The 72,089-nt window shown below is 36.9% G+C and overlaps 3 protein-coding genes and 1 non-coding gene across 4 annotated transcripts; 1 reads left to right on the top strand and 3 right to left on the bottom strand.

The window, feature by feature from the left end:
* Positions 1-4,506: 4,506 nt before the first annotated feature.
* Positions 4,507-6,595, bottom strand: LOC131678621 (cytochrome P450 4d1-like). Its single transcript, XM_058958845.1, has 4 exons — positions 6,229-6,595; positions 5,777-6,160; positions 5,089-5,721; positions 4,507-5,029 (listed from the first exon to the last, which is right to left on the bottom strand). Exons 1-4 carry the CDS (start codon positions 6,389-6,391, stop codon positions 4,686-4,688), a joined length of 1,524 nt encoding a protein of 507 aa, XP_058814828.1. The 5' UTR covers positions 6,392-6,595; the 3' UTR covers positions 4,507-4,685.
* Positions 6,596-15,871: 9,276 nt separating this feature from the next.
* LOC131679553 (uncharacterized protein K02A2.6-like) lies at positions 15,872-16,549 on the bottom strand. The gene has a single exon (XM_058960294.1). It carries the CDS (start codon positions 16,547-16,549, stop codon positions 15,872-15,874), a length of 678 nt encoding a protein of 225 aa, XP_058816277.1.
* Positions 16,550-21,285: 4,736 nt separating this feature from the next.
* Positions 21,286-23,380, bottom strand: LOC131678623 (cytochrome P450 4d8-like). Its single transcript, XM_058958853.1, has 4 exons — positions 23,087-23,380; positions 22,642-23,025; positions 21,954-22,586; positions 21,286-21,898 (listed from the first exon to the last, which is right to left on the bottom strand). Exons 1-4 carry the CDS (start codon positions 23,247-23,249, stop codon positions 21,555-21,557), a joined length of 1,524 nt encoding a protein of 507 aa, XP_058814836.1. The 5' UTR covers positions 23,250-23,380; the 3' UTR covers positions 21,286-21,554.
* Positions 23,381-66,678: 43,298 nt separating this feature from the next.
* Positions 66,679-66,801, top strand: LOC131686465 (U5 spliceosomal RNA). The gene has a single exon (XR_009305121.1). It is a non-coding gene; the product is annotated as a U5 spliceosomal RNA (small nuclear RNA).
* The last annotated feature ends 5,288 nt before the right edge of the window (positions 66,802-72,089 follow it).

The raw sequence follows: 72,089 nt of genomic DNA on the forward strand, positions 1-72,089 counted from the left end.
AAGATCTCACTCTCTTTTAGCATCTTAGCCGTACACCCTAAATAAAGTATTAAATTCACGGTCCGCGCGCGATTTTCCAAGAACACACGCGAATATGCGAAAGATAAACGGTTATAAAATAGAATTTATACACGCGAAGTTTCATACGCGTTAGCACACGCGACATGCAAACGCACACGCGATCGAACACGTTAACGTACAAATGCTCGAGCTCTTCGCGATGATACACGCGATCGCAAGTTCCTACGCCCGCACGTACCTGAACCGTACAATGAATATCACGTTCAGAATCTCAGCCCGCTACAATTGGCCTAAAGCATTGTTTTAGTGGGCGACATTGCCTGTGTCGTCTACAAATTGTAGTATGTGATTCTGACGGGGAGCCCTTCTGAGAACCTAGCTCTACAGCTCCAGTAGGACAACTCCCGAAAACAATATTAATTTAATGGGATGAAAAGGATAAGATTTACTTTTTAAAATTCTTAAAACTAGAAGGTTACGTTATGAAATTATCGAAAAGTTACATTTATATACTAAAGTACAATGTTTAGATTATCTTAAACCTAACAAACAATTTTTTTGACTATCGAAACTCGGGATTCGCTTCCATTTACATGGGCGATCAATTGATTTTTTTAAACTTTAATGGTTGGGTGGAGAAGAGAGAGGATGGTCAGTTCGACTTTGTGGTTGTTTTTGATTAGAATTTAATTCATCGAAAAAGGGACTCGAGAAAGGCATTCGATTTCAATATCTGAGGAACTGTAGTTTAAGGGGTTATATACAAAGTTGTGACGAAAAATTGAGTTAAGTTCGTGATTTTTTAAAGTGTTTTATACAAATTTTATTTGGAAAATCGAAAGACAGTTCGTTGGTAGTACTATCGAATTTGGAAAAAAATAAGTTGAATTAGAAAAAATATTCAAGGTTGGCGGAGTTATGGCCTATCCCCCGAAGCGTGTTATTTTTGCAGAGGTTTGCGGTGAACGCTCTGAAATTAAAAAAATAAAATGATTTTTGAAGAAAAATGTATTGTGGTGTACTTGAACGGATCGATTTTCCAATAAATTTTTTTTCTTGCAAAAAAACACGTGGTCCAAAAAATTGAGTTTTTTGGTGTTCAAGTTTTTAATATAAAATCCATTGCAAAGAATCGAAAAATGTTTGATGAAAAAGGAACAATTCAGTACACGAGAATGTAGATACAAAAAATTCAAAGAAAATCGGATGAATGGTTTTGGAGATATCACGTTCACCGCAACGGTACTTTTCAAAAAACTTAGTTTCAAGATAATTGCGTTGAAAGTTTTGTGTTACCTTCATTCGCAGAAGAACCTACGCACTGCAAACGGCTGTAGTTTGAAATCTGGTACTCCGACCTTGTTGAAATTTCGCACATATATTTTCAAAAGTATGTACTTTGAGAATATTCAATATTTTTTTTTCGATTTTTTGAGTTCCAATATATAACTCCTTAACCCATTCATGCCCATGTTGTTTGTGGACTACAACGTTTTAAACAGCTATGACTTTTAATTGGGGTAGGAATTTCTCACAAAAGTTACCAGGGACAGTTTGCGTTGACGACGGAAAATGAATTTTTCATATATCTTCGTTATGTTGCAATATTGCTGAAAACTGATAAAACTTAACAATTTAGACTGTATTTGGCTACGTTTTCCTCGCAATTGTACTATTGTAAATATTTAAGGAAAATTGTACTGAGCATTGGAAGGTAAAAATTGAGCAACTTCTAGCACTGCGAGGGAAGCACCTAACCTTTTTCTTGACCCCACCGTTTTCCAGGAAAAATAGGTTTGAAACCTTACATGCACTAGAAAAAAGAGTGGCGTCTTGATTTAGTTTATATCTGTAATATTTTGTATCTGGATCCACAATATTGATGAAGTTTTCCATCTCATGGATGTCTAGAATGGCTTAATGAAGCCATTTTCTAATTTTTTGTACAATGGATTAGTTGCTTTGTTATTATTATTAAAGTCCACCACATATACTGCAACTGTATGATAAATACTTGTTCTACTTTTCCGCACAATTTCTGATGAATTTGATCATTTTACTCATTTGACGACATTTATTTTATTTGTCAAAATATAACGACCATATTTTCCTTTAAATATAGCAACACTGCCAAACATCCTTTCACTATCCCATGCAGTAATATTTCCAACGGTGCAAGTTGTCAGAATCAACCAATCAGCAGCTGGAGCATTCTGACGTAAAATTAGAACAAAAACGACCCCCTTTATTGTCATGTCTTGTCTTAGTGGAAAACGAAGATCAGCACGAAGCTATTCATCGTAAATAAGCTAATACTTTTATATCGAAAGCTTCTCCGTGATCCAAATACTTTGAAAAAGTTTCTTTTACGTCTTAAAACGATAAGCATTAAATTGTTGAATAATTTTTAAAAAGGGCATAATTACACGAATTAATTAGTTTTGATGGAGCAAAATTTCAAATATCTCGAAAACTATCGCATTTTGGAAGATATTTGTTAAATGCATTTTGATTTAGAATGATACTTAGCTTTATATTCTATCATCAAATTACAGTTTTTTATATCAATTATTATGAAATTTCAAAACAAGTGCAAAGTTATTGTTAAAAAACTTTTTTACCAATAAGTTCTCCATTGTACAATCACATCCAAAATGTTTTTTTTCTCTTTAGGTTTTTGTTGACAAAATATAAAACATGAAAAATGTGTTTTTCGCAACTTAAATTATTAACATAAATTTTTGTTTTTGTGAAGTATTCATTCTCTGTAACTCGTCAGACAGTTTCGCTGTACAAAATAGAGTAACCGAACAATACAATTTTGAAATTAATCCACTTAAAAACGTCGGCGTCCTTTTGAAAAATTGCGCTTGTATCTAAATATTGCAGTTGCCAGAAAAAATCATGGAGATTCCTAAGCCGAACACAACTGCAAAGTTTCGTTCGAATCGACGATGGTCATATTTTGCGGTCGGTCGGTTTCCCAAGGAATCCCTCAGGTGATCGCGCTACAAGGCATTTTTTATGATAGACCAATTAATTTAAACGAATTTTACATTTTTTTTCTTGCCGGAGGACACTCGAAAAATACAGTGGCTACATTCCATTATTCCAAAATTGTCGACGAAACCCTGTTTCAAAGAGGACGGATATGGGTTGTGATTTCATTCGGATAATGCATGTCACATCATTATGCGTTGGATGAGCATTCCCGGCATATTGGACTTTTCAAGAATGGGCTTTGAAATTGTGGCGACGATTGTCACGACATCGAACATGTGATATGGTCATGTGACGAGTATTTTGGTGCCAGATCTCAGCTAAACGATTTCTGTTGGGTTCTGGATGTGCTGGCGATAAATATCCAAAATTATGTTATTTTCCTTTTTATTCTCTGATCTTATTTACGAGTGAGACAGAAAATCTAATGTTGCACAATTGAATTGACCTGGAAGTTTGGCCCCCAAAAAAGATCAGCCGAGTGATTTTCCGTATGCCATAATGGTTTGGGTTCATCTTCTCCCTGTCAACGTTGACCGCTATCTCTTCCCTGTCCTTTAATATGCTCTCTACTACTAAATCCCCCTTGTGGATGTCGCTTTTTTAAATGTCTTCCTTGTGAATGACCCCGTTGTGAATGTATTTTCAAAGAATTGATCCCCCATGTGAATGGCTTTTCAAATAATATTTCGCTCCCCTACGAAATGCAAAAAAATTTTTCTTCTAGTTTTAATTGAGAAATCAAGGAATTATGATTGTTAAAAAATCTAAAATGTAGGCTGTAATGCCTTAGCTTTAAGAACATTAAATTGTAAAACAACAAAATTGTGGGCACTGTCAAGGTAACGTAATAGAGTCAGTGAAATTAAACAATCTGAATAAAAAAATGGATCACTACGGACGAACTTCAATAAATACTTCATTTCGACAACATTTAATGTGCTGCCTTTGAGTTCATTGTTGCTTTTTCCCAAACTCATTGTCAAAAGTTGTACTATTCTTGAAAAAAAGTGATAGCTTGTAAAACTAAATACACCGTATTGTTTCGAATATATCTGAAGCGAGATTCACAGAAGAAAATAATACCACAGATAACAGACGTTAGGCTAGAACAAAATTTCTTCGAAAACCTGTGTAAACTTTCAAATTGATAAACGTTGGAAATCCGTGTTTCACTATTACAATCTGCGCAACTGTTTGCTACACGTGTTTGACAGCTGCGCTCTAACTGCATTGTATCGATCACTGCGCCATCTACAAACGTTTGCCAACCGTGTTTCAGACGTCTGATTTATTCGGGATTTCAGTAGCGGGTATTTACACGCGATTCAAATCGAGCCTAAGCGTCTGTGATCTGTGGTAATACTCAGAAATGCACCATCAAAAATAATTTAATCACAACTCGAATTGCAATCATGTCTTCCTTTTATATTGCTGCCTTCATATTTAGAATATTTTTCAGAGACAAGCTATGATAACTATATCGTATAGGATATTGAAATTTTATTTGCATATTTAAATAAATTGTTGTCAGAATAATATTTGTCAGAATTCCACTTTCAGTTTAAAATACGGTCCGGGGCTTGGAAGTATACACCCCACTCTTTCACTCGCTAGCCCTACTCATACTAGCTCATATTTTAGAGTGATATCTTTCGATTCCGCTAAGGCTCACGTACAGCTAGCTTGATGGGAATGCCAACGTCAGGACGAATAACCAAATCTGCTTTGAATCTCATCTTGTGCATCGACTCCCCAGGTAAAACTTTGTACTTCGCCAACAGTTTGATAAGTGTCACCTTCAGCTCCATCATTGCGTACCGTTGACCGATGCAATTCCGAGATCCGGCGCTGAATGGGATGTAATCGTACCGACCACGGCTACTTTCGTTGGACTTTGAAAATCTCTCCGGGTCAAATTTTTCCGGATCGGGCCAGATTTTTGGATTTCTGTGTATGTTGTAGATCTTGATGGCAATAGACGTTCCAGCCGGAACAATTGTTCCATCTGAAATGTTGATGCTTGTTTATGAAACGTATAAAATCAAATCAAACAGGGCAACCTACTCATTTCCAGATCTTCCAGTAACGTTCGTCCTATAACCGGTACAGGAGGAATCAATCGTAGCGATTCCTTAACGACCATGTCCAGATATTCAAGCTCTTGAATTTCCACATTGGTAAGTTTAGCATTTGTTTTATCCGTGCCTAAAACTCGGTTAATTTCGTCATAAAGTTTCTGTTGGACGTCTTGATACTTGGCCAGGTGCCAAAGTGTGAACGAAATACCCGAGGTGGTAGTATCGTGTCCTTCAAACATGAACGTATCGACTTCCTCGCGAATATCTTCTCTACTGAGAGGTTTTCCATCGACCGTAACATTCAACAGTAGATCGAGGAAGGTCATTTTTCGCTTCGAATACATGTTTTCTTCGTCAAGATCAAAGGTCACCTTGGTGGTAGAATTTTCCTGTTCCAATAATTTTCTTCGCGAGTCAATTACTGAGTTTGTAAAATTGTGCAACTTCATAATGACTTTCTTTTGCTCCCTAGCATATGGGTACAGGAAAAATAGCGAAGGAAATGAGCGCAAAATGCTGAACAACCGTCGTAGAAAAAAGGTGCTCATCTGTTTTACTGCTATCGCGTATTCGTTATTTGGGTCATCCTGAGCATGGACCTGAACGCCCATAGATGTTTCTGCGAAATCAAAATTCCGTGAGTAATAATACATTAAAATTCGATTTCCACTCACCGCAAATACTGTCCAAGGCGTAGAGCGTTACATAATCATAAATATCAAACTCTCCCTTTCCCGCGTGCCGTTCAAGTTTTGCCACCAGAATGTCCGCCTCTTTGTTGAACACGTCCAGAAAGTTTTCCAGCACTTTGAAATGGAAAGTCGGAGTGATGATTTTCCGTCTTCGGAACCACTTTTCACCAGTTGAAATCAGCAAACCAGTTCCTAGCCATGACTCCAGGAAGTCATAGGCAAATGATTTTTTGATGGACTTGGCCAGCAGAACCTTCTCCACATTTTTCGAACTGGACAAATCTAACTCCAGCTCGTTGAAGGCCGCCATCATGGCAATGTCTTCTCCATGGACGGTATGTAGTGCAGTCACAATTTCAAATATTTCTGTTCGAAAAATACCCGTTCAAATATCCTGTTGATTGTATAACACTGAAAGAAAAAGAAGTACTCACCTGGAATACTTTTGCCAGCAAACATTGGCATCGATCCCAAAAAGTAATGTGATTCGGGACCACCAAAGTGTGATTTAATTTTCAACAGTTTCTGTCTAGTTTTATGATAATTAAACAGAACATAACCGATGTAAGCAAATATTAGGGGTAAAATTAACAACATTTCGACTGTGTGTTTGACCAACGGTGGATTTATGCAACGAGAATGGTACAAAATAGCGACTGATTCCGGCTCGCAAACGACATCAACTAATTAGACTGGCTAGATGAACAGCTGCTCTTCATCATATATTTTGGTTAGCTGCCCAAATGTTATGGCATGGGAATAAAACTCCTCTCCCGTGAAGAATAAAATGTGATTGTCACGATGAATGCTACCTTATACACACATTTTCGCCTGACGACATGACTCAGCAGAAATCAAACACGCGCGTAAGGCGGGTCCGACAAAGTAAATCCGACCAAAACCAGTTCAATGAGATAACATCATAGCACTTGCCGAGCGATTTGTTTTTATCAAGACGTTTGTTTATTTGATATAGCACGAAGCGTGTGTTTGATGAGTCATTTTTTGGGCTTTCATTTTCGTTCATTTTCTTGACCTATCATAACGAGAGGCGGATTCAGAAAGAAATTTCAGGAGGGGTCCGAAATTCCGATTTTGAAATGAATATTATGCAATTCGTAATACGTAATAACCTTACATAATGAATATATATGGTGAAAATTTGGTTTGGAATGATTTGGAGTTTGAAGCTAATATAAACCTGAAACTAATTTAAAATTTTACAACAAGTAGAAGAAATTCGGAGGGACCCTACCCTTGGATCCGCCACTGATCATAACCCAGATTTGCTAAAAATTTTGGTTTAGTATTTTCATACAAAACTTCGTGAGCTTTCATTATTATTATTATTATTATTATTATTATTATTATTATTATTATTATTATTATTATTATTATTATTATTATTATTATTATTATTATTATTATTATTATTATTATTATTATTATTATTATTATTATTATTATTATTATTATTATTATTATTATTATTATTATTATTATTATTATTATTATTATTATTATTATTATTATTATTATTATTATTATTATTATTATTATTATTATTATTATTATTATTATTATTATTATTATTATTATTATTATTATTATTATTATTATTATTATTATTATTATTATTATTATTATTATTATTATTATTATTATTATTATTATTATTATTATTATTATTATTATTATTATTATTATTATTATTATTATTATTATTATTATTATTATTATTATTTATTATTTATTTATTATTATTATTATTATTTATTATTTATTTATTATTATTACTTGATAATTTATTTTTGAAGTAGGGAAAAGCCCCTTTGAGTGAAATTTCATTTTTCAATCTCTTCTCAAAAAGGCATAAAAACCTACTTATCTTCTCAAAAAAATAATATATATATATATATATATATATATATATATATATATATATATATATATATATATATATATATATATATATATATATATATATATATATATATATATATATATATATATATATATATATATATATATATATATATATATATATATATATATATATATATATATATATATATATATATAATAATAATAATAATAAATTCTTAAATTAATTTAGCTCACTCGGTTAAATAAAACCATAACAGAGCTAAGCTTCATTCTTCATATGTATGTGAAATGTAATGCTTGATTGTGTAATTCTGTCGATCAGTCGTCTTTAAATATCTGAAAATATATAAATTTTATGAAGTTTCAAAGTTTAAGATTGGATCTCATAAGAAATTCAACGATGATTTTAAGGACAACAAAGTGTTCATTAGCTAATACGGCTAATTGTTAGCTTAGTCTACCTAAGCTAAGCTAACAAAGTCTTTATTAGCTAATATATCTCTAACAGAATGGAAGATAGATTTTCCTGCAGAAGAGAGGCCAGAAGTAAAAGGTTGTCTTGTTTCTGAAAATCGAGAACAATGTAAAATGATATGATCAATTTCTTCATATGACTCTAAACACTCACATAAATTAGAATCAATTATGTTAATGCGATATAAATGGCTTTTACATGAATAGTGATTTGATATTATACGATAGTTGGCATATATAATCTTCCAAAACCAAGGTTTACGATTAACTTTTGGTAAAATAGAAAGGCCGAATGCCGAATCAAAGGAAAGTATTCATTACCTTGAATTCCTCGATCATAAAAAGTACCTCTTGATGATCCTAGTTTAGCTAACCTATCTGCTTGTTCATTCCCATATATTTCACAATGCGATGACACCCAATGTAAATGTTATAGAAAATCCTTCTGTGTTCATTTTGTTAATTACATCTCGAATCAACCATATAAAATGATGTGTTTTGTTGTTAAAATTTATAGAATCAAGAGCTACTGAAAAACTAAGACTATCAGAGCATATGCAAAACGAAAAAAGAAAACTTAATTTGTGGATTATAAATTCCAAATCCCGATTTTTCATTAATCTTTGATCAATCAGTAAAATGAATATTTTCCACATCAATATTTATAATTTTCGGATTGAAAAAAGTTTGAGCAAATTGTGAATAATGAGTAGAAGGAATATTGTTAAGTTGTGTTACCAAAGATGTGTCAATTAATGGTTTAGTGCAATGAACATTTACATCAAATGACTAATAAAAATAGGAAGATGATTGAACTATTTCTTCTGTAATACTTAATATGTAAGGAATTACAATTCTACTGGTGGGATTTGAAATAATGAATTAAGAATAGAAACTATTGGATGAGCAGTAGATAAACATTGAGTTAAAAATTTACAGTTAAGTTCATGAAATCTAAGTTTTAGAGGAAGAACAGAAGAAGTAACTTCAAGGGATTTAATATGCGTAGATTGCATTAAACCTAAACATATTCTTATCTAACGATTTTGAACTTTCTCTAATTTCAAAAGATGTGAGTTTGTAGCGGATACAAAAGTGTAGCAACCATACTCTAAAACTGATAAAATAGAAGTTTTATAGAGCATTATCATATGGTCGGTGTTAAGTCAGACCGGACTAAGTGACAAAATATTGATTCGAGAAAAAACGAGTTTAAAGTTTGAAGCGCAGCATCCTTTACATTATGACTGGAAAATTATTTTTGCCATAATTCTTGTTTATTGTTATATATTTCAAATCTGGCAAAAGTCGAATGTAGCTGACGATATTCTTTATCCAGTGCTATCATCATCTCATTTTTTGATGTTTTGCGACTTAGTCCGGTCTGAATTAACACCGACCATATCAGAAGGAGAAGCACTCCACCACGTGCCAGTGATGCTTCTCATGAAATTTATTCTTTTATTACTAGTTTTAAGAGGTAGTCAATATGTTTTTCCATGTAAGTTTACTATCAAACCAAATACCTATATATTTATATTCATCAACCTTCATGATTTCCTGCTCGTAAAGATATAGGTGAATATTTGGAATGGTACGTTTTCGGGAAAAAATAATATATTGAGTTCTATATCTATTTTTCTATCTAACGCGATTTGCATAGAATGTTGAATATCGACCTTATCTTTTCCTACAACTGAAAGTACCTCATCATCTGCAAATTGATAAAAAATACATCCATTGGGAATAATAGTGCTTATATTGCTTGTGTAAATATTATATAAAAAGGGACTTAAACAAAATCCTGTAGGCAAGCCAAAGTAACTATATCGAGATAGTTTAATTGAATCATTTAAATAAAAGTGCATTATTTTGAAGGCGAAAAGGCTTTTATGAAAATTAACAATTACAGAAGGAATTCCTAATTCAAACATTTTTAGCGATAGATTATTGACCAATATTGAATCATAAGCTCCTGAAATATCCTAAAATGTAGCTGCCATGTCTTCTTTCTTATTGAAACAAAGTTGAATTTGGGATGCTAAAAGGGCAGTACAATCCCTGGTACTTCTTCCTTTTCTAAAACCGTATTGAGAATTTGATAAAATTTGTTCTCGTTCTGCCCATATTTCAAGACGATTTAGAATAATTCTTTCTAGTAATTTACGCATGCAAGAGGGTAAGCTAATAGGACGTCTAATATCAACTAAAGATGGACTCCTACCAGGTTTGAGGTGTAATATTTTGTGTTATAAAAATATTAAATGAATTTACTAAATGAATACTAATAGAAAAAAAGTACAGAAAAATGACATAATAATAAATTAGAAATAAAATGGATATAACGTAAAAAGGATGAAATGGTATAAAAAGAAAATAAAACACTTATCAGATAAGTCCTTGTCGGTGCCTTGAATTGGTACTCAATAGCAAAGTCTAATCTCGAGATTCTTCGTCTTTCTTCAATAGGATTTGTTTATTCCAGTTTTACGGTATACTGCTTACATCAGTTTAATCTAGCTTTTAATATCTGATCTTCTACAGATTCTTCCACAATCACGTAGTCAGCTTGTCTTGTCCTAATCAGGATATAGACTACTGCAATCCTAAAACGACGGTCAACTCCTCAATCCTGGAGGAATTATCCTGGAAGGACACTCCTTCAACCAGTCTTGAGCCTTTTACTCTGGAAAATCAGGAAAAAATTTATTTTTCAGCGCAAGCTTCAAAATATGTTACTTTCCTGTGCAAAGGTTGCTGCGACAATGGGACAAAATAACCAATTTGGAATAAGTATAAAATTGCGTACAAAAATTCGTTATAAAGAAAATTTAGTGAACTATATTTTCAATAATGCGATAACGTTCATCAATAATCTGTTCAAAATGATTTTAACACTCCCCTTCCTCTTTTGTGGCGTTTCGTCACATCATAGTTACGTTGCCTCAACTAATCGTTCTCTCAAAAGCATTTTAAAACAAAGGACATTTTTGTATGCGAATTTATTTAAAAGGTATCCTGCTGAGAATCTGGCATTAATTCCATCGTATCCTGCTTTTGTTAACTCTGTCTGCACTGATTAACGTTCAAATCAATGAGAATGTTGTAAAATTCATCAGAGTTTAAAAAAAAAAGAATTGATTTTGCCTTAGGAAAAAAATACAAGAGAAAAGATCTTTTGCAACTATAATGCGAAATATATATTCGTGTTTTTAAAAGAACTTCAACAAATTGCATTTCTTGTATTTGGGTTTAGAATTTGCTCAACTTTGACGTTGGAAAACACAGTCGATTTTTTTGGAAAAGAAGATTGAGCATATACATTACAAATTATTAATCCTAGAACGCTGCACTGGGGTACACATGTACCCCACGCCATCTTTGGAGCCGTGTGAAAACGAGAATTCGGCATTTACCGACCTGGGACCCTAACCATAATTCAATTTAGAGTTCATAGTAAGAGTGAGAAAAGGTGTTAAAGCCAGTTTACTTTTGGCCTTCGTGGAAGTAGGAGTCAAAGTTGGCGTGGGGTACATTTGTACCCCAGTGTACGGTTGCCGTTAGCGTTTCGTCAGGTTTCGTGCTGTCAGTTCAAATGTGACTCGTGAAAAATTTAAATACTGGTTAGTATTAAATAATCCCTTTTATTCATTTATTCAATTAATTTAATTTAATGTTAAAGAAGAAAAAAATCGTTCTTATTTTTGATAATTTTTATTGTTTATTTTTTATAGTTTGTCAAAACAATGGCTCGCAAGTATAATTTGCGTAAGTCACTGCTGCAACAGTAACTTTGCGTGTTACCAATGTATTACTGGACAGAAATATTTTTTTCATTTCAATTTCCACCCCATTTCGTAGTATTTTCCAAAACCCGATTTTCGAACTTTCACTCTTCCAAATAATTGCACTTTTTCAAAAATATCGAAATTCCATTTATATCTTTTCTAGATCATTCTTTCAACTTTTGGATTTTTTTCAAATCGATTCAAAATTCGCAAAGTTATAGTAATTTTTGAAAATCGTCAGAGCCACGATTTTTCAATATTCATTTTTGTTCAAATCACTTTATGTATCATTGATTCAATAAATTCCGTACCTTCATTTACACAGCTGTTTTCGCAATTAAAAAATGAAGAAAATGATGTATTATACATTTCGCTTGTTTGCATTTTTACCTGCGTGGGGCCACGTTCTAGGTTTAAGTATTAATTAACTTCAACCAGCACACGAAGTTTTACGACGCTTTTTTGGTCCAAACCTATGGTTCAGTAATGTATTGTTTTTAGGTATGAAATTTCGGAAATTTCCTGGGACATGATTCTTATATTTTGCTAATCCCTGTTGAAAATGATACACCCTTCCCGACCAATTATTATTATTATAGTTTTGTTTCGGTTGTGTCTACTACTTAATTCGTTCAGAATAAAGTATTCTATATGTCCCGATTACATGTCCTTTATTTGTTGTTTGTTTCAAAGTTGACTAGTCGGGCCGCATATGGTACGCTTATGTAAATTAGACACGTGAGGTTCATAAAATATTCCCTACGCTTTGCGGTGATGTATTTTCGCTGAGTGCTGAGAAAATGACCGACACTTGATGTGATCTAGATTACTTCATAGTTTTAAATGCCATAGGTCGCTATCGAGTATTGATCCATCTGGAGTTTTCCGGAGAAAACAGAATCAGAAAATGCTTGTTGCTACGCTAGGGTTGCCATCTCTGGAGTAGAGCTTCCATTTCCCGACGGTTTTCAGCTTCCCGGGATTCGGGAAATAAATAATAAATTTCCCGGGAAATCCCGGGATCCCGGGAATACAGAAGAAAAATAAAAAGGAGAAAGATTTTCTTGAAAACAAAAGAATAAATTGAAAAGTTTTCAAACCCGTTTGATTGCATATGTATTTGTCCTAAAATCAGTTGTCAGAAGATGGCGATTTGGTGGCCTACACATCATTCAGTCATTCGATAACTCGTCAATAAGTTTACGCAACATCAACTTTGTTTTATGATTTTTCTTGGCTATATGTATAACCAAAATTTTGGTAATTACGATTACGATTGGGACTAAACCCAGTTACTGGAGTTACTGTCCAAAATTGGAATTCGTTGTTCTGATACGATGGAATTTAATCAATTTAAAGCAAAGCACCTTCGTTAGTAATCTTGAATGAAAAGATTGAGATGTTTCAGGGTAGTGTGCAGTTATTTCCGATCAAATGAGAAAATGTGATATATGCAATCCATTTTTATCACAGTAGGATCAGAAATAAGTGTGAATCAAAATCAAGCAGATAATGGACGAACTGTGCAGCGATGGATGAAACCTACCATCGATTTCTTGTTACGGGCGAGTATCAGGATTGTGTAATCTTATCCCTTCAAAAATCCTTTCTGCATCATTGAAAGCGATATTCAAAGAGTTTGGATGTGAATGAGGTTGGACAGATACAGCATTATGTATTTCTTTTCATGCATCCAAAAATTAACAGATATTACATTTACGGTATAACAAATAAGACGAAATATGCGTTCGATGAACCGACCAAATTAATCTGCGGACGTTCTAGAAACATTCCTTATTTTAAATAGCGTTTGCGCTAAGCATGATATCACTAAAAACCATCCCAAGTATTGTAACATACTCATCGATTTTTTAAGAAAGTAACGCCATTTTCATTACTAATTTGATTGCAAGCCCTTTCATTCACGATCTAACTATTAAAATAAACTATTAAAAGAATTGTTAAAAAATCTGATCAATGGCCTCATCGGTTGCAGAGATATTGTGCGCATTACTAACGCTACAATCTGCATTCACTACTCACTCCAAATGTTTACAGGTAAAAATATTTCCTACATAATTTCTTTCGCAGAACCTAAGCCTTTTGGGATAAATTAAAAATCTTTTTTCCCGGGATTCCCGAATCCCGGGAATGAGAAAACACAATTTCCCGGGAATCGGGAATCCCGGGAAATCCAAAAATCCGGGGATTCCCGGGAAATAAATTCCCGGAATGGAAGCCTTACTCTGGAGAGGCTTTGCTCCGGAGATTTTCATTGACCTGGGGGGGGGATGGATTTTGAGTGAAATTAGATAGAAAATGGAATCAAAGCGACTGCTCGACATTTTTGAGCAGTGAAAAAGTGAAAAAGAAAAAAATACGTAGGGGGAACTGAGCCAATTCGGACCTAGTAAGGGTTTATGAGCTGTGGTCCACTAGGAGGTTGATAACAGTCTATTATCTTTCTCCGGCCAAAACCAGCCTAGAGGCCGTGTAGCATACAGCGGGTTGCAGTATCTCAACCAAGAATCGATCCACTGGGTTCCTGTTCCCATGTCGGAAGAGGCGACTGAATACAGGAGTCCTCAAGTCAAGGTGTTTCTCCGTGCCGATGACTGAATGACTGGGAGGTCTTAAATATGCGAGTCGCGCACAGAGTGTCGTGGGTCTTACCCTTGCTGTCTTACGACACAGTGGACGTTTGTTTCTTCGCTAATCGTGAGATTAAAATGGTGATCATGCCCCTAATACCCATTTCGGAGTTCGCTATAGGTGATTATAAACCAACGTGTTTGGTATCTTCTAGTTGCTGTACAATAACTGCTGCTGATGATGAAATGTGTAGTGCTGTGATCGAGTATGGTTAGTGTAGCACAAAATAATCTCCAGCATAAACGTACAGCAATTATGAATCTATCCCGCATTGTCGCAGGAAGGAAGAGCTTCCATAGCTTTGGTTCAAGAACCGTATTTCCGTAAAGGAAACTTCTATGTTGAAAAGCTACCTGACCCCGTATTCGTAGCTTTCAACAAAAATGGCATGATAAATCCACTTGAAATGCCTAGTGCATGTATACTTGTAAATTGTGCTATTGACGCATGTCTTATATCCGATCCCACAACTCGCGATATTTGTGCCGTCACAATAAATATGACTATTGATAATATATAAAATTGTTCGGAATATTGGCGCATAATGAACCATACCCTTCTGATGATTTCAAAAAAGTTGTATCATACTGTGGCAGAAATGGGTTTCTCCTTATAATTGGTAGTGCAGCAAATGCCCACCACATAATTTGGGGCAGCTCAGATATCAATTTGAGAGGCACCGAGTTGATGGATTTCTTAAGCAGTACAAATCTGCACATACTTAATGTGGGAAATCGCCCAACATTTGCACGAGCTGGAGAGAAGAGGTGTTAGATGTCATTCTCTGCTCTGAAAAGATTACGCATGAGTTGGCAAACTAGTTCGTTCCAAACGAGCTCGAACCGTCGCTATTTGACCATAGGTACATCGTCTTTGATCATTTAAACGTCTCGCTAGATATCGTCACATATGTTAATACCAAATCTACGAACTGAGACATCTACGAAGAGAGCTTGGCGACTAGGTTTCATAGGTATCTTCTGACGATTAAATCTCAACGTGACTTGAATTTGGTCGTGGATAAAACAAACTCACTCGTAGTAGCAGCATACCAAGAGTGTTGTGTCCCGTAAATAAGAACGCGGATTGTAGGAACAACTTATTTATTATTATTTTAATTTTAATTTTAATCTTTCGTTCTAGAGCAATCGATCTAATCATTTTTTATTCATAGGAAAAAGGAAATCTCAGATGGTAGCAGTGACTAGTCTGCTGTCACTTTTCGCTTAGCACCAATGTTAGATAACCGTAAGGTGGTGTTGTAGCATCTCCCTCTTTATGACACAACGTAGTGTTCAAATCTGGGAGGAAGTCGAATTGGTCGTCCTCGAGAAGTAGTGGAATCTGGAATTCGGTTTCCTGCGGCAGCTTGATGTAACAGCTCCGTATTCTGTATCGGAATTAGCGGTTGATGTCCTTGGTACTCATTCGGCTGGCTTGAGTCAGCGTCAGGAAGGTCTGCCGTTTGTCGCGGACGAATGTTGAATTCATCTAACAGTACTGCTAACAGTAAGGTATCATTTTGCTTCGCCGATGATTCTTCGCTATCGTTGGCCTGCACTGTGTCTTTCTGTGAACCAAGTTGATTGATATGAGATCTGATTAGTCCGTGACGTAGCCCATTCAGCCAGACGTTGTAAATCACCGTTCCAACCTTTTCAATATTTTTTCCGGCTTCCCAGTACCAATCATTCCGTTTGTACAACTTGGCGTGCACTAAATCACCAACGTTAAATTGTCCTGATTGCTGCTTCTCTGATTCCAAAGTGTTTGTTAACGAACTCGATGGTCGCAGCATGTCGAATGTTGTTCTCATCTGCCTCCCGAACATTGCTTCACTGGGTGACTTTTGTCCGATGACTCCGCATGGTGTTGCACGATACGTAGCCAAAAACACGTCTAAAGTTTCCTGGAGGGGTTCCCCCTTGTTAATCTTCTTCAGTGCACGTTTCATTGAATCAACGAACCGCTCCGCCTGACCATTGGATTGCGGATAATAGGGCGCGGTAGGCAAATGTACAATGCTGTTAACAGTACGTTTAAAATTTGTCGCAGGTAAATTGGGGAGCGTTATCAGAAAGAATAGTCAATGGTAGTCCCAACCGTGCAAAAGTACTTCTAAGCGACTTTAAGGTAGCTTTGGTCGTAGTTGTTCTCATTGGGTATATTTCCGGCCACCATGAGAATGCATCCACGATGATTAAGAACCAGAGGCCATCGATTGGCCCCGCAAAATCTATATACAGACGCTGCCATGGTCCGGACGGGATTGGCCACGCTTCTGGAGTGGCATGAGCTGGAGATTTGGCTACAGACGCACAATCCTTACACTGCTTCACGAAATTTTAAATCTGTCCGTCTATGCCAGGCCAGTAGACAAAACAATGCCGGGATGTCCTTGGTGTAGTCGTTGAAGAATCCGATTCTGGTAGGGCTGGGGAACAACCACACGCTCGCCGAAAAGAATACATCCTTGTACTACAGTCAGGCTTTCCTTCCGGTTGTAAAGTACCTACCTTCAGGTCCGAATCATCTGTTCCGGATGACCCCCCACTATCAATGCTCTGAAGTACCCCTTGGAGCACTTTGTCGTGTTTGCTAGCAGTTGCAATCATATGATGTGATAGGAGTATTTTCGACTGAATCCTCCAGAACAGCTATAAGATCTTCCATAGCTTATCGAGTTGATGTTTTTTGATGTGCCGCATGCTATGACTATCATAAAAATAAAATTTGACCTGGGAACCATGTTCCGGAATTCCCGGAACTGGTCATCAAGTGTCCGTATGTGTCCGGATACCTTCGTATATGATTGCATTCTTCATAGATCTTCGAGTTGATGTTTTTTGATGTGCCTTATTCCATGATTATCATAAAAATAAAATTCGTCCTGGGAACCGTGTTCCGGAATTCCCGGAACTCTTCATCAAGTGTCCATATGTATCCATATGCCTTCATATATGATTGCATTCTTCATAGATCATCGAGTTGATATTTTTTGATGTGCCTTATGCCACGATTATCATAAAAATAAAATTCGTCCTGGGAACCGTGTTCCGGAGTTCCCGAAACTCTCCTTCAAGTGTCCGTATGTATCCGGATGCCTTCGTATATGTTTGCACTCTTCATAGATTATCGAGTTGATGTTTTTTGATGTGCCGCATGCCATGATCATCATAAAAATAAAATTTGACCCGGGAACCTTGTTCCGGAATTCCCGTAACTGGTCATCAATGGTCCACAAGTGTACGGATGCCTTCGTATATGGTTACATTCTTCATAGATCATCGAGTTGATGTTTTTTGATGTGCCGCATGTCACGATTATCATAAAAATAAAATTTGTCCTGGGAACCGTATTCCGGAATTCCCGGAACTGGTCATTAATGGTCCACATGTGTACGGATGCCTTCGTATATGATTGTATTCTTCACAGATCATCGAGTTAATGTTTTTTGATGTGCCGCATGCGATGATTATCATAAAAAAAATTGACACGGGAACCGTGTTCCGGAATTCTCGGAACTGGTCATCAAGTGTCTACATGTGTCCGGATGCCTTCGAATCTGATTGCATTTTTCATAGATCATCGAGGTGATGTTTTTTGATGTGCCGCATTCCACAATTATCATAAAAAATAAATTTCTTCCTGGGAACCGTGTTCCGGAATTCCCGGAACTGGTCAGAAAGTGGCAAATCTATATTAAACCTTTATTGAATTAATTGCTTGCTATACTAAGTAGACGATCTGATAAGATTTCTGGAAATAAATTAGTGTTTCTGTTATAATAAAGCATATGCAATGTAAGCTCATGAATGGCCACTTTTGGGAACCGCTCCCAGGAACTGGCCAATTCGTATTACTAATATATGAAGTGCAATTATTATGTAAGAATGTCATTTCTGACAAATTCTTGTCGAAAAATGTTGAATTCTAGCATTGTTTTGAAAATATTTATGAAAAACTGAAAATGACCAAAAGTTGGTACCCCGCTGTAATCTGGATTTACTCCGGGGTCGTAGCTCCGAATAGGATTTTTAAAGCATTTTCAAAAATTGGAATAATTTCCGGTTCTTTGGCAAAAAACTGCATCAAAATCGATTAAACAGAAAAAAAAGTTATGGCTAATTGAACGTCGATTTTGGTGTATCGAAGAGGGCTTGGTAGTTTGAAGGTTAACAGGGGGCGTATAAAAGGAATCCGCGTTGTAGGATACCCATAACTTATGGGATTTCGACTAATTGGGCCTGTGGCCGATTATTTCGTCCGTATCAACATGTAGCGCCATACTTTCTTTAGCAAAGTTGTTCTACTCACTTGGGTCTACAACTTAGTGTAATTGGGTATCTAATTAGTTGTGAACTATGCCGCCAGGGGTGCTATGAAGAAAAAGTAAATAAATCAAAATACTCGTCGTAAATTCGACTATCATCAAATGGATTCAATGTCAAATATATCAAGACCCTGATTATTTTGAAAGGTAGTGTCTTCGGGAAATTTATAAAAGAAGTCCAGAGCTTCTGGATGGTAGAAAGTATAACTCGCAATTACCCCACCAGGCGGCGCTAGTGCTAATGCAAATATTCAACACATGTTAAAATAATTCTATATCTCAACATCGTGATTAGGTAGAGTAGTACTGTCTTTAGCAAAGTTGCTCGAGAGATCGAGGACTACCCAGCGGTAACAGATTAGTTTGGAATACTCTCACTATGCGGCGCTATTGAGTGTAGAAGCTTTCAACATATGGTAGATTATGATATAACTCAAAAGTTTAATAACTTGGAAAAATGGTATTTTCGGAAAAGTTCTCGAGGAGGTCAAAGGCTACTAGATTATGGATAGATTAAACTGGAATGGACTCGTCAGGCGGCGCTAGTGAGCATTTTCTTTCAAAGCATGTATCTCGAGATCATGATCATTTAGTCTTTGGCAATATTCATAGGCAGGTCGAGCTCTGTCCTACGGCAAACAAATTAGTTCAGAACTCGCCCACTAGATGGCGCTAATAAGAATGAAACATTCTTAACATTATAGATATATATCTAAAGTCTGATAATTTAGGAAAACGCTGTTAAGTTCTCCAGGGGTACAAGTGCTGTTTGATGATGTATAGAAAAATTTCGATTTTACCCGCTAGGTGACACTAGTGAGCATGCATTTTTCCTTTCAAGTTCTGCATTTCAACATAAAGGCAGTTTAGAAGGGTGGTGTCTTCAACAGTCGTGGTCGAGGATTACCCAACGGTAATAGATTAGTTTGCAATACTCTCACTATGCGGCGCTAGTAAGCGTAGATGCTTGCAGTATGTAGTAGATAATGATATATCTGAAAAGTCTAGTAACTTAGAAAGATGGTGTTTGCGGCAAAGTTCTTGAGGAGGTCAAAGGCTACTCGATTAGAGATAGATTAAAGTTTTGGCAATATTCATAGACAGGTTGAGCTCTGTCTTAAGGCGAATAAATTAGTTCTGAACTTTCGCAACATTATAGATATATTTCTAAAGTCCGATAATTTAGGAAGACGCTGTTTTTGATAAAAACAACAACAATGATAACAATGTAAAAAATATTTTGGATTAACCCGCTTGGTGACACTAGTGCCCTTCAAGTGCAAAGACTGGTTTTACCAAAAAAAATTCGCCCTAGTGAGAAATTTGGTGTTTACCCAATTTTCCTCCTTAGGGTGAAATATAGCATAGTGCTTTCGCATAGGCCTGCTAAGCCAAGACAAGTTTCGGCTTCACTATGTCTCATCGGCATAAATAGAACTTCTGCTCGGACGAGACATCACGTTTGATCAGTTGTTCGATTGAAACACAAAGTGTGTTTTAGTTTTTAGGGATTTGCGTCAAGCCGGCGCTAATCTATTCCGACAAAAAGTTAGTGTCGGTTTCTCATGAGGCGAAGCCGAAACGCAAACATATTCACGACACCAATGCGGCCGCTGCTAAACTCATTCAAACTGGGTGTAATCAGTCTCTCTTTTTCGGACTACACCGGTGCAGCACCACATAGAGTTGTCATCTTCTTTCAATTGTGAAGTTTCGATATTTTGGACCATTGGTGGTTGTCCCGATTAAATAATAGAACCTGTAATTCCAAATCCGGCTTTATCGCAGTACGATTCGCTTCGTAGCACGAAATCAAGCGAAAGGTACGTCATGTTTTAAGGAAGAGAAAACTCGGCCGGATTTTGTTCTACTACTTAAATAAATGCGTTCAACAGAGATAGCAAACGCTGTTCTAATAAACGATTACTTGCACTGAATATCGTGAAGCCAGATCCCAATTAATAGACTCCTTACGAGCCAGAAGAAAAGCACTCTATGTTCCTGTTCGTGATATCCTCGCTTTATGAGATCTTACATACATGGGCCATATTTATCATTTCCTGAAAACAATAAATATTCAAATATTATTATCACCACAACGTTTCTAGTATTTTTTCCTTGCTACCCACAAACAATTTAGATTTCTCCGCAGTTAGTTAAGTTAGATAAAACGATATAAATAAAGAAAAAAAAATAAACAAAGATTACAGAAAAACTATCAATAGGTTTACAATGAAATTCAAGAAAATAGAGTATAAATAAATATATTCAAAATGATGATTAACCTCAATGTTAGCATTAGAAAGTGAATTTTTATTATAACGTCATAGTCTTAAGAACTTTTGTAACATGTTATGTAAAAAAAACTCCCGGCGTAAAAAAGCTTTTGCAAATGCCGTGTCAAATAAACGTTTTATGAAAAAAAGTGCAACGACTAATAGGTATTCTTCAGTTTTATTGAGATATTATTCCTGTGGTTTAGCTCAATTTCTGAACCAGTTTATAATAGGTACAATGTTTCAACATTCATTCCGTAAAATGCATCACATTGTAATATGACACGTCCGTTTACACTCGATCGTCAATCGTATTTTAGTGTGATTTCTATCGATATACTACGTTTCACCTAAGGCTCACGTAACGCTAGCTTGATAGGAATGCCATCGTCAGGACGAATGACCAAATCCGTTTTGAATCTCATCTTGTGCATCGACTCCCCAGGTAAAACATTGTACTTCGCCAACAGTTTGATAAGTGTTACCTTCAGCTCCATCATCGCGTACCGTTGACCGATACAGTTCCGGGGTCCAGCACTAAATGGGATGTAATCGTACGGACCACGTTTACTTTCGTTGGTCTTTGAAAACCTCTCCGGATCAAATCTTTCCGGATCGGGCCAGATTTTTGGATTTCTGTGAATGTTGTAGATCTTGATGGAAATGGTAGTTCCAGCAGGAATAGTTGTTCCATCTGAAATGTTGAAACTTGTTTATGAATCGTGTACCAATTAAACAGGGATACCTACTCATTTCCATATCTTCTAGCAATGTTCGTCCTATAATCGGCACAGGGGGAATCAATCGCAGCGATTCCTTCACGACCATGTCCAGATATTCTAACTCTTGAATTTCCACATTGGTAAGCTTGGCATTTGTTTTATCCTTGCCTAAAACTCTGTTGATTTCTTCATAAAGTTTTTGTTGGACGTCTTGATACTTGGCCAGATGCCAAAGAGTGAACGAAATACCCGAGGTGGTAGTATCGTGTCCCTCAAACATGAACGTATCGACTTCCTCGCGAATATCTTCTCTACTAAGAGGTTTTCCATCGACCGTAACGTTCAGCAGCAGATCGAGGAAGGTCATTTTTCGCTTCGAATACATGTTTTCTTCGTCAAGATCAAAAATAACCTTGCTGGTAGATTTTTCCTGTTCCAATAATTTTCTTCGCGAGTCGATTACTGAATTTGTAAAATTGTGCAACTTCATGATAACTTGCTTTTGCTCCTTAGCATACGGATACAGGAAAAATAGCGAAGGAAACGAGCGCAAAACGCTAAACACTCTTCGCAAAATAAAGGTGCTCATCTGCTTAACTGCCACCGCGTATTCATTATTTGGGTCATCCTGAGCATGGACCTGAACGCCCATTGATGTTTCTGCGAATTTGAAACTCCGCGAGTAATAATAAATTAATATTCGATTTCCACTCACCGCAAATACTGTCCAGCGCGTATAGCGTGACATAATCATAAATATCAAACTCTCCTTTTCCCGCATGCCGTTCAAGCTTTGTCACCAAAATATCCGCCTCTTTGTTGAACACGTCCAGAAAGTTTTCCAGCACTTTGAAATGGAAAGTCGGAGTGATGATTTTCCGTCTTCGGAACCACTTTTCACCAGTTGAAATCAGTAATCCAGTTCCTAACCATGGCTCCATGAAGTCATACGCAAATGATTTTCTGATGGACTTGGCCAGCAGAACCTTCTCCACATTTTTCGAACTGGACAAATCTAGCACCAGCTCGTTGAAGGCCGCTAAGATAACAATGTCTTCACCGTGAATATTATGCAATCCGGTCACCATATCAAATATATCTGTTCGAAAAATTCTCGTACAAACAGTTCATAACAGAAGATTAAAAGAAAAAAAACTCACCTGGAATACTTTTGCCAACAAACATCGGCATCGTTCCCCAGAAATAATGTGACTCGGGACCATCGAAGTGCGATTTAATTTTCAGCAGTTTCTGTCTAGTTTTGTGGTAATTGAACAGAACGTAGCCGATGGAGGCAAATATGAGGGTTAAAATTAGCAACATCTCGACTGTGTGTTTGACTAGCGGCGGATTTGTGCTACGTGTATAATATGGAATAGCGATTTGTTCCGACTCGCAAAAGCTTATCAACTAACACGGTTCGCTAGAGCACCAGCTACTCTTCATCATAATCTTCAGTTGGCCTGATAAATAATTCTCTGTTCCGTCCGAAAAATGAGGAGATAAATTACTGAAGTGTGCTGTGCTAACAGGTAATACGAAGAAAAAAAAAGTGATATCACACGGCGATAACGGCCCTCTTCCATTCTGAATTTGTTATGATTTACTGGATTGGTGATAGGGGAGTTATTAACCGTAAAGATTAAAATGTGATGGTCATGATGAGTATTACATTCTGCATATATTTTGTTTAGAGGTGTGACTCATGTGAACTATGCCCCTTAAACGAGTTCTAACGAAAGGCGGCTCCAACATCGTAAGTCCGTCCAGAGCCGATTCAATGAGACTTCACAATTTTACAGATAGAACGTATTCGTCATAAGATTTGGAATGATGAAATCGGTATGAACCGGTATCACACAATTATATCATGCAGCTGTTGTACAGGCATATGTGAATGTATTTTATCAAATCGTTAGAGCAGTTATGTTATTTAGCCTCACTTCTTTTACGGGTGTAATATGGAAAAATATCGGAAAAATACATGTTCTACTTTTAGTACCTACTCAACAACATGTCACCGAGAAAAAATATCCCGCCTTTTGTAACTAAGCTGTTCCATCCCGAACGTTGCAACGTACCGATTTCGTACAACGGATTGAAGGTGTAAACAGATTACGTTGCCGCGAATCCGCAAGGACCTACACGACTGTTGCAGCTTTGGTTGCGTTATCAAACGATAATGAATGGAAGAAAGTTTCTCCACTAAGGAGAAAATTGTTTAAAGCATCCTTTGCGTGTGAATTGCACAAAAGCTCCTTTTCTTGCGGGACATCACGTAAACGTTGAAGGACAAAATGAAGGCGTTGAAGGGTCCACGCTCAGAGGTTCATGTAACATTTCAGAAGATATTAATGGCATATAGAAGAATCGTACATCCCTCGTCAAAATGTAGGGTTTTGGTTTAAAATGAGCACTAACTCGGTTTTCTTGCCCGATGTTCCCAGTTATCGTCCAGTTCCTGGCTTGTGCTCCACTGTCTTATGTTCCCGGAACAGGCTTTTCGAACGGTTTATTTATTTTCTTCCATCCACCGGAATCTTACCGACAAGTACACAACTAAGCAGATGTAAGCAATACACTCCAAAGGGAAATTGAGTAAAATTTGGTTAAGTTCGGTCAAGTATGAAAAAATTAAGCAAGTTTGAAAATGTCGCAATAATTATCGACTTTATGGTGAACAACAAATGTCAAAGTGCATTGACTTATCCAGCTGCGTTGGTATTGTGCCTTTTTGACGTTTGAATTTGGATGAAAACAAATCGTTTACACGGATAATTGGGCGGAAAACAAACCGCTTCTGGGCTTAAGGGGAGGGCGGTAGTATAAAAATGTAAGATCTCAGTGTGTGTATTTTAAACGTCAGATATCTCAATTGGATGAATTCCGTCCAAGATGTACAGGTGTCCACATTTTTTTCTTCTATCGGTGCGTGCAGTTGTCATTTTTTTCAAGCGAGAAGAAGATATAAAAGAGAAATCAAAGTACATGGTACCTTGTTTCCTCCTGATTAGTTAGTGATGTAAATATTTACCTTTTGCGGTTCCTGACGTCAGGCTTATTTCACCACGTGCTAGGTCGATTTTCTTGAAGTTGTATTCCGCTGTCTCCGATGACATGTTTAATTTAATAAGCAACACACCAACACACTCAAACACGACGAATATGAACATCAATACTATAATACATATCTAATTCAGTAATGGTAGATACGTGTCCAGTTATTCTGATGCTTGATGTTTTTTATGGATAATGCGGGAGGCCATCCAACCAATTTGAAGGCATTTCTTCCACAGAGATAAACTCGATCATGCAGTTGATTACTTCGGACAGCCGGGCACTTCCAACCTTTAAAAAGTTTAACCAGGATTCCGATCTTCACAAGACTTACCGTTTTGCCTTTCTCATATAAAGAAAGGCTATGCAATCACTGTAAAAATCGAGTTTTTAACCGAAGCCCGGAGGGTCGAGTGTCATACACCATTCGATTCAGTTCGTCGAGATCGGCAAATGTCTGTGTGTGTATGTATGTATGTGTGTGTATGTGTGTGTCATTTAAACTCACACAATTTTCTCAGAGATGGCTGAACCGATTTTCGCAAACTTAGTTTCATCTGAAAGGTATAACGCTCCCATAAGCTGCTATTGAATTTTTAGTTGATCCGACTTCCGGTTCCGGAGTTACGGGTTGAAGAGTGCGGTCACACAGCAAATTCCCATATAAACTGGTACCACCATGATGTTCAAATGATGTAAAACATATTAAAATTGATGTAACATTACTCTAGTTTGCGGGTCTGGATCACTACTGATCAATCAAAGCAGTTTTGACCACATTGGCCACCTATGACGGTTCATGACGCCCCCGGGGAACCCGCCAAGTTCCTAAGCTAATATCACACCCATTCCCCAATGAATTCTCTTCCGATTTTTACAAACTTGATTTCAAATGAAAGATACAGTAATACCATTGACCGCTGCTGAATTTCATTCGGTTCTGACTCTTGCTTCCGGAGTTACAGGGGTATTAGTAAGGATACACTGGAATTTCCCATATAAATCGGTACAATCGTAATACCTCAGAGGCTAAAAACTATTGAAATGGTCACCAAATTACTTCTAATCGCAGATCTAGATCACTGATTGCCAATCAAACATTCTTTGAATATATTGTCCACTATGAACGATTCCGGAAGTACGGAATTCCGGGCATATTCCACAATTAAAGTCACATCGGTTCTTCGGTGATGGCTGAATCGATTTTCTCAAACCAAGTCTCAAATGGAAGGCAAAATATGCAGTTGACGTTTGCGTCGCCGCCCCTCCCCCCGCCTTGCCCTTACACCTCCCTCTTTCATCACTCCCCTCCGCTTGGACCACCCTCACGCCCGCATTTCCTTCAACCACCCCGTATACCGAAATTAGGTGAAGGATTTCTGACGCATCCTCCACTCCCACTCTACTAACCCCCCATTCCCTCTACTTTTAAACCCATTCCACCAACATTTCAAAATATAATCACATGAAGATAACATTGAACTCATGCTGATTAAGCTAATTAAATATTATTCTTTTTCCTTTCTCATATAGAAAGGTTATGCAATTGCTCCAAAAACCGACTTTCTAACCGAGGCCCGGAGGGTCGAGTCTCATATAACATTCGACTCAGTTCGCCGAGATCGCAAAATATCTGTGTGTATGTATGTATGTATGTATGTATGTATGTATGTATGTATGTATGTATGTATGTATGTATGTATGTATGTATGTATGTATGTATGTATGTATGTATGTATGTATGTATGTATGTATGTATGTATGTATGTATGTATGTATGTATGTATGTATGTATGTATGTATGTATGTATGTATGTATGTATGTATGTATGTATGTATGTATGTATGTATGTATGTATGTATGTATGTATGTATGTATGTATGTATGTATGTATGTATGTATGTATGTATGTATGTATGTATGTATGTATGTATGTATGTATGTATGTATGTATGTATGTATGTATGTATGTATGTATGTATGTATGTATGTATGTATGTATGTATGTATGTATGTATGTATGTATGTATATATGTATGTATGTATGTATGTATGTATGTATGTATGTATGTATGTATGTATGTATGTATGTATGTATGTATGTATGTATGTATGTATGTATGTATGTATGTATGTATGTATGTATGTATGTATGTATGTATGTATGTATGTATGTATGTATGTATGTATGTATGTATGTATGTATGTATGTATGTATGTATGTATGTATGTATGTATGTATGTATGTATGTATGTATGTATGTATGTATGTATGTATGTATGTATGTATGTATGTATGTATGTATGTATGTATGTATGTATGTATGTATGTATGTATGTATGTATGTATGTATGTATGTATGTATGTATGTATGTATGTATGTATGTATGTATGTATGTATGTATGTATGTATGTATGTATGTATGTGTGTGTATGTGCGGATTTGTTAACAAAATGCCCACATCAGTTTCTCGGAGATGCCTGAACCGATTTTTACAAACTAAGATTCAAATGAAAGGTATCATATTCCCATAGGTTGCTATTGAATTTAATTTTCAACCGACATCTTGTTCCGGATTACGAGTTGAAGAGTATGGTTACAAAACAAAATTTGTTGATTTGTCCACATCGGTTTCTAGGAATTTTCTGAACCTATTTTGACAAACTTGATTTTAAATGAAAGGTCCATCAGCTGCTGTTGAATTTTTTGTGGATCCGAGTTCTGGTTCCTGAATAACAGGGTGATACGTACGATCACGCAGCAAATCCCGATTCTAACGAATTCGGCGATGAATGTAAAAAGGTTAATTTTTTCCAAAATGTAAACACAACTGTTGAATTTGTAGATCTAGGTCACCAACAGTCATGCAAAGTCTCTTTGGCCACACTGGCCACCATCGACGGATCCGGATGCATCCAAATTCAGGATAACGGTTATATTGGTTTCTCGAAAATGGCTAGACCGATTTGATCAACTTAGTCTCAAATGAAAGATGTTGCGTCCCCAGAAACTGATATTAAATTCCATCTCCATCCGATTTCCGGCTCCGGAGTTACGGGTTGTGGAGTGCGATCACATAGAAAACTCCGATTCAAACCGACACCGCGATGAATGAAAAAGGTGCTCTTATATATACTTACCAAGTGTAATAAGAATGAAAGACATTTCCATAATGTTATATTGTACGAACCAGCTATTAAATCATAGTTTGGAGAAATGAGAAAGGCACAATAGCACCTCTAGGTGGATTAAAACAGTTTTTCCAGAGACGTTCTACAAAATGCTTCGTCTCCGAATGTTATTGAAATGATGTAGTATAATGTTCAAATGTTTAGATCAATTCGCTTCACCCATCTTTCTAAAATAATTTGACAAAAAAACTGATTTTTTTACGCTGGAACCCTTACTCTCCTTAAACAATACTTGACTTCGATCATCAAGATGATATGAAGGATTTGAAATGATTTCAATGATCCCGGTGCTTTGCGTATTGTCGCTGTGTTGAGGACAACAATATACGAATTATGAGACGTAATATGGCACTGGAATTTTATCGACTACCCGCTAGTTTTAATTTTTGATTATTTTAGATTTAAATATGTTGCGATGTTCTATATTATTTTATTTTTAAATCTTCTCAACTCAACAAATTTGTAATTGAATGAGCATCATATAAGTAGCTAGCTCCGATTTTGATCAGAATATTTATTTTTCGTTACTTCACTTACTGCCTTCGTCAAAGCTAGTTTATTAGTATTGAATATTTTCCGTAGCAAATTCAACTCAATTTGCTGCTTTTCTGTCAACGATGTTCGCTCTAATTACTGTAATCCTTATTAATTAGCAGTACAACGTTTTCCGGCTTCTTTTCGTCTAATACAAACAGAAAACCGCGCGTGGGTGACGAACTCCATCTGGCTAACAACCATGCCTAATTTACCGATTTCCAGCAAGAGAGAGACCGATGCCTTAAAATATTTGTCGCTGCTAACTGTGCTTTCATCACAAACCACCCACCCAAATTTTTGCCCACCACCCTCCACATTTTCATTCAGCTTCCTGCTCTGATTAATACGGTCCCTTTGAGACCCATAACTCATTTACTTAACATTTTCTCATTTTACGCTATCTTCTTCTGACCCGGCCCCGGTTATTAATGGTTTCACTTGGCTTTCTCGCCCTCCACCTTTCACTCGATATCACAAAGACACGCTAGTTGCAAGCATCATCCGGACCGTCCTTCCGCTCTCAGCCAGGATACGCTACCGATGACGTACGCCTACCTACCTACCAACGCTCGTTCCGATGCCACCGCCGCCGCTACCGGTCACCAGACACTTTATGGAAACGGCGCCGGCTCCAGCATCGCTTGATAACGTTATCGTTTTGAATGAAATTGTTTTCAGCAGCGGCGATTAATTTGTCAGCTTCTTGTCGTACATAATTTTCTTGCTTCCTTGGCGTGGTTTTGGTTGAAGAGAAGGAGAAGATGGGTCGTGCCGGCTATTTGTCGCTTCGACAGCGTCAGGTCATCCCATAATAGGGTTCAGTTGATGCTGAGATTTACGAGAAAGGATATTTGTTCGTTGTAGATGAGAAATCAATCAGCAGTTGGGAAAAGTTGGTGGTGGTGCGAGGAATCAATTTCCGCTATTCTCAGAATAATTAACTGGTTTTTGGGGTAATGCGAATAATTGTGTGAAAGTATCTATTACCGCCATCGAAGAGTATCGGAGATAATCGCTGAAGCATGCTTTTTCTCTGATGAAATTTTTAGCATTTTTACGATTATTTAAATTAATTAGTTTTTTTTTGATTAGCAAGGAACTCAAATCTACATGATTTTTTGCTACACGGTGGATGATATAAGGTGTTGCTTATTCAGAAGACTTTAACATTTTGACTTTTAAATATTTTTGTTTCGTTCGTTGATAAAACTTGTATAAAATAATCCAAAATTCGGAATATCTTCAATTTGGCGCGTCATGGACACTTTTCAACTTGATTATGGCCTTTACACAGCCATAAAAGTTACGCAAACGGTCGAATGTGATCTGCTGTGCTTTTGGTCCATTCGCGGACCATAGAACAATAAAGTATAAGAAATGTTTTTCTAACCATTCCTGGTTCGCACTTTCTTTATGAGATAGTCCCGAGCCTTGTCGGTGCATCCATGGTCTGTACCGAAGCGTTTATATGCCCATCTCATAAAGCAGCTTCAAAAATATTTTCCCGACAAATGATCGCATTAATTTTGACGCCAAGCACAATGAAAGTGGTTGGAGAGTAAACTGCACAGTAAAAAAAACTAATTTTTGATCACTTGATTGGCCCCACTCGGTTCCTAGTCTCACCAGGAGTCTCTCAATATTTTGACACGTTGGGTGGCTTAAAAATTCGATATTTACGAATGTACAGTACGATGTCCGAAAATAATTTTTCAAAAAACGAAGTCATGCGAATTTTTAACAGAATACCCGTTTTTACTTATTGATATTGATAATTGAAAGACTTCCGTAATTTACATGACGGACCCTAGGTAGTCAAACACTATCACGCATCTCCTTTATTATAAAAAATCACATTTTCATACCTCTGTACCAAAAAGGGGCAAAACAAGACATTTATTTACGGAGAGTAAAACAATTTTCAGTATCATGTACTTCAAACGATCTTTTCGAACTATTGCAAAAAATACAGCCACTTTGCACATTAGAACTTAATTTAATTTAATTTAATTTAGGATTTATCATTTTTTGTAAATATCTGCGAAAGAAAAAAGCTTTTCATTGCACAGTGGTTCAAAACGAATTTTTGAAGTACTTAATTAATTGGAGTCAAAATTGTCCATTTTAGTGATTTAACATATTCTACAATGTTTATGTGTGTTAAAAGTGCCATCTTTTGGCAATATTTTTTTTAACTGGTCATGGTAGGCTACAGAAAATTTAACTTTTGAGCCAAAAGAGATGGTCGAGCGCGTCTTCGACAAAGTTTTGGAGGAAAATATTTTAATAAATTTGGCAGAACACAGGTTTTTTCTGTCACGCACAGTAATCAAGCTATGAGATGAGACGTTTCTGTGATGAATTCTTAAAGTTATTATTTTTGCATATAACCTTTTTGTTTCTAGTTCTTCACATTAACAATATTCGAAGGTATTTTTATCATTACAAAACACGCAACTTTCCGAAAAGACCAAGTAGCTGTGAATCCTTTGTAATGAGTGTTGGTTGATTTTGGTATTATTTAGCCTATTTTTGGACACGTGTCGCTTCACCATAAGTAAAAATTTTAATTAAGTTATATATTACTGTTATATGACTGAGTTTCACATTCAAAACAAGGCTAAAAACGTTCGTCCGTAAGCACTCGTTCAGAAGTTATTTACTTTTGAAATCTTTATGTCTTGGCCCTCCTAAAATTGAGTGAGTGACAGAGACAACACGTCTTTTGCAAAACTTATAGAAATATCTTCTTTACAACTTTATTGAAGACGGCCAAGCGCTTTCTATTTCGGTCTAAAGTTTAGAATTTCAATAGCCTACTATAACCAATTTAAAAAAAATATGTTTTGTTAAAAGATAGCGCTGCACACAAACATTGTAGAATGCGTAAAATTGCTAATATGGACAGTAGAATGCCCAGAAAAATTATGAATTTTTGAAAACTCGATCGGCCCACCTCTGAGTCGATTCCTAGTCACACCAGGAGTACTTGCTCCAATTTGAAGCAAATCGGACAAGTCTAGCTACCGGACCAACGTGCCTGAAGTTTGTATGGGATTTTTCAACAATTTACATGGAGAAAACCCACTAACTCACATTTTTGCCGCTAGGTGGCACTATATGCATCATATTATCCATGTAAGTGAAAATAAGAAAGATAATTAAATTTCCTACAACTTTGTCGAAGACTGCTAGTCAATCCGGCTTTGGTAAAAGAAGTTATTAAACTTTCAACGAAGTGATGTCTGAGTCAGTTTTGCATGGGGCCTAGCAGTGCATGGTTGTGGATCGGTACTCGATTACCACCAACTATACATTTTTGTGAGATAATGGTTAGATTTAGCTGAATAGTATGTTCACAAGAATTGTAGTACATAATACGAGTTATGTTTTTATTAGAAAATTTTAGTTCTACCTGTAACCTCATAGAGGGCGCTAACACTAACTTTTCATAGGAGTGAGATAGAATATCAAGATGTTCGGAAGAATTATTTAGAAATGCTTGCTCTACAACTTTGTGGAAGAGACCTAATCTCTATCTTTTTCCGTTGAAAAGTTTCAGCAAGAATAAATTATCACTTTCTTTGCGATTTTTTTAGTACTTTGGGTGAAGCGAATTGATCAAAACTTTTATGTATTATAATGGATCATTTAGAAAATTTCGACAAGCGAATCGGTGATTCTGAGCTTTTTGTAGAGCATCTCTGGAAAAATACGATTTGCGGTGTTAACTGCCATTCAAAAACTACTTAACCGATTGATTTCAAATTTTGTGTACACATTCTATGTAAAAAATACCTAACCCCTACGTTGAGCTTTTGAGAATTTTTTTTCGAAGTTTCGAATGCGGCCAAATATCATTCCGTCAGGATTTTGCAAATCTTTAATAACTTTAGTACTTTGGAATTAGATGAGATATATGGGAATATCTAAAGGACAAGTAAGTTAATTGTAAGGTAAAATATGGGCACCTACCTTTTGTCGGTGGACGTCTCGCCGGCGACCAAAACTTCTAATACAAAGAATGTGTAATAGCTCTGAGAGCGACAGTTCACGAAAGTTTCTTGATTTCGCATCTATCGGCGCACATGTACAGTAGCGTCTGTGTTGTTTCGACCGGGCAGGGGGCACTTGGCTCAACACATGTCCGAACTATCCGAGCGTCACAATACGGATGGAATAGTCGTTTAATTGTCCCTGTTTGCAATTGCTTGAAAATGCTAAACATGTCAACATTTTATCTAAACTTGCCACTACAAAGCAGGCGACGGCTTTGGTTGGTCAATGTAAAAGCATCAATTTAAAATGAAGGCGTTCGGTTTTGTCATGAAAATCCAGCCAGCTTGAAAGGAGAAGGCTGTGAATTTGTATATTGGTTGCAGTAGATTCAACTTAACGGACCACTTCAATGTTATCTGTGATAATAGCGCATCTGTATGTTTTCACGTTTTCCTATGCATTGGTAATGTGCATTGCCTCCATTATTCTTTGATACCTAAAATAAAAGTCGAGAAACATTAAGAAACGCTCAGCGAATCAAAATGTTTATCCGTTACGAAGATTTCCTGTCCCAAAAATCTGCATCTCGGTTCAGATCGCCGCAGTATGGCGCTCTCTGACACTGCAGCACTCTGGGTCATTTATCTCCGTAAGTTAATAATAGAACTCACTCAACATACCTTGATCCCTTTATGATAAGTATTAGAAGCTTTCCTAATTTATAGTTCCCTGAAAAATAGTGCCGAAACAGAAATTTCCTGTCCGTAAGTTTTGTGTAAAAACATGTTTGTTTACATGTCCATCGGCAACACTATAGCATATCAGAAGGCTTTCGAGCACTACGTGAAAATCATTAGATTGTGGTCAAAATTGAGTATGTAATCTTGCGAAACACACATATTGCATCATAGTAAAATGTAAACATGAAATAAGTCTTTGAGAGTAAGTTTTATTTCGAAAAAAGTAATACAGGTAAGCGTTTATCTCATTTCTTTGAAATAAAGCTATGAACATTTGCTAGCATAATTGACCATTCATTATCGATCGTTTGTTACAGTGTGAAAGCTTTTTTGATAAAATCATATCTCATGGCCAGTTAGCCACAGTTTCGCTTGTTTGTTGATACAAATGACTTGACTTGCATTGATGTCAAATTCTAAATCTAGGCCGCAAGTTGAAAAGGGTTTATATTACTTTTGGGGAAATGATGTTTTATTTTTTCACGTGGTACTAAGGGCATTGTTGTACATTGTACCTGTAATGTAACTGTATGTTTATTTCGGAGATAAATTTGTATCAGTATAATAATTGCAATGTAATAAGCCGACATCTATCACATTGCACGACACATAACATGTGACTTTTGTAAGTATTCTGTATAACAAAAGATAAACTCAAGTTTACCGGGTACCATACAAGCGTATTCAAATTGATGGTTCATTGCATGCATGCTTGGCACAATCAATCGAAACAAACGAGGTGTATTGTCATGGAAAATTCGGCCACGTTTGACGAATAAAATTAATATATTCGTTAGATATAGACCGTTATTTTCAACTACTTACGAGGATTACCATTTTTTTCGTTCACCTTACGGACTGTGTGCAGGAGCATGGTGTACGATTACGCCCCTTTGCCATATGTTGTACGCAAAAAATCGTCAAAATGTGTCAATTCAGGCGTCAACAAAAACAAAGTAAATCCATCGTCCCCAAGATTCGACGCAAAACGGAACAACGGATGCAAATGTACTGAATTCATGAATTCTTTTTGAATGGACCTCGAACATTTCATTACTGTTTTGAAAGACCAGTTCTATATCTCTGTACTGCCAGGTCAGGCACGTTTTCAATATCGGTAAAGGGTTACTCTTCCATAAATTGCTGTCATTTCGGGACGTTTTTTGCGCGTTTGTTCGATGGAAGGGTATGCCAAGGGATCGTCGGGCGGTCGGACATTGTGGAGCGCATCGAAGTAAATGGATTCCTGAACTGGGATGACTCGAAAAAGTCTTTCTCGAAGGCTTTCTTCCCCGCAGAAGCATCGTCAGGAGAGAAGGCCGCCCCTCAGCAAACGAGAGTGTGAGAAGAACCAAACTATTGCAAATGTGAGAGGGCGAACCCACTGAAAAGAGCGTTTACACTAGACCTCTCCACATTTTGAAAAAGTTCTGAAATATACATCGGTCAGCTCAAATTTTTGTTCTAGGTGTGAATTTAAGAACTTTTATTATTATTATTATTATATATTGTCTTCGAATTAATAAATTTTCGTACAGACTGAAATACTATACTAACTTAAACCTATTTTCAATTTGAACATTTCTCTACTTAAGTTAAAGTCAAAATGATGAAAAACGCTATTGAAGAGCTGACAGCAAACATCTACCGGGTTATTCTGGCCGTACTGCAAGCAATGAGTAGAGCGCCGAAAGAAGTTCATTCTTCGCAGAGACCTACCAGGAACGTTGAAGTCCAGCTTAGCGAGAAGCAGAGGGCAGTCAATGTTGTCAGCGAGAAGATCGAACACAAAAAGTCGCTGCAGAAAAACTCCTGTTTCGTAGCGTAGGCAGGTTGATAAGAGCACAACGATGCTCATACGGTGGTAGTTCAAATCGATTTCGCCAGGAAAGCCGTCGAAGGGCATACCGGATGAAGCTCTTTTGCACCCGTTCTATGCGATTAATGTGTACGGTGTGATGCGGGGCCCAAACGATAACTCCATACTCTAGAATGCTGCGTATCAGACTGATGTACAGTGCCTTCAGGCAGTAGACGTCGTTGAAATCTTGGGTGTTTCGTTTGATGAGTCCTAGTACTGCATAGGCTTTAGCAGTTACTGCATTGAAGTGTTCGATGAAACGTAGCTTACGGTCAAGTGTAACACCAAGGTCCTTGATTGATGAAACTCGTTTTAGTGGGGCAGCGTTCACTGCATACTCAAACGTAATTGGCTAGAGTATTCGTGTGAAAGTGATTGTGTTGCATTTCTGAATGTTTATAGTCATTCCGTTTCTATCACACCAACTCAAGATCCTATCTATGTCCATCTGAAGTGCACAACAATCTACCAGAGTTGTTATGATGCGATAAATTTTCAGATCATCTGCGTACATCACCTTACACGATGTCAATTCGCTGCAAATGTCATTCACAAAGAGCACGAAGAGAAGAGGTCCAAGGCGACTCCCTTGAGGTACACCCGATGTGATGTTGAAAGGGTCTGAATGTACAGTTCCAAGTCGCACAGATGCACTGCGGTTTGTAAGGTACGAAAAGATCCAATTGGTCAGCCAGTCCGGAAATCCGATTCGCCTCAACTTTTCAACAGCTAGTTGATGAGGAAGGCGATCGAAGGCTTTGGAGAAATCTACATACACTGCATCAATTTGTTGTCGTTTCTCTAATTTATCAATCAGCGTTGACACATAGCTCATTAAGTTCGTCGTTGTTAAGCGCTTTCTAACAAACCCATGCTGACCTGTAGTGATAATGTGTTTTACTGCAGGGTAGAGAATATCTAACAGCATACTTTCAAAAACTTTTGGGAGACAGCTCAGGATTGAAATTCCCCTGTAATTTATGACGTCATGGACGTTACCTGCCTTATGCATTGGTGTTATTAAAGCCTCCTTCCACTTGGTGGGAAAAATACTTCCACCGAGAGAGCGATTGAAAAGCATGGATATCGGTACAGCTAACGATGAAGAGCATTCCTTGACGAAACATGGTTGTATTCCGTCCTATCCTGGTCCCTTTGAACCGTCAACATCACGTAGATTGGTGTACACTTCGCGTTCGGTGAAAGATGTTACAGGAAAATTCAAGGAGAACGTCGGCAGACTACTCAGGTACGATTCAGACAAAGGTGGTGGGTTATTACTTAGCACACTTTGAAAGAAAGACGAGAATAGATTTGCTGACCCCGCAGGTGTCGTTGAGGTCCTGTCACGGTAGTTCACGTTTTCAGGAAAACCACGGGTGGATGTTTTGTTCCGCAAATAAGCCCAAAATTGCTTCGGCTCGTCCTTCATGTTACTCTCAAGTCGTCAAACGTATGATCGAAAGCAAGATGCATTCAATGATTGAAATTGTCGCTCAAAATCTCGCACAAACGATTTATCATCTTCCTTAACCGATTTCGCAGATTGCGCAGCTCATCGTTCCACCAGGGGCGTTTATTTGTGCAACGACGCTTTCGCCTTCTCAGAGGCACGTGTTGTTGAAAAATTAAGTCCAATTCACGATAAAACCTGTCCACAGCCTCGTCGAGAGTACCCAGTGATAATATTTCAATCCAATTGATGTTTGAGATTCTCGCATTTAGCTCGTCGTAATCGCATTGATTAAAATCATACCACACATCTACATCGTCAATCACTGGTGAACCGTAAAGAGTCTCAATGGTCAAAACAAGCGGATGATGATGACGATCCAATTTCATTAGCGGTACGGGTGGTTCTAGGATTTCAAAATCACTGGCACTACTTACAAAGGCTAAATCAAGTAATCTTCCATTGTCATTCGTCATGTAGTTTACTTGTTGTAAACCAGAAGCGATCATAGTTTCGACTAACAACAGCTCGTGCTCAGAGGATGCATTATTAGGGATAACGCATCGGATTTCGTCATCAAAGCTCCAGCGTAGCAACAGTAAATTATGATCACCGAGAACAACAACCCTAGTGCGATCATCAATGTGATTGAGCAGCTTATCCACACAGGCGGCATGCTGCTCACATAAAGCGAGCTCGGAATTTGGTGGTAGGCAAATCACACAAATAACGATAGATACGGTCCCACATGTGACTCGAACGGCAATCTACTCTAGAGACTCAGACCCATCGATAAAATGGCTAAATTTGGACATGATTTAGAGGTGTCTCCAATCAAAAATCGTGTTTTTGATATGTTTCCATAGGAAGATCACTCACACTTTGATTCAATAGGCCCTACATGCCCACATATCATCAAAGGTTGTTCCTTAAACATATCTTAACATGTTTTAACAGGTGAACATAGCTCTAATCGCAATAGAAAATTTGTTAGCTGGATTTTTATATAGGAAAGAATACCAAAACCAAGAAAAAATGCAACGAATTTTCGTAGGTTTTGATACGGGGCTGTTTGATGGAACGATTACCTCGGAACACGGTTTGCCCTGTAATCGGAAAATCAATTGAGCTAGCACCTACCTAAATCCTGGAATCAAATTATTTGCATGCATGCATATATATGCATGCAAACATATTTTTTTCTGTAAACCGCTGCCAGACAGTGGGAGATAGGATAGGTTTTACACACACAATCAATATACAAACTTGGACTAATAGTGGTGCTTGGAGCGTAATCTAGATTTTCACTTATTAGAAAACACGATGTCCTAAAATGGACGTTCGACCAAGCGCAGCAAAATATGCGCTCAATCTATTACGAAAAACTCTTTTTTCGATTCATCTGAGGCGTCAATGGTTTCGAAGGATTGTCAACAATATAATAAGCTATAAACTTGACGTAGCTCACATGAGCAGTTTGACAGATAGGCCGGACTGAAGCTGGTAATTATTCATATCAGCCACCCTGTACTTGGTTAAAAAAAAATTCTTTTTTTTTGTGACCTGAGTGCCAATATCTTATTTAACCCTTAAATGCGCAAAGTTGTTTTAAAACAACTTTGCGGAAACTGGCTCAAAATGGTCTCAATAACGTATTGAAGCATTGGGACAATTTTGACAAAATTAAGGAATTGAGGCTGTCGCCAATGCTATAATCATGTGTTTTTCTGGTATGCCATCATATCCCAGGGAGCCGGAGTCCCAAGGGTTGCAGGTTCGAATCCTGCCTCTGAAGAGATTTTTTCACATGATTGCTTTCGCTTAACTCATCATTTTGTTCGGTTTTCCCCGTTGGATACCACCAAAAAGTCTTATCTAATTGGTATTATGCAATGAATATTTTGATAGGACCGCTGGCTTTTCCCGAGCAATGTTAAACTATATGTTTTTAAATAGATCGAACCTACACGCCTGTCAATCAAACCGGCAATTATCGTACCGATTCAAGCAATTTGATTTTATCTCCAAGTAGAAAAATAACTCGCCAATCGAAAAGCTGCGTCAAATCCGTTCAATAAATTAGCGACTACCGTCAAAACTCATCTTATCGGCTACATGCTAGAAAGCTCCCTTCTCCATCCGGTCGGTGAAAGTGAAAGACAAACTTTATCCTCTCAAGCTGACCAGTAGACCACCGCACCGAGGGCCATGGTGGCTATTGGGTTGCTGCAGTGATGATTATCGCTGCAGCCACTAAACACACATTGATCAAACTAATGTGACCAGAATAAATGCTTCGGAAATTAGTTTTCGGGCTCAATTAAGCGCCCCGGGAGGAGAAGTTGTTCGTTTTCGATCACGGCTGGCGATAGCTAATGGGTTGGGAACGCGGGAGCGGGAGGAAAGCAATTAAGTTCTCCACGTCAATAAAGCTCTTTTGAAAGCATATTTCAATGTTATGGCAGATTCAAGTGCCAATAAATATGTCGAATAACTGGGTATGAATGGAGACTCAAACTAACAGATTGTCGAATGATTGCTTTCGAAACGGTCATCTATCGATATTTCACCGTATGTTTTGCAGCAGTTTCAGAAAGTTTCTTCTCATCTGGATGAAACACAGCACACACAGCGATATTTACGTAAAATAACACAAACTCTTTACACCTTAGCAAAAAATAAAATGATTCAATCACTCTTCTGAAATTGAAAAAAAAAAAAACGATCGCGCATTCTCAACCAATTAGATAGCAGCCAACTTCTTCAATCCCGACTCCTCCTGTAACAACTTCCTCGAGATAGCAGCAGAGTAGGACAGGAAAATTCTCAGAATCTTCTCTAACTTACACATCTTTCGAATTTACGGACAATGGGTGATTTCTGATAATTTTTCTGTCACATAGTACAATAAATATGTATATGAAATTTACTTACGCAATGTTACACAAAGTTACAAAACTATCAAATTGAAGCTACTTTCCCAAATAAATTAAATGGTCATCCCTAATCGGTCATTTGTTATGATTTTTTAAGTGAACCGAATTCTGTTTTTGTACGGTTTTAATAAGCAGTGGCGAGGGGAATGATCCTGGGGGTCCGAACCCCCCGAAAGTTTTTAACTTCTTGAGAAATTTTAAAATAGTTTCTTTTTTAAATTCGTTCTAAATCCAAAATGATTCCAAACCAGATTCAACCACCGAAACTCATTTTAATTAAATGAGGGTATTACATATTACGTATTGTACAACGAACATTTCAAAACCGAAATTTCGGAAGTTTTTTTTTCTGGATCCGCTCCTATTAATAATTTGATGTAAGTCTATTTTGGTAGATTTTCCGGTTTATTAACACGGTTATCCCGTGAAAAACCGCACAAAAAATGTCATTTCGAGAAACCGTGCAAAAAAATTTCTTAATATGCATTTGGTTATGGCAACTGGAAATCAAGGGGCCTATCCAAGGCGTGAAATTTAAATTTTCTTTCAGTTTCTTAGAAACCAGGAACAATGTTAACTGGAAATTAATATCCAACTGAAAATCAGTTGTTTTCGACATTTTAAATGCACAAGGGGGTTTGCCAATGGCGAATGATATCCCAGGAAAAGTTTCTAATTGAAACTCAAGCTACACGCAGACGGCAATCGTCAGTTATTGATATTTTATATGTGCAATGGAACCCAGCTCCAGAAAATAAGCCAAAATTTATGTAATATGAGCCTGTTTATATTGGAAAACTAATCAAAAAAATATTTCGCTTAGATTTCCAGTAAATGTCAAATGATGTCAAACATATTAATGATGGTTCTTTAATACCTCCATAACATAACAGTTTATCGTTAAATTACTCGTACCTTATCTATTCTAGATTGTCTTGAACTTTAATAACTTGATATTATCTATATCAGGTTATTAAAGTTCCGTACGGTATATTGATTTCCCCAGATACAAACCAAAAAATCATAAAACATTTCATGATTACACCTGTTTTACGAGCCATATTTTATCCCATCACTCTTTATTAAATGCCATTTAAAGAGCGCAGCTTTGCCCCTTCACCCACCAATGGCCTAGCCTTGCTTCAGCGGGCTCATGCTTGGTGATAAAATGATAACATTTCACTCCTCATTCCATGCATAAATATCACATGTTTATAACCGCCACATCCCTTGTGCTGCTACACTTATTACGGTATGCACCAAGCACGCGATGATGATGTTTTTCTGCAGCATGTGGTGCAGCTTATGGAGATTGGAGGGGTCGGGGATATCCCATTCCTGTGTTTTCCGTTTATGCGACAGCTCATAAAGTGGCAATAATGGATAAATGACACTACCATACCGAGCGAGTCGCCATTCGAGGAGTACCGTCACAGGCGACGATGCGAATATATGTACTCGAATAGGACATACATGTTCGAAAGACTTCCGTCAGCAATTCAGCGCTTGAACAAAACAGTTTGTAGTTTTGGTCACACCCGTGGTTGCTTTTAAATGTAATGACAGCTGAATGTCTGTCCTACCAGATCCAAACATCATTAAAGAAAGAGTTCAAGCATCTAGTCATAGAATCACGCATCGCTGAAGATCATAACCTCAAACACGGTTATTACGTTGCAAATCTGAAGATGTTTTCTCAAACAAAAATTGGGCTGAATGGAAATGGTATGAAAATATTCAATTTACTTCTTCTGTTTAACTGTTTAGCTCTCTTTAAAAACAGATTTTCACCAGTTTTTACATTTCTTACAAAATAAATGTATAGGATTCGCTCAAACTTTGAAAACTTTTTCCGAGGCCCGGAGGGCCGAGTTTCATATACCAATCGACTCAGCTCGACAAATTGAGACAATGTCTGTAAGTGTGTGTGTATGTGTGTATGTATGTATGTACAAAATGTCATGTAATTATCTCAGCAATGGCTGAACCGATCTTAATGAAATAAGTTCCAAATGAAAGGCCTAACGCTCCCATTTGACACTATTATTTTTGTTTTTCGATATGTTGTTTACTTTCTGAGATATGGGTAATTTTGTCAAAACAGGGCTGGTTTGAAGCGAATAACATTCGAACAATGCAACTATATCACGTGAAATAAACAGAAACAAAAAGCTTATGAAAATACCTTTCTAACAAGCTATAGATTGGCAAAATCCGTTCACGAGCGGCGGAGATATTAAACATTTTGTATTTTCATTCTTCGCTTACCAATTTCCACTAACTAAAAATTAGACCGTTCCATACAAAGTATTGCTTTACTGGTTTTTTAGGGTCAAAACTAAACCGATTTTGAATACCCGGGTATGCAAACACATCTGCGTGATTCAAGGATTTTGATTCCGAAAACATTTTGTGAATTTACTTAATAATCAATTACCTATTTCTCAAAAATTAATAAGCAAGTTAATTTCAAAGACAAAATAATGTGTAAATTCACTTCAAAGTGCAAATTTGTCCAGAGTTTTTTTTATTTCGATTATAGAGGTTTTAACCTTAAGGTCATTCGCCTCTTTGCGTTAGAAAAATCTCTTCGAAAAATTTCTAACCCTATGTGCGGGGTCGGGACTCGAACCCAGGTGCGCTGCGTACAAGGCAATCGATTTACCAACTACGCTACATCCACCGTCATTGTCCAGAGTTGATGTATTTACCCGTTGGATTGAACAATGCGTTCACTCGTAAGATAAACGTTGGATGGTATATGAATACATTAAGTAATCCTCCTAGTAGTGAGAAAATAGATTTCTAATATAATTCATATTCATATTATACTCGTAGCATCATCAAGAGCAACTGTATTTTTGAATAACAAAATTGTAGTGAAAATTTATCAGTTGCATTATTGGAAATAAAGATTTAAGGAAACAAAATTTCGCACTATAAACAAAAATAATGTCACAGCTCTAACCATCATTTACCATTCCTCACAACTCACACTGAGTTGTACTGAAAACCCCAATATACATTTTTCATGATTAATGTGACTAAAAGCATATTTATTTGCGAAAAAATACGACATGTAATTTAAAGAATGTTCGTGTCTCAAAGCAGTCCAGGGGCACTTTCAATACTAACTGGCTTTTCGATGAATTTAAGTACTTATTCTGGTAGTTTGAACCATTTCTTTGCAATGGTATTGCTTTGTATAGGACTCATTAACCCATATCTCCAGAACGAGAGTTCCGAACGAAACAATTCGCAAGTAATAAGGATGGGTGGAAAAAGACTTCATTGTAATCGACTGCATGTACGAGTTTTATGCCATCGACAATAACATAATTGCCAACATAGCCTGGACACTTGACACTCTTTTCTAGATATTTCAATGCGAATGAATACTATTTACAGGTGGCCTTTTCTCAGTTTACTATTTCTAATTACGCGTTACAATTGGACCTGAAAATTCCATTCTATACAAAATCATTCTTCAAATGTCTGTAAAAGATATCTTTTAATTCCAAAACAAATTCCTGATTTCTAGATTTTCTAATGACTAATTAAGGACCATCAATAAAGTAGAAACATCAGATAATCCTAAAAATTCCGTCAAGAAAAGAAGAATGAAAACGTGTTTTTTGCAATGGGATTTTCACAAACATTTCAGAATATTCTGAAGCAATGGTTTTGGAATTCGTGAAATTCGTTTTATTCATTTACTTCATTTCAACAACTTTCTTAAAATATTATATATTCTCATTTTTTCTAGCTCATTCCTTTAATGTATTATATTCGTTTGGTTTATTTTTTGCATTTTAAATATTTAACTAATAATAAATATATGATCATTTCATTTTAAAGATTTTTTTCATTTAGCATTGTTTTTATTTATTTTGTTTATGTGACCTAATTTTATCTATTGTATTCATTTAATTCTTTGTATGCATTCCGATCAGTTTATTATCTTATGTTTCTTATACGAATTATTCATTTAATTTATTTTATTCACTTTTTTCTAATATTTTTTCTGATATTTTTCCGGTTCACACTTTTATTCATTTTAATAATCTGACTAATTTTGTTCAGTCATTCACTTTATTCATTTCATCTAGAACATTAATTAGATGCAATATAATTTCTTCTATTAATTCTATTACTTTTTAATATCGCTGATTTTTTCATTTTAATCATTTAACTGCTTGAAAACAAACAAAATGATAAAAAGACTTTAAACATTTTTATTGTGATAAAAATTCTTTATTTTGTTTATATTATTCATTCCATTCATTTTATTGATTTTATTAACTCTCTCTTTATCTTGTTATTTATGAACAGCATTTTCAAATAGCTTTACTGCCCATGCTCGCAAATCAGTCCCATAAAGATAGAAAACGGGACAAATATGCATTCATGGGCAGTATAACTTTGGGCTTGGACAAGATTTCTTCACAAAAAAGTAAAACTAATAATTGTGACAATCACCGTTTATTTGAGCGCTAATAGTTACAAGAAAGATCCGTAGAACTCAAGTTATTACAATTGCTTTGATTGGATTTCACTAGAGCAGTGCTGCCAGAGACATTCAGTTATCGGTGAAAAATTATATTTTGATATATCTTCGTTTTCTTCAAATATTTTTGAAAACTGATAAATCTTTTTAATTTGGACTGCTTTCGGCTACCTTTTCTGCCCAAACTATTGAAAACTTTGCAGGAGATGTGTATTAATGATTGGTATGTAAAAATTCAGCAGCTTCTAACACTGCTAGAGAAGCATCTATCTTGATCAAAACAGGTTTTCCGCGTTTCTTTACTCTAACACTTTTAAGAAAAATGGTTTTGGAACCCTATATATGCGACAAAATAATTAGGTATGAAAGAGTTAATTTAATCCATATTATTCATATTAGGTATTTATTTTATTATTCCAATTTTTTATGGTTTTATTCATATTATTTATTTCAATCATTTTATTAAATGGTTAGTTTTCCCAGTTCACATATTTTATTCAGTTTCTTAATTTTATCAATTCGGTTTACCCAGTCCTTTATGTTATTGAATGATAGCTTGTTATCCTGAAACAATTTAATTTACTCTCTTAATTTCATTACGTTTTCATATCGTCTAATTTGAGCTAATTTGATTTATTTATTTTATTAATTTGATTTATGTTAATCATTCTATCCATTTTATGAATAACATTTTCATTTTAAATTTTGTTTTGCTTTATTATTTTTCTTTAATGTATTCAGTTAATTCGAAGCGTTATTCGTGCACATCTCACATCTAGTTGCTTGTAAATTTAGCGTGTGATCGGCAAGCTAATGAATAATACAACAGTGATATGTGTAAGAAATGTCTCATCTCACTGATAGGTGGATGAAATCGGTTTTTTGTGTTTACTGTGCTTTGATACCACAATAAATTGTTCTCTATATTATATTGCGTTGCATTGCGTTGTGACGATTTTAGCGGATTGCACACTGCCTTCATCATGTTTGACTGCTGATTATCGAATAAGAGTTGCTTAGGAAGTGGTAAGTAGGAATTCATACCAATCCGACCCATATTAAAACATCAACAGCATGATAACCATCATTGCCGGCCGCCCCCATCTCCATCGTTCACGAGGATGGATAAAGGATGAGGTAGACGGAAAGTGTTGATGCTCTACCTACTTAACGCAAGGTAGACGACTCATCAGACTCTTCCATAGGTATTGCGGAGTTGGTGGTTTGGAAAGGTATAAGGTCTAGGATTCGCTCCAAGTAAGCGATGCGACCTGTAAAGCATCGTTCTTAGCTAGTAGTTTGGTTGGTTTTCGAGTACACGATCATTCGAAAAAGAAAAGATCTTGTTTAGTTTTTGGTTCTTTTTAAACTCTGGGTAGCCGGCTACCGAGAGTATCCTATGTTTTCTAAGCAAAAGCAATTTGAACTCCACACAACCGACCATGGGAGTACAGTGAAGACCCGTTTTTATCAGCCCCTAGGCGAATTTTAGGCTGATAAAACAGAGACATTGATAAAATCGGGACATATATTTTTCTGTCTTTTCAATGAAACGAAGCTCTTAAAATATTTTTCTTTACATACATGCCTCAAAATACATGCCCAAGAAAAGATTTACTTGAATTCAACTAGGTTTGTCTGCTAGAGCCCATCAAACTATCAACTATCAATTTTCATATGAAGCTGATAAAATCGGGTCAAAAAGCTGATAAAATCGGGCGTAGCTAAAATCGGTGGCTGATAAAATCGAGTGCTTATAAAATCGTGTCTTCACGGTATTGCCTAAAAGCTAATCATGTCTGTTTAATGGGCCGGATCACTATTTATTGCGACAGTATTCAGACAAATTTCGCGATTTTTTCTCTACGATACACTACGTCAAGGAGATATAAGAAATCACGATATTTTTTAATTTCCAAAAATGTTAGAGATTTTTCGTTCTAATTCTAATCAAATCAATTTATTTCAACACATTACACAACATTTCAACGATAAAATCCGAATTCATTTAATAAATATAAGAATTATATCGATTTTTAACTTTCGACATGTCAAAATCATTTAAGACAGTCACCAACTTTTTTCTCAAAATCCTCCATTTTCAAATCAACCAACAATTTTGCGACTCCTCAGTACTTGATTGGGTTTGCATTCTTATTAATGACTGCGTAAACTCTATTTGGCATACTATTTATCAGGTTTTTAATCACATCTGCTTCAACGGAATTCCATGCTTCTTTAATCGCACTTTGAAGCTCATTCACGGTAGCGTAACGTTTGTTGTTAGCATAGATTCGACGGACGAGGATTCCCCACAGATTTTCTATTGGGATGCAGGCAGGAGAACGAGCTGGCCATGGAAGTACATCGATTTTTTTGTCCTTCAACCATTTCCTGGTTTCGGTACTTTTGTGAATTGACGCATTATCTTGTTGCAAAGTGAACTTTAGGCGTGAATACCGCCGTTTAAATGGAAGCAAACATGTTTGAAGGACATTTATATAATCTTTGCTGTTCATTTTGTTGGAAGTAAACGCCAAGTTCAGTTTTCCGCGACTGCAAAATGCGCCCCATACCATGCAACTTCCTCCTCCAAAATTACGCGTAGAAAAATGTACCTCTTCCTTTCGTAGATCACGCCAATACGAATTAAATCCGTCAGGACCATCAAGGTTAATTTTTTTTCGTCACTAAAGATAACCTGTCGCAAAAAGTGTATTATTACTTTCGATGACAGACATATATCTATTATATTGCAACTATGTTTTCCCAATTTAGAAACTTACCAAGTTCCAGTCGCGACTCATGTTAGCTCTTGCAAATTCAAGCCTTGCCATTTTATGCTCTTGTTTCAGACAAGGTGCACGCATCATTTTCGAGCGGCAAATATTTGGATTTTTTACCAACACCTGTCGAATAGTCTCCCGAGATACGTTTAAATCCAGCTCAGCCTTAATTTGACTAAGCGATTTTGTTGAATTGGATGCCGTGTTGACTATTTTCCTTTTATCTCGGCTTGTTAGTTTGCTTTTGATGATTTTCGGGTACCGTAATTTTCTGGATCCTCCAGAAAATTCCTGACCACACACCGCGATCTACCAACCTCCTTCGAAATCTGATTGATACTCATATTTATGCGCCTGTATGCCAGTATGGTGGCCTTCTCCTCTTGCGAAAGGTACTTTCCCCGCGGCATAACTTTAAAATGACGTTAGAAACCAGCTAAAACAAAATAAAGCAAACAACTAATTAACTGTCTTAAAGGAACTTGACACCTGATAGTTTTGTTTACATTCGCTGAGCTGATAGCACTGTCCCTATTTGCTAGTGCGGCCAGTAAAACAATTTTGTTTGCTGACTTCTTACTATCGATATAGAAAAAATGAAAATAATACTTATGGCATTACATTTAGTATTAAATACAAGGGGTGTCTTAAATCAATTTGACACAGTGTATATTTATTGGGTTGAAAACCACCGAGTGATAACACAAAAAAAGAGTTGTGCTAGCTCGAGATGTTATAAATCATGGAAAGTATTTCCCATTTTCCGTATCGGATTGTTTGTGAAATACGCGTATACGAACGATAACATCGAACGTTGAAGAGAAAAACAAAGGATCGTTAACCTGATGCACGGGCTTGTTAGCAATAACGGAACTTTAAATCAAATTCATAAAAACAGACGCGGCGAATTTTCAGTAATGAAGAATTACAGTGATATTATTTGGCTGCTATTAGAAAGGGAATTAAGCGAGAGGTCAATAAAAATCGAAAGACTTCATTGAAAGCTGTCTCGAATTTTTCGAGCTGGTTCTTATGGACCCTTGTAATTCTCACTGACAGCCAGGGCCGTCGAGAGCCGCACCGGGCCCCGGGGTTCGAAGTACTGACGGGCCGTACCATATATGACTTCTTATTTCAACATCGATTAGAGGAACTATACAAATGCAACCGTTTCAATTAAACTATTTTTTATGAAAATTGTTTATTTGATACGATTCAATGCGTTAGCTTACCAGAGTCGTCAGTATTTTAAATAAGTAATAGATGAAAAAAATAAAAATAATAAAGGAATATTTGTTTGTGGCTGGCCATTAGAATGACTTGCGTCCGATTTGCCATTGCAATTGGAAACCTTTTTTGCGACATTGCCATACAGTCCATATCGCCATCGTTCATGCTCCCTTGACGCACGTCAATGCTACCATCGTTAATGCTGCTCAGAATCCGAGCTTAGAAAAATTGACAAAATGACCCTTCGTGAGCTTGAAAGAGAAATAAAATTCTATTTATGCCCGCCGCGATGAATCGAAGGTTTGTTTGTTTTCCTCGTCCGTCCGCTCTGAGATCATCAAGCAAAAGTGCACCATATATAGATTATGCAGTTCAGTTATGCTCGAAAATGTAAAAGAACTTCTGCCTTCAAACTGTCCACATAATAACAAATGAATGCTTTGGTTTGTGAATGAATTTATATTTCCTCTGCACTCAACCATTCGATTCTGCATAAAATTTCAGTCAGTTTGGAAGTGAATGAATGAGGGAAGCATTGAAACTGAATATTGAATTCAGCAAATTAATCAGAAATAGGCAACTGAATGTAAAATTTCGCACCACTGATGCTGCCTTGTTTCTTATTGTTGGTACATGTTGATGATTTTGAGGCACTGGATGCAGCTATTGCAGTTGTCACTATGACCTGAACGAATTTTCTTTATTGGTTTCAGAACATGGTTAAATCGGTTTTGGAATCAGTTGTTTCATTTGCGCCAACATTCAGAGAGAAAACATTCCGAATGCGATGAATGGGATCCAACAGCGAAGTCTGCTGTTAGAAAGACTGAGACAGGAAGTTGTGAGAGAAAGAGTTTCAACTTTTGGTGAATACTAATAGGTAGAATAAGTATCTAGTTCAATTCCCACATTTTTCTGCATCAAATGTGTACACTGGAACCTTTATTTACGGACCAAGCCAAGGGTTCGTAAATTGAATTAGTTCGTTTTTTGGGATTTAAATCGTAAAAAATTCGCTTCACATTCTTATCAAAATTCGTTGGTTGAGCAACATTATCGATAACCCTAACAATATGGGTATTTCCGGAACGGGCTTGACAAGTACATGATGAAAATGGATATTTGGCACCTTTTTGAAATCCAGGATGGAGACATCCGATTGAACAATAATCTCGATAACCCTAACAATTTGGGAATTTTTGAGACGGGCTTAATGAGTAGATGATAGAAATGGTACCTTGGAGCTATTTCAAACAATATCTGTATAAACTATGAGGGTATTTTTATGCGGGTTTGCCGAGTAGATGAGCGATACCCTTTTGAAGGCCAATATAGCGTCTTCTGGTTCAGAGAAGTTTTCTATAATCATATCATCCGCATCACAAATCAATATATCTATATCTATTCTATGATTATCTTTTTTCGAAAATGTCAATATTTTAGGTTATAGAGATGTCTTAACTGGAATTCGCCATCTTGGTTTTCAAAGTGGCTTCATTCATTGATTTTCGTCATCTACTCGTCAACCCCATTCCGAAAATATCCAACTTTTATTAGTAACATTAGCTAAGAATATGATAAATTGTATACAACTTCATACTGTACACTTTGACAAACACTTGCGATAAATGAAACCAGAATGGTTCTATTGCACTGTTGAATGAATCTAATTGGGTTACGTTCACGTACTTCAGAAAACCATTGGAACGATTGGAACGTAGTTATTATTATTGAGAGGGAAAAGCCCGCGGGAGTGGATTTTCAAAAGCTCCTTCTCCCGTAGGCACAAAACCTCTATCTTTTAGGTATCAACATTTAACAAACAAACCAAATGATACAATGACTAACACTAAACACTGCTTAAAATAAACACTTCTTAAACTCTATCTTACATAGGTAAAGTATTAACATTAACATAAAAAATTGGCTAACACTATCAGGTTTGGGAAAGGGTGCGCGAAAACAATTTTTTTAAAGAAGTGCGAGACAAATTGAAGTCAAAGACATTGTAACATTGATTGAACACTCTACACATGCTACTGACGGGTTCATTTTTGCCATAATTAGTACGAGACACTGGAAGACGGACAAAATAGTAGGAACGAAGGTTTCGGAGGCGAATATCAATGTTGAGAAGACGGAGTAAATCAGGGCAGTCAATGCGAGACAATAACAGATCAGAGACAAAAGACGCTTTGGTCACATTGCGGCGCAAAGACAGTGTTTCAAGACCAATGAGGTTGCAACGATCTTCGTATCTGGGCAGATTGTAGGGATCGCTCCAAGGCAGGTGACGCAGTGCAAAACGCACAAATTTACGCTCAATACTCTCGATGCGTTGAATGCTGTTCTTCTAGAAAGGAGCCCAAACAACGGCGGCGCATTCCAGTGTGGAACGAACGAGCGAGCAGTACAACGTTTTTAAGCACTGTACGTTAGTGAAATGCTTAGTAACCCTAAAAATAACTCCTAGATTACGCGAAGCCTTAGACGAGATAAAAGCAATGTGATCCTTAAATGTAAGCTTTGAATCCACAAGAACCACTAAATCTTTCACTGTAGTTTCTCTTTTTAATTTGTTTTGCAAGATAGTGTAGTCGAATGTTACGATGGAGCGTTTTCGTGCAAACGTAATCACAGAACACTTCGAGGCATTCAAAACCATCCTGTTAGTCATGCACCAATTAGCGAAAATGTCTAACTGAGATTGCAAAAACAAGGCATCAGAGTAACTTTTAACTATATGGAATAACTTATAATCATCGGCATAAGACACCTTGAAGCACTTAATCAATGAATCCAGAATGTTTATGTATAGAAGGAAAATATAAGGACCGATATGGCTGCCTTGAGGTACGCCGGACGTTACGTCGAAGGATGAGGATAAATGATTCCCGATTTTAACAGACATTTTACGGCCCGACAAGTAAGATCGAAGCCATTGGTTGATTTTATTGAAGGCGGCCGACAGATCGGTGTATATTGCATCAGCCTGCAATCGATCCTGTAGCGAGCGAGCGATAAATGAGGTGTAGGCTACTAAATTAGTGCAAGTAGATCGCCTGGGAATGAAACCGTGTTGAGTTTCTGAGATGTATCCGGCAATGAAGTCGCTTCTAAATCACCCAGCGACATAGAAGTGAGTAAACCTGACTCACGCCTCTGTTCATTAACGTAATTCCAAAACTTTTTTGGATTGTTACGAAGGTGGCTCTGAATACGATGAAGGTAGGAATTGAAGAGAGACGTATTAAGTTTCTTGTAACAATGATTTAAGAAGATTCTGATTCTTTAGCATATCGGTTCGGTATTTCGAAAACTTTTTTAGAGCTGACCTTTTGGCCAATTTAAACTTTTTTAGTGTACGATTCGACCATGGAGGATATTCACAGCCATGATTGAGTTTTTTAGGAGTAAACTGGTCGATAGCATAAATCAGTACGTTCGAAACAATTTCAGCCGCTGCGTTTGAATCAGATTGTGGCAAGATTTCATTCCAATTGATACGAGACAAGAAAAGGTGCATTCCTCGAAAATCTGTCTTGCGATAGGCATATGTCAGTTTCTCAGTGGTATCTTCGAATGTACAAGGTACACATTTTCGGAGAAAACAATGAAGAGCAGGGTGGTCTTGGCATAGTTTAATGAGAGGAGCTGGAGCACGACAAACGGCAAAGTGATCGGAGAGCTCCTGGCTTCCAAAGCAAAGATCCAAAATACAGTTGTTGTCATTAGTGACGTCACATAGTTGAACTAGCCCCGCGGTGCTGTAACCGTCGAGTAGCTGAGTGATACACGTGTTAGTTGATGAGTGTGATGAGTCTGGGTACAGAAATGATGTATTATTGCGAACACAATTAATGCCGCTAAAGTTGAAGTAGTTGATTGTAATATATTTGCAGTGTCGACAGAAACAATAAACTTCATCAATTAAATTAAAATAAATTTAATTCAGTTAAAAATGCGGGCCCCCAAAACAGACCCGGGCCCCAGGGTAGTTGCCCCCCCTGACCCCCCCTCTCGTCGGGCCTGCTGACAGCAATACCTTGGAGATGATCAACAAGATTCGACATCTGGGCGTTTAACAGCGACCTACCTTCTGTTTCAAACCTCCTGCAATATCCTACATAATAAAGAGTATGGAATGCCGAGAACAACCAACAACCAATCTGCCACTTTTGATAAATCGAACCACGATATAACAATCGCTAAAATTCAGATATTTTTATTCAATAATAAATGTTTCGATCCTATTTCACGGGAGAATTTTCCAGCTTCCCATATTTACTTCAACATCAACAAATACCTCATGGAAGGCAACTGATACCGTTGATGTTTCTGCTGTACTTCAGTGATGTACTTTTAGTGATGAAGACTTCACGACTGTCCTTCGCGGATGATTTCTAGATATTTCGTCTGATTCGCTCAACTGAAATTTTCTCCAACATCTGTGTCCAGTTTTCGTTGATTAACCCTTCATAAGGCCCAGAGTTTGGGGCTATTAATGAATGTTATATTAATAGAAACACGGTTCTCTCACTTAGTTTAGAATATATTTACATTTATTTCGTAATAAAAACTGTTTTGAAAATGTACTGCTACCGCCCGTTAGAAAACGTCAGTCTTTGTAATGTTTGATGTATTTTCAACGAGATTGGTGCAAATATAAAGACATATCGAGCTGGATCAGAAATTCGAAAATAAATTAAGGTGGGTTACTGATTTTTACCCGATTAACAGTAAATAACCCTTGGATTCTGAGGATAAGTTGAAAAATGAGACCACAGATTACAGATGTTTTTTTATTCATTTAATTTTTTTCTTTGCAATTTTTACCACTCATGAACCAAATTTTCGGATTTTTTTAATTTCAATTATAGAGGTTTTAACCTTAAGGTCATTCGCCTCTTCGGCCAGAAAAATCTCTTAGGAAAAATTTCTAACCCTATGTGCGGGGTCGGGACTCGAACCCAGGTGCGCTGCGTACAAGGTAATCGATTTACCAATACGCTACGCCCACTCCCCAATTTTCGGATTAAAAGTAGTTGTTTTTACAAATTTGCATCACCAACTTATAGTCTAGAGTATTTTTTTCAAAATCGAGCTAATTTTATTGTCCAAAAGGAAATCACCGTATTTTTTTTAAAAACTCTTCACCAATCTGACACTTTTCACTGTAAAAAGTAATAAGACAGACTCCTAACAAGTAGGTTTCATAAGATTGGAACACTTCTTACTTCATATTCCTGCCTTATGAACGAAACGAAAAGGTGGCAATATAGTTGCCACTTCTTTATAAAGGGTTAATGTAGAAAGATACGCATGTGTGTAAATCTGAAGTAGTGTTCGGTGAGCATTCGAAATTAAGAAATTGAACTCGAATTGTATTCACCACCGAGAATCTGGAAAAAATCTGCCAGGTATGTTCGAACACGAACTATCGCTAATTTTGCTTTCTATTAACGGACTTCGACTCGCCTGATATGGTCACCCTAATTTTCTAAATAAAATTTATCTAATTTTTTTCTTCTCACCGGAGAAGGTGACCATATTTTTTTTCGTGGAAATCAGAGTTTGAAAATGTTCATTTCATTTCCAAGAAAAGCGACAAAAAAGTAGGATCTATTTGTTTTTTCTTGTTTTGGAATAGCACAGGAAAGGTAGCGAACGCAAAATGGATACTGTGATAAACTCATGCTCATTCTCCGGCGGATTTATTTATCCAGAGAAATAATGTGTTATATTTATCCGGAGAAGTTGTGTGAGTGCCAATTAATTTCTTTTACTCATATGAGTGATAAATGCAATGTCTGATTGGTTACCATTCCTCACCCTCCCCTCCTCTACCGCTCTTTGAGTCGTGACAAATGTCACGATTCACATCTATCTTGCTATTTCTCTATTGATTTCGAAATTTCGAAAGATATTCTACTAATCTAGAATCAGGCCCGTTCGCACGTTCGTTTTGAATTACTTTTAAAAATTTATTATATTCCTGTCCAGAAAAATAAATATACTGCAAACCGTTTGAACACATAAAATGTCATTTGAGTTCGGTCACTTCAGAAACAAGTCAATGAAGAAACCAAGGACGAAACCTTGCGAAGGTGGCTGGAAAGGGATGTATGTCAAGTTCGATGGCTTCTCTGAAGGATCGATTAACGTATCGATAAGCTTCGATATTAGCAAAAGTAGTGAGTAGACAGCAGATGTCGGTCAGAGGGCTAGCAACGGCAGTTAAGGAGGAAAACACAAAGTTAAAGAAAATCGGGATATCGTTGTCTAGAAATTTTTTTCCACCGATGATTATTCCTTTAGAGTGGCAGCGAAATGGATCGCAAAAATTGGCATCGGTATAGGGTGAAATACTGCCGCCAAGAAGTTCTCAGCACCAGCTAGCAGATAAATAGGAACGACTAGCACCAAGAAGGATAAGAAACCCGGCGAAGGTGGTTGTAAACAGATGTAAATCCTTATGGTCGACACCCCCGGACCGGTTCATGTCTCAACAGGGTGCGATATTTGCAGCAGACCTGAGCAGGTGAGATATATCATGAAGGTTTGACAGCAAGTAAGGAAAAGTAGCTATGGATAAAAACATGACGACTCACACAAAACAAAATAAGGAAGAACACAATCCTTATTAAAGCAGTACTTAACGCTTGCCCCGGATGGATGAGGATTGCGAGATACAAGAGGTTTAAGTTTAGTCGGTTGGCTTAATAATTACTACAAACCAATCCGAATACACCACGAGCCAACAGGCAACGCACAGTGGTCAGAAATACCAAAAACGTCACTAGAGGCCAAACCATTGAATATATTCATAGGGTATCTTTGGAGGAATTGTTCGTAAGAATATTCCCCACAACATGATAAAAATTAAATTAAGGCATGGCTTACTATGATTGAAATAGAAAAATTAACTTTTTTTACTGGCGAGGTAGAAAGTTGGTGTCTTCGACAAAGTTTTAGGAATGCTCATAATGAAGAATTTTGTTGAATTACTTGAGCTTGTAGGGCTTAATGTTATCGATTTTTAAAGTATTTTCTAAGGCACATCCCTTAAATTTAGCTATTTAATATAGCTTTTTTCGCTGTGACTTTTCGTGCAAACTATGTTCCAGACAAATGTTGAGGTATTAACATTATTGTTGAAGACTGCATGTAAAAATACACTCAGGTTTTTTTTTACGCGGGGGATACGAGCCGCGTAAATGAAAACCGCGTAAATGAAAACCGCGTAAATTTCAAAATCCGCGTAAATGAAAACCGCGTAAATTTCAAAATCCGCGTAAATGAAAACCGCGTAAATTTCAAAATCCGCGTAAATGAAAACCGCGTAAATTTCAAAATCCGCGTAAATGAAGACCACTTAAATTTAAGAATCCGCGATAAAGGGAACCTCATTGATGGATACCGCGTAAATTCCAAAATCCGCGTAAATGAAAACCGCGTAAATTTCAAAAACCGCGTAAATGAAAACCGCGTAAATTTCAAAATCCGCGTAAATGAAAACCGCGTAAATTTCAAAATCCGCGTAAAAAAAACCGCGTAAAAAAATACCGCGCAAAAAAAAACCGCGTAAAAAAAAACTTGAGTGTATTTTTGAACACTTCATATACAATTTTTACCTGAAATCGGCGGCGCCGCGCACACGTCTTGTAAAAATATTCATTCGTTTTGGAGATATTGAAGAATTTTAAATTTTTTTACACCAAGGTCATCTGCGTATAAGAGAGAAAGATGAAAACCAAAATGGACGAGCAGGCACTATTTTCAATATCCGGACTACGCATAATAAAGGTAAGAAGGTTTTAAGCTCATTTTGTAATGTTTTTACTTGGGTATTTTTACTTACAGTCGTCAACAATAATATGTGGTTTTAATGCCTCCATATTTGTCTAGAGCACGGTTTGCACGAAAAGTCACAGTGGAAAAAGTTATATCAAAAAAACTAAATTTGAGGGTGTTGCCAAAGAAAACGCTTTACAAATCGATAACATTAAATCCTACAAGTTCAACTAGTTCAACAAAATTCTTTATTACGAGCATTTCTAAAACTTTGTCGAAGACACCAACTTTCTACATCGTCAGCATAAAAAGTTAATTTTTTAATTTGATCGTAGTAAGCCATGCCTAATTTTAATTTTTAAAAAGGTTGTGGGGAACATTCTTACGAACAATTCCTCCAAAGATACCCTGTGAATATATTCGATGGTTTGGCCTCTAGTGAATTAAGTTCGCGTTTTTGGGGTTTCCGCCCACTATGCAGCGGTGTCTTTTGATGACTTCTTCTCAATAACAAACAATTACCCAATTTGTTGAGCAGAGTCGTTTGGTTCACAAGACTAGGTCCAGGCCTCTGAAAAAATCTTCAAAATTTGAGGATTTCTGTACGTTTCTTTTAAAATAAACGTTAAAAAATCAAGCCCCCCTGACAATTTTCTGCCTACGGGCCTGTCTAGAATATTCGTGAATGTCCAATCTAATTTGATGTGCGCCGCGTATCATCTCTATCACTTGAAATACATGTATTTTGACAGCTTTCAGATTTAAGATCACTCGCAGTTTGAAAGTGCGGAGTCCAGGTTAGTGGGAAGCGCGCAATCTATCCAACTTATGTTCAAATTCTGTCTTCTCCTGAATAAATATTTCTTTCGAAACGGGGAAGGCTTGTGATAAAAAATTGAAAAATATATAAACTCCAAGCTAATTTAATTCTATATAGGGTGATGAGCCTATTTTGGCAGCATTAGGGAGAACTATAACTATAGCTTATTTTTTCTCACCTGTTTTAGCCAAATCGATAGTGTCATTATCTCATATGCTTGGTTCGAAACCAAGGGGTACGAAATGGGGCCACAATAGGCTCTACTGCCATAATAGGCACATCACCCTATTCTATGAGCGTTTGTATATACTAATACCAAGGAAATTCTTGGTCATCTCAGAAAAATATTTGATTTAACTGGGTTATACCCAAGCAGCATTAAAAGTTTGATAGCACGCTACAAGTGCAGTCTTAGTTTTAAGAAGCTCTTCAAGGGTGCCTTAAAACCGCTATTGTTACTTGTGTATAGAAAATTGAAGATAATATTTTTGAAAAGAGACATTCCACGTGCGTCTTTTTAAATTCTTCGTATCTCCATTGAATTTGGAATGACGTTTTTGTTTTGAAGCTGTACAAAAAACATTTGATAGGAAGCAAAAAAGTAGCCAAAATGGGTCTCCGTGTAGTGTGAAGAATCACAAGTGGGAAGTGGAGGCTTTCAAGGTGAATCCCAATAGTTCAGTTTGACAGACGTGCGAAAAAACTGCAAGATGTACGAAAACGCCAAGTAGTCACACACGTACAAAGTCCAAAAGGCGAGAGAATCTTTTGGGAAAATAACGTGTTTCGGCTGAAGATGTCTAAGTTTGCAAAAAAAAGAATACATGATTGGGCAAGCAATTTGCTCGTGTGAAAAGCGGAGCAGACCATTCTTGACAACTAGAGTAGCCAATGGGCAGGCGTACTTGAAAGAATACCTCCAAAAGCGTTTGCTTCCCCCTCTAAGTTCTCACGGTAGCCGTCCGCTTTTCTGGTTAGGTTTAGCATAGTGCAATTACTCGAAAGATGTTCTGGAGTGGTCCAAGCCTAAGGAGGTGTAGTTCGTGTCAAAGGATCATAACCCCCCGAACGCAACGAAATTGCAACCAATTGAGAGATATTGGGCCATCATGAAGCAGGCACTCCGGAAGCATACTATGAAAGTGAAATCGGATATAGAAATGAGGGAAAATGGATTTTCACACAAACACACACAGGCTGGTTCAAACGTTGTTCCAAATCTTTTGAGCAGTGTTACGAAGAAAATATATGCATTTGGATACAGCTATGTAATCGAATAAAATTGATATGGGATAAGCCTTAAAATATGTGATTTTATTCCCTGCACCTTTGAAAACGATCGGTTAAATGTACGAATTTGGGCGAATCTGTTCGTGTAATGCAATTTGATACCGTACACGGAAAAACATGTGGCATTTTTAAGTTCAAATAATCACGAAAACTTTTTGGTGATGGAGAATCGCAAATCGGGTTTTCGTTTTTGGGAGCTAGCGTCAATCCGGCGCTAGCTTAGTCTTGATACTAATTTAGTGTCGGATTCTGATGAGACGAAGCCGAAACGCAAATTCCATAACTAATTAAGCGGAAGTGACTATAATATTAGTCCTCCTTCTTGTTGTTGGTCTATTTAACTGTACACCCAGGTTTTTTACGCAGCTTTTTTTTTGGGGGGGGGGGGGGGGTTACAGGGTTTTTTTTACGCGGATTTTCCAATTAACGCGGTTTTTTACGCGGATTTTACAATTAACGCGAAAGCAAAAGACTTAGAAGATTTTCGGAAAGATGGAAGAGACGGGTCTGCAAGACTCCTTATGGACCACACCCCAACAATATGGGTATTTTCGGAATGGACTTGAAGAGTAGGTGCCAGAAAATGATTTTTGACGCCATTCTGAAATCAAAGATGGCAACTTCCGGTTTAGTAAGTGCCAGAAATTGATTTTGATGCCGTTTTGACATCCAAGATGGCGACTTCCGGCTTAGCGAAACTCGCTATAATCCAATCAAAATGGGTATCTTCGGACTGGTTCGGTGCCAGAAATTTTGAAATCAAAGCTGGTGACTTCCGGTTTAGTGAAATTCGCTATAACCCAATCAATATGGGTATTTTTGGAATGGACTTTACGAGTAGGAGACAAAGATCGATGTTTGACGCCATTCTTAATTCCAAGATGGCGACTTCCGGGTTAGCCACATTCACTATAATCCAGTCAATATGAGTATTTTTGGAATGATCTTAGCGAGTAGATTCCAAAAATTGATTTTTGACGCCATTTTGAAAACCAAGATGGCGATTTCCGATATAGCGAAATTCGCTATAACACAATCAATATGGGTATTTTTGGAAGTTGTTTTAATTAAACTGTTGAATTTACTTAAATTTAAGCAATATGTTTAATTTTTTTTTTTTTACCATTTTTTTGTTAACCATTTTTGTTAACGACCTATTGAGTTAATTTGTCAACAGTTTTTTCGGCATTTAATTAGCAAGGGACTGGAAGGTGAAGTATATTTTTCAATATTTAGAGCCATAGTACTCAAGGGAGAGCAAGGTGTTGAAAGGAGAAAGTTTAGAAACAGTCACAATAGTCGATAAAATAAAATCACTCAGGCAGGCAATTGGTGAGGGAACAAACAAAACTGGCTCATTCAATGAGTTTCAACGTCGCAAATGCTTAGTGTGGAAGTTTACCGTGACTTAACTTTTTGTCGGTTCCGACAGCATGAAGTAACAAGTTACTTTACGCTTGTTCGGACATGCCGTAGACTCAGGTGATTCGCATTTCTAATGCCAAAAGACCTTGACCACTACGGTAGCAGACAAAGGGTTAAGTCGCCGGTGAGCTCTAAGCTTGCATATATGATCCTTCCACGCTTTTCTAAACTTTCTCCTTTCAACACCTTGCTCTCCCTTGAGTACTATGGCTCTAAATATTGAAAAATATACTTCACCTTCCAGTCCCTTGCTAATTAAATGCCGAAAAAACTGTTGACAATATGTTTAATTTGAATAAATTCAAATCCCCAACTCACACCACATATGTCTCTTTCTTCTCTCTCTTCCATTCTTATCGCACTCTTCTGGATGAACACATAAAAATATTTTGCATTTTGCTGGTTTATGATTAGATCTTATATCTTATTAGATTTTATACTTGAGGGTAAACCGGAAGTCGCCATCTAGAATTTTAAAATGACGCCAAGCATCGACGTTTGTCTGCTACTCGTCAAAACCATTCCGAAAATAATCATATTGATTGAGTTGTAGAGAATCTCGCTAAGCCGGAAGTCGCCAACTGGGATTTGAAAATGGCGCCAAAAATCAATTTTTCATGGAAAACCTTGCGGGAAGGTGCATATTTATTTATTTCTGGCACCTACACGTCAAGACCATTCCGAAAATACCCATATTGATTGGGTTACAGCGAATTTCGCTAAACCGGAAGTCGCCATCTTTGATTTCAAAATAGCGTCAAAAATCAATTTCTGGCACCTACTCTTAAAGACCATTCCGAAAATATCCATATTGATTGGGTTACAGCGAATTTCGCTAAGCCGGAAGTCACCATCTTTTATTTCAGAATGGCGTCAAAAATCAATTTCTGGCACCTTCTCTTCAAGACCAATCCGAAAATACTCATATTGATTGGGTTATAGCGAATTTCGTTATATCTTTGACTTCAAAATGGCGTCAAAAATCAATTTCTGGCACCTACTCTTAAAGACCATTCCGAAAATATCCATATTGATTGGGTTACAGCGAATTTCGCTAAACCGGAAGTCGCCATCTTTGATTTCAAAATAGCGTCAAAAATCAATTTCTGGCACCTACTCTTAAAGACCATTCCGAAAATATCCATATTGATTGGGTTACAGCGAATTTCGCTAAGCCGGAAGTCACCATCTTTTATTTCAGAATGGCGTCAAAAATCAATTTCTGGCACCTTCTCTTCAAGACCAATCCGAAAATACTCATATTGATTGGGTTATAGCGAATTTCGTTATATCTTTGACTTCAAAATGGCGTCAAAAATCAATTTCTGGCACTTTCTCTTCAAGACCATTCCGAAAATACCCATATTGATTTGGTTGTAGTGGATTTCGCTAAACCGGAAGTCGCCATCTTGGATTTCAAAATGGCGTCAAAATCAATTTCTGGCACCAACTCTTCAAGTCCATTCCGAAAATACCCATAGTGTTGGGGTGTGGTCCATAAGGAGTTTTGCAGACCCGTCTCTTCCATCTTTCCGCAAATCTTCTTAGTCTTTTGCATTCAAAAGGACTTAGAATATTTTTTACAAAAACTGTGTAAATTGCGAAATCCGCGCAAAATAAAAACTGCTAAAATTCTTCTAAGTTCTTAGCATATAAAAGGACTTAGAATATTTTTGCAAAAACCGCATTAATTGCGAAATCTGTGCAAAAAAAAACTTCCAAAAATATTCTAAGTCTTTTGCTGAGAGTTTTTTTTACGCTGATTTTCCAATTAACGCGGTTTTTTACGCGGATTTTCCAATTAACGCGGTTTTTACGCCTTTTTTCCAATTTACGCGGTTTTTTACGCGGTTTTTACGCGGTTTTTTCAATAAACGCGGTTTTTACGCGATTTTTCCAATTAACGCGGTTTTTTACGCGGTACGTATTCCCCGCTTAAAAAACCTGGGTGTATTGCTACTATGTCTCTTTTTATAAATACTGTTATTGGTGTAAAGTTAACATTGGTACTAAAGAATTATATCCTTAAAGCTGCGTAAAAATTCTAGCGATCAAGATGCAATCAAATTTGTTCACTGCTCACACTTGTGACCGGAGATATGAGGCTTTGAAGATCCGGAACATTACCGGTTTTTTAACAAATCAGAGGCCTAATTCAGAAGACTCTGAAAAAGTACAAGAAGTTTTACCCTTAAAGTTGCGGAAAGCTCTAGCGATCAAGATTCAATCAAATTTGTTCAATTTTTACTTCTTTGAACTTTTTAGCGGCTTCTGAATTAGGCCTAAGATTTGGTGAATACCGGTAAAGTTCCGGATCTTCAAAGCCCCATATCTGCGGTCACAAGTGCGTGCGGTGAATAAATTTGATTGCATCTTGATCGCTGGAGTTTTCCGCAACTTTAAGTGTTTAATTCTTTGTACTTTTTCAGCACCTTCTGTGTTAGGCCTGAGATTTGATGAATACCGGTAATGTTCCTGGATTTTCAAAGCCCCATATATCCGGTCACAAGTGCGTGCGGTGAACAAACTTGATTGCATTTTATTTCCTACAAAATCCGGTGTATATATTGTCATGCTTTTTCAGCGGCTTCCAATTAATTGCCTTTTTGGTCGGATTTCTTCCACTGTACAGTCCTTGACAAGGAGATACATCTTGACTTAGGAACTCCTGTTTTCAGTCACCTTTTACGACCAGGGAACAGGAACCCACTGGATCAATTGTTGGCTGAGATACTTCAACCCGCTGGTTTCCATTCGCCTTACAGGCTATCTTTATACCGAGAAGTATAATAAACTTATTAGCTACACGGCTTATCCAAGCTGCCCTTAAAAATGTTAACATTGAACGACAGCATCCATAGATGGCCAAGTAGCTGGCAATACCAATGTTTAAAACAATACCAAAAAGTTTACTACTATAGTTAATATATTTATTTATTAACAGATTAAGGCCGAAGTGGCCTGTGCCGTATACAAAAGATTCCTCCATTCCACTCGGTCCATGGCCGCGCGTCGCCAGCCACGCAGTCTGCGAAGGGTCCGCAAATCGTCTTCCACCTGGTCGATCTATCGTGCTCGCTGCGCGCCACGTCTTCTGGTACCGGTCGGATTGCAATTGAGAACCGTTTTCACCGGGCTATTGTCCGACATTCTGGCTACGTGCCCGGCCCACCGTAGTCGTCCGATTTTCGCGGTATGACAGCTGATGCAACTCATGGTTCATTCGCCGTCTCCATGTGCCGTCTTCCATCTGCACTCCACCGTAGATGGTACGCAGCACTTTCCGTTCGAAGACACCAAGTGCGCGTCGGTCCTCCACGAGCATGGTCCAGGTCTCGTGCCCGTAGAGAACTACCGGTCTAATCAGCGTCTTGTAGATGGTCAACTTCGTACGACGGCGAACTCTGTTAATATAGGGTTTCACCAAAAACATAGACGCCGTCCGAAAAAAAACAGAAAGCTGAAAAGTGCGCTGGTACGCACCTGTTAGCTGCTCTAGGAATCGGTGATATTTTTATCTTCAGCATTACAGTGGATTACATTTTATTATAACTTGTTCAAAAACAAATAAATCAAAGGCATATTTGGAATACCACCAGAAGAACCGTTCATCCCATTGGATTAGACTCCATCGAAGCGGCAAATTGGCTCAAACTTGCAGCATCCATCGGCAGGTTATGACCAACCAGTAATCCAATTCATAAAAAAATCGATTCCTTTCGGTGCCTAACGCCGCTGCGGCTAACGGGTACGGCCTGCGAAATTCCCCGGGCAGTAAACATTCATTGTCGTTATAAATAAACGCTATGAATTTAAAATCAAGCGCAAGATTTACAAAAATTTATGCTTCCAGCCATTATCTGCTTGCCGGGTGGAATATTTGCTAGAAGTGATCCCACCCCAGACCTGCTTCCCAGCTATCCCAGTTCCTGGTTTTGCAGCGAAACGGTGGCATTGCTTGCGCTTTAGAATCCTTCAAACATTCTTGACTTTATCGCGCGTCGTCATGATACCGTTCTCATCCCACACTTTGCATCGCTCCCGGTGATCCAACCAGAAGGGGAGGAGGGCATATCAAGTTTAAAAGTGGGCGGAAAATGGTACGAGGGAAAAAGCAGATGCTAAAGTGAACTGACATTTCGACAATTTGAGAAAATTTCCCTACGACAGCTAGGGGAGAATCCGGAAGGGCAAATCTTTTAAAACACAGGGAGCTGGATTTAAATACCTTAATATGATTAGGACAAAAGATAAAGTCTAAGCGATTTCCATGCTCCATTTGCTCGGAGGTAAACGGCTGAAAAAGGTACAATATAAAGCGGTTTGCCACGCTGGCAACCAAGACAAATTTCGGAACGGCATGCAGAAATCCGGTGCGATGATACTTTCGGGAAAGTGTCTGCTCTGAGATTCATGTGCATTTTGGGAGTTCCGCCAAAGGAATTGCAATTTCCAGGAGATTAATAACTGCGATAGAATTCATCCAATTAACATTTGTCCAGTTTTATGGATATGGTGCCAGCAGTAAAAGCAAGAGCATCCGTTCGTTTTAGTGGCCGACTACCTTCGAGGTTACATTCCGTGCCGGGTAGCGGTAGCTTTCCGAATTACAGATTTTCATGACCACAACGACAACCCGGCACTGCAATAAAATCGAAACGTTGAGTGTTCATATGCAGGAAACACATTAGTTTGATGGAAACATTAGCACTTCCGTCCTTGTTAGCTATAAAAGTAGATTTCGCGTCGTACAAGGGAACGGACCGTTTGTGGTTCAACTGCGGTGTTGTTCTGAGATAAATGGTACGTAGTAGTAACATTAAAAGCAAACAGACTATTCTGGCAACACTGGGCGTCCATTTCCGTGCCTGACTGCACTCGCTTGTAGCAATAAAATCAAAATAGATTCTGGCTTTATCTGCTCGTTTATTTATGCTTTCAGCATCTATTAGGGACAACACTTCTGTAATCGACTAATCCTCACGGATTTGTCTCGTTCAAGCGAAAAATACAGCAACCCTATCCACCGTGTAGAGCAGAAAGGTTCTTCCTGTCGTTTTGACGTTGATTTGGTGCGCCCCGCTCGTTCCTTTCATTGACTTTGGCCTTTCGAACCGTTTCCTGGGTGCACTCTGGGTTGAGCCAATGTTTAACCATTTCCGATACACCTTACGATAAGAGGATGATTTTCCGTTGGTCCATCCTTTCCGCCTTTCCGGTTGTGCACCCCAGAACAGAATATCAGTCCAATTTTCGCAGTTGTGTTGCCGCCGTGGGGATTCTGGCGCCAGCATGAAAAATAGAGGAAACAAAAAAAAACACCACAAATCACATTAAAACATTCTCGCTCGTTAAGTTTGTGTGTAAGTCTTTTCACCAGATGCATGGTTCGGCGAGAGCGAGGGGTGAAAGCAAGTGTCACTCGCTTGCGACAACAGAATTTGCTGCGTGTTGCGGGATTGCAGATAACACTAACCATAGTACCTAACAGTCATCTAGCGAACCGAGCGAATCACTGCCGAAAGGCAGCAAGTAGACTTCACAGATAGACAGGAAGAATGGTAACTGGTGAAAACAAAGGGAATTAGTCTGGATTTCGTGTGTCTGTGTGGAAAGGAAATTGAGCATGGATATTGCAAGAGTGCTGTAGGTAATCACATACGGAAGTGTGAAGGGATCCTGTCGAGAGATGCATCGTCACTTTGTTTGTGGACACTCTAGCACTCAGAGTTTACAATTTTCGCATTCGTGAACAGAATAAGGCGATCTTTCACCTACTTTGACCAGCAATAAAAAAGCGAACATACGGAGTAAAATTGTTTGCTCTCCAACTTTTCGCGACAAGACAGCATTGGATCTCATCTTTTCGCGGTATAATATAAGATGATATTTTCACTCTTAATGTAAAACTGCCGAATAACTAATGGTTTCGCAAAAATTCACAAAAATGAGTAGAAACAGATCCTTAGAATGAAAACACAGCAATAATGTGGGCAAATAAATTCTATAATGTAATATATTAATGGTTTTTCTTGAACTTAAGTTATCACAAGGTCCGAAGCTACGAAATTATTACGCTTCCATACTGCATTGTCAGCAAATTCTCGCAATTTCTTGAAAGGTGAAAAGTTGGGTCCGTGCCTACTAAGGATGAAAAAGCTGTGCGATAAACTGCTTGTCATGAGAATGAGCGAATATTTTAACCTCTGCTAGCACTAGATACAAATTGTTGAGTAATACGTCATTGGAAAGTAAATGGATAAAATAGATTTTTTTGGTCCAGATACCCAAGTGGAAATTTTAGTTTTCTAGCAAACTACAAGTGCATTCTAGGTTTTAATAAGATCTTCAAGACTATCACAAAACAACAATTGTTACTACACATAAAAAATAATGAAATTTAAACGACATGTAAATCAATACGAAGTAAACATACAACGATTGAATCAAATATTTGAATGAAAATTACGTTAAAATCAATTGGAGCATCAAACAGCATACAATTTTATACTTTAATTCGTGTAATATTACATGTCATTCATTTTACAGCAGTATTCGAGTAAAAATACATTGAAGTGCATTGGTTTTCCGTTTAAAGAAACTGTAATTTTCAATCCACGGGTAAAATTATAATAGGGGAGACTGAGGAGACTTGATCCCCTGTTTTATTTTTTAATCTAACTCCGTGAAATTATAAAAAACTATGTATTTTTTGTAGTTTTATATTGTTTCTAGGGTTGACTGATAATCATAACAAAATTACATGGAAATAATATACTGGGCATGAGCTATGCGCATTTCTGGAAAACAACAAAAAAATGGAAAATTCTTTCAATAGTGGAGACTCGATCCCCAATTTGGGGACACTTGATTATTTTTTGAAAACGAGTTTAAAAGAGCATGTAGGGTAATAAGGCTATTTTTGCCCTGTTCCTATAATCATCGTACCCATCGAAAGCCTTTGGTTAGAGTAGTGTCTGCCATCTTTGCTCAACGCATTGGCTCAAATGGTATTGCGATAATTGGGGTACTCGATTAGTTTTTGCTGCGCTCAAACAGAAGATTTTCATCATTCTCAAGACAATTTTGTTATTATATTGGCTCTTAATAAGAGGTGAATGACTAACTCTGATCTCGCTTCAATTATCGAATAAATCTTTCGCCTTTTACTAAAGATTTCCGTGGAGAGGGATACTTTAATGAGTCTAAATTAAATTTTTGTATGACACGATTCTAAAGTGGGTCGAGCAAAAAAAAAAATGGCACCTTTACGCTAACGCATACGTGCCTTATCAAATAAACAAATTGAAAAAAAAAAGGGGTGAATGACTTGAAATAATAAAATTTATAATAAAATGATGTGGTACCTTCCCTAATAGGGCAATAACAAATTCTCCAAATTATTTGAAAGCTGTCGTCATTATGGTGGAGGAACGTCAAATGTGTCAAATACATGGTTGCTATGTATACTGTAGTAAACAATTACAGTTAAGTTTCTGTACGATGAAGCATTCATTTTCGACAATTTTTTTTATTTTTTTATAGCAATTAATTTAATTATTCTGGCGTGAATCTGTTTTTTTTTTTCAGTGGTGTGTATGAAGAATGGCGAAGGGGATCAAATCTCCACGAATTTGAAGGGATCAAGTGAACCCATAGCATCTATTTCAGCAAACTTTTGTACAAATATAGTTGAACAAAAAAATCAACTCAATCATAACGTTTTCATATAATTGACAATCTCCTGTAATTCTGTATGCAAAAAGATAGTATGTAGTGGGTAACTTTATCAATTGTATAAAAGTTTGAAAATTTAGAAAATAAATCTTCTTCAGTTCTTCTGAGATTTTTTTCGTTAAATCGGCAAAAATTCGGTTACACTTGTCCAATTTCTTTTTTTTTTTGTGTTAAAGAAAGTTATGTTCAGATAAAACTACGCAACTTTGTAGTATATTCGATTGATGTATTCTGATCCGCCTTTGAGTTACAATGATGGGATCAAGTCTCCCCGGGGATCAAGTCTCCTCAGTCTCCCCTACAGTAATGTTTCGATTATATCACGGTTGGTTTGTATTTTAGCGTGATATATTTGAAGCGTGATATATTCAAAACAAACCAAAAAATTACATTCAAGCATTAACCCATGTATTTCTATAAACAAAAAGTAATAAAAAGGTCAAGTTAGTCAAAAGCATAAATCATAGTAGGGTAATGAGCCTATTTTTGCCCTGCTTCTATAATCACACTACCCATTTGAAGCCGTTGCACAGTGGCGTAACTGTATCAAATCCATGGCCAAAATTATTTCACATGTTTTTAAGCTTTTTTATACGATAGCAAGTGAAGAAAAATAGTTTTTCGTGCTTCTAGATAATTTATGACCAAAATATGATAATATGAAGCCTCCTTGCAGTGTGATGCAGTGCCGAATATAAACGAATTACACAAGCCTTACTATTTTTCAAAGTAAACGTGTTTTTAGAGTATTCTATCAGTTTGAGGAAACCTCGCATTGAGATTTAATCTGTTTCAACTTTTGTTTCAAGTTCGTATGTTTATTTATTCAGGTTTTTGTAAATTCGGTAATAGAACTCTATCCAAGTAATTATCGTATTCAATCTGGATTATTCAGTATTCACGTTAGCAACTGCAATCCGAAGAAAAGGAACTGGAAATGAAAGGATTGCATAATTTGTTTGATGCTTTGTTTTCTTTTCCAAAGCAAGTTGTGTACGCTACGTTTTATATACCAAGGTTAGTGTAAGTTATATTTCACGCTCTTCTATTTCGCTATCGTGGTCACAATAACTCAAGTTGGTTAATGGACGAACAATCTTAATTTTCAATTTACTGAATTCACATCGCAATCTAACAAAAAATAAAATGGTGGACTCAATCAAATTATTCTTGTCATATAAGCTTTTTTAAATAGTCACAATATAGACTTTTTAAAATTTTATTTTCTTATATTTGAGCAAAAAACTCATTTCAAAACAGCTGTAAAAAACCGAATGGGATTAATTTGGAATGTTTTCTTAGTGAAACAGTGAGAGGGCACTCCAAATAATCTTCTCCTTTTAACGGATTTACCCGTCATTGCCCGACAAGGTACATTTTTTACTAACGAATATGTTGAAAATTGGAAAAAGTGAGCACATTTTTAAAACCTACCTAAAAATGAAAAAGAAAAGCAAAAAAATGGATCCCAATTGATTGTTTGCTTTGAAAAGTACGATTTCGTATTAAATATTGACTTTGGGTAATTAGATTTTGAGCAATCTGAAAAATTGTGGGATAATGGCTTTCAAGCTAATAAAATGTGTAAAAAAGTCACTGATTTCAAATTATTGCATGCAAAAATTATCAAAAGAAAACGCTTTTATTTGTAAGCACAACGTTAGAGTATTTTTCGAAGAACAATTTAAGCTGAAAACATAAACAAATAACCAAAAACAGTATTTTTGCGTTGGTTAGAGTAGCGTCTGCCATCTTTGTTCAACGCATTGGGTAAAACGGTATGGCATCAGTGGATAATCTTACGTAGCGCATACCGTTTCTTAAAATAGTTGAATCACCCAAAACTAAACTTGAAAGAATCTGCCACATTAAGGTTCTGGACAAATATCTTGAATATTAAAATCAGCGTATTCGAAGAGACTACGATTCAGTTCTGGTTGTTTCAACATCCATAAAAATAATCCTATCACCAATTGTTGACAACCTTTTCAAAAGAATAGTATTCATATCGATTCAAGAGAAAATGCATATCTTGGCATATTTACCATATCATTAACTAACAATTTAAAAAAGAAGTCAATTTGTTTACCTTCTACACTAAACGGTCCCTTAAGACACGGCAAATAAGTTACGAAGAATTTAAAACCAAAATTAAAATCGGTCGAAAGATATTTCGGCAATCCTAGTCATTGCAACAACGTCTTGGTAAAACATGATTTCGAGATTATTCACGTTTACAGTTTCGCGCCACGCCCTCTCTTCACTTAAAGGAACAAGATGAACAGCGCTATAACTTTGCTTCTACTACTTATACCTCTATAAAAATTTCAGAAACTTTCTTAAGAATCTATACTTTAAGATAAAAGAATAAAAAAAGTTCGACTTTTTGACCGACCTCATCATATATAAACCCTTAACGAAATAGTTCGAAACCTAATAATAGGCTCATTACCCTATATGTAAATAAGCAAATCAATTGTAAAAAATCCTTAAAGTGCCAGGACACAACATGTGGCTTAATTGGATCAAAACGTAGTGTGCCTTGTCTGTTTTTCAAAAAGCGTGATATAATCGAGATAAAACCGTGATATAATCGAAGGTGATATAAACGAGTATTGATATAAACGCATAGTGATATAATCGAAACATTACTGTAAAATTCGTTGAAGAAAGCACGACAAGTCTTGTGTATTTGTGGTGGAACTTAATTTTACATTTATATTCATGCTCCAAATATGTGCACGAAAATAAACTTAAAATTACAAAATATTTGTTTCTGTGTAGGGTAGTTTAATGTAGCCTCTATTATGCCAACGTCAGTTATTCTAATAATCCCTTATGTTCTGCGGTTTATAAAGGTTGTTTTTTTTTCATTTCCTACAAAATAAATGTATAGGATTGGCTCAAATTTTGAAAAACTTTTTCTGAGGTCCGACTTAACTTGACAAATTGGGACAATGTCTTAGAGTGGGACATGGTTATATGAAAAAAATAAAATTTGACTCCGAGTAACTTTTTGGGTCCCATTTAGCTCCCAGAACAACTCTGCAAATTTTTAGCTCGATCGGTGAAACTATATTTTTGCGCCCACGCTTTAAAGTTTACATGGGATTTCGCATGGGAAAATTGTCTTTTGCAAATTAATTCTTCCAAGAGTCGCCCGTTATCTCCTAAAAATAAATAGATGTCTGATTTTTATAGAAAATTTGTCATGGAAACAAAATCTAGAAGACTGCAAAACTATCTGATGCTTGTGGAAAAAGTTATTAAGCAAAAACCGATTGATGCCCTGAAGATTGATGAAACTTTCACTTTTCATAGCATCACTGCTTCTGACGGTTTTATTATATACAACATTTTTAACCTTCTCTTATTATGTACAAAAGAAGCCTCAATTTATCTTTCAAAACCTTGCGAAGTGGTCAAATAGTATAGATAAACGATTTAGATACGTTAAGAAAGGATTAAAACAAAATTGCGAATAATTGGACAACCAAGAGCAGTGGTGCTAGAAAAAATGAATATATTATCAATCGTCAGAGCATCAATCGGTTTCTGCTTAATAACTTTTTTTCTCAAGCATCAGATCGTTTCGTGGTTTTCGAGACTTTTTTTCTTTGTTAAATTTACTATACAAGCCACATAACGATTTATTTTTAGGAAATAATGGGCGACTCCTGGAGGAATTATTTTGTAAAAGTTAACTTTCCCATACAAAATCCCATGTAAACTTTAAACAGTGGGCGCAAAAATATAGTTTCACCGATCGAGCTAAGAATTTGCACAGTTGTTCTAGGACCCAAATGGTACCTAAAAGTTGCTCGGAGCTGGAATCTATTTTTTGGCCCACCCTAATGTCTATATGTGTGCGCATGTACCGGTATGTATGTACACTAATGTCATGTAATTATCTCAGTAATGGCTGAACTGATCTTAACGAAAATAGTTTCAAATGAAAAGCCCAACGTGATAATTTGACACAATTATTTTTGTTTTTGGATATGTTGTTTACTTTCTGAGACATGGGTTATTTTGACAAAACAACACATTTTAAGGAAATAACTTTCGAAGAAAGCAATTATGTCACACTGCATATAAATAGAAAAAAATCCTTTCCAACAAGATATATATTATCAAAATCCGTTCATGAACGGGGGAGATATTAATCATTTTATCACAGAGAACATACGTCCATGTTCATATAAATAAGTTTAAAAAAACTTGTGTAAACATTTGAATGAAAAACCGTTAAAACCCTAGCACCACCATACCAGTTTATCCCAAAATAGAGGTTGAAGCATTTGAAGTATATCGTCCATTTTGAATTGTCTATCTAATCAACTCAGGGTAGCCAGATTGAATTCATATTAGGCGCCATTCATATACCACATGGACAAAAAAAACTTCGGTTTGACCCCCTCCTCCCCCTACATGGACAAGCATGGACACTTCATGTACCCTATCCCCCGCCTCACGATATCCACGTGGACTTTCCCGATATCAACTGAATCACGAGCACCCGCAGTTGTTGCTCAGACCCAGCAAATGCTGGAACAACAAAACCTACGCACAGTGTACCCACTCATTGTGATGCTCCTTCTACTGCCCAATCCCAATCAACTGCCAACACCGCCGACTATTAGGTTTTACATCAACCGACCTAACCCCACAAAATGAACCGAATGAACTTCGCTTGACAATACTCGATGGTTTGTTTACTTAGGAGTTACGTGAGTTTGAATGTAACAGATGAGTGCAACACTCGCACTCACGCAACTAACAAAGTAAACAAACCAC

Source organism: Topomyia yanbarensis, chromosome 2 (assembly GCF_030247195.1).
Source record: "Topomyia yanbarensis strain Yona2022 chromosome 2, ASM3024719v1, whole genome shotgun sequence".
NCBI lineage: Eukaryota > Metazoa > Arthropoda > Insecta > Diptera > Culicidae > Topomyia > Topomyia yanbarensis.

Coding starts and splice junctions, on each gene's coding strand:
- LOC131678623 (XM_058958853.1), bottom strand. CDS start 23,249: ATGTTGCTAATTTTAACCCTCATATTTGCCTCCATCGGCTACGTTCTG. Junction 22,587..22,641: donor CGCGCTGGACAGTATTTGCG/GTGAGTGGAAAT, acceptor TCAAATTCGCAG/AAACATCAATGGGCGTTCAG. Junction 21,899..21,953: donor GCTAGAAGATATGGAAATGA/GTAGGTATCCCT, acceptor TCAACATTTCAG/ATGGAACAACTATTCCTGCT.
- LOC131679553 (XM_058960294.1), bottom strand. CDS start 16,549: ATGAAACGTGCACTGAAGAAGATTAACAAGGGGGAACCCCTCCAGGAA.
- LOC131678621 (XM_058958845.1), bottom strand. CDS start 6,391: ATGTTGTTAATTTTACCCCTAATATTTGCTTACATCGGTTATGTTCTG. Junction 5,722..5,776: donor CGCCTTGGACAGTATTTGCG/GTGAGTGGAAAT, acceptor TTGATTTCGCAG/AAACATCTATGGGCGTTCAG. Junction 5,030..5,088: donor ACTGGAAGATCTGGAAATGA/GTAGGTTGCCCT, acceptor TCAACATTTCAG/ATGGAACAATTGTTCCGGCT.